This window comes from Nannobrachium achirus (assembly GCF_963921795.1).
Source record: "Nannobrachium achirus genome assembly, chromosome: 5".
In the NCBI taxonomy this organism is placed as follows: domain Eukaryota; kingdom Metazoa; phylum Chordata; class Actinopteri; order Myctophiformes; family Myctophidae; genus Nannobrachium; species Nannobrachium achirus.
Window position 1 is genome coordinate 66,677,006 of NC_137814.1, and position 72,089 is coordinate 66,749,094.

A 72,089-nucleotide genomic window follows, 5' to 3' on the forward strand; every position below is an offset into this window, starting at 1 on the left:
CGGAGGTTATGACAAAACAACTGCCGCAAAGTTGTATGAGGACTTGTCCGAGATCAATGCACCTCAGTGTACATCCGGGGACTTCAGGAGGTAGTCGGAACACCTTTCCCCCAACCAACAAATGACGGTGGCAACGGTCCTATGTTTACTAACGTGCATGCTATAGTCGCCGATTTATTTGGATCCAATGCAATCCGCCAACTTTAAAGCCCCTTTTCTCTGAACCTATGCCTTTCTGGAAGCGAACAGCCTCTATTTACGGCCGGAACGGTACTTCTAACTGACGTTAGCTTAGCTGTAAGCTAGACGCATGGATTAGTATGGAGTTGGCGCCATCTGTTGGTGAGTAGAAGATGTTGTTTGTGGAACTATCTGCTGTCTCGCGGAAGTTTTATAGGCAATAATAATTGTAACTTAAGATCCTTGCAAGTTACAACTATGTGTTTTCTTTCATGTATACGGGAAAAAGTGGTAGAAAAGCTATTTACCACTCGGGGTCGGACATTATGCTCTCATAATGTCCTGAGTGAGTGTGTTATCGGACTCGGCTGCGCCTCGTCCGATAACACACTCACTGCGGACATTATGAGAGCATAATGTCCTCTCACTCGGGGTAAATTGCTTACTTCTGCTCCGGTAAACAGACCAATGCAGGAGAAAGTTAGCCATGGATAAAAGCTCAGACAACTTGTTTGTAAAATACTTGCACATTTTGACTGGTTATAGAACATGGAGTTTCAGAATCTTTATACTTTTTACACCTCCAATGGCTGATTTTAAAATGTGTGCGGACAGCTTCTCTCTCTGGCTACACTGTCAGAACACAACGATATGCACAACATTACTCCGCCCCCTCCCCCCACAAAAGCAGATAACCATGCCTACATTTTACTTTTCTTTTCATATTCTCAAGTCTGATAAATCAAATAAAGAGGCGGGGTTTCTGTCCCCTTTAAGTCATCTTACTGGTCACCTCTGTTGACAAAGGGCCAAGACAGAATGTCTGTCCCCGCAGGGGAGCCTATCTATCTCTCTGTCTGTCTGCAGGATTACGCAACAACTACCAGACCAAACTACACAAAACTTGGAGGAGTTTTGCACTGGCCCATTTAGATGCAATATCATTTTCACATGGGGGTCCACTGCCAAATATATAACTTTGGTTTGAGCACCACTCATATACGGTAGCAACATACGTTTTTCAACATTGTTTGTGGGTGTAATCATGACAGTCTAGCCACTTAAACCCTCTTCCTTAGTTGAATGGGATCCACCAGGGCTCTGTACTAGTCTGGATGGATCCAAATTCCAAATACTACATAATTACATCATCACACATATGACATCACAACATTGTCATCACAACCAATGCACTTGTGTCTTTAAAAGTAAACGTCCAATAAACCAAATGTCATTCAACAACTATTCCAACTAATTAAATTGTTGTTTAACAGCTTATCCAGTAAATTAGTTGCACTGATTCACAGTGGTGCTGGAGTGTGAAATGATTCACTGGACGATACATCTGAAAGGAGCACCTAAGAATTCATACCATGATGCTGTGGTAGTCGGACACAAGCTGTACTCATTTGGAGGATACAACAACTACTTGAACAACAGGGATCAGATTGAAGTCCACATCTTCATCACATTGTCTTTGCGTTGGTGGAAGTTGCCCCCAGTGACAAATGGAAGAGGACAAAGTCCAATAGAGGTTCCAACCGGGTGCTATGGCCACACAGCTGTGCTGGTAGAAGAAATAGTCTACATCTGGGGAGGGAAGCCTTACTGCAATGTGCTTTATGCCTTTGATGTTGACACCCACAGCTGGTTCAAACCCAATATTGCTGGGACTATTCCAGAAGCAAGATGCTTCCACTCAACCTGTGTCCTGGCGAAGGTCATTTATGTGTTTGGAGGACTCACCCAGCTGACTGTATATACTAATGACATGTACAAGTTGGACACCACCATAATGGGCTGGTCTTTAATTAACACCAGAGGAACTCCACCACCTGTTTCAGCAGGTCACTCTGCCACCATCATTGGAACAAAGATGTTTGTATTCGGGGGCTGGGGGAGACAGGGGAACTTAAACAACAATACTGTGTTTGACACAGAGACCAACTGCTGGCTGAAGACACTTTCTGCACAGCGTCTCCTAGAAGAACGTTATAGTCATTCAGCCTTTGCCTACAATAAATGCCGTTGGGACAACAAAAGTTCAGGAGTACAGACCACACCGGAGAACTATCTCCTCCCTTCTCTAACGCCTCCAATCTAACCTACCTTTCTCCTCCCTACCTCCCTACCTCACCTGCCTCAGATCTCACTGATAACAACTCCTCCCTTATCTCCTCCTACCAAGCAATCAAGGGTTGTATTTATACACGACCACCTCCACCTGCTATCCTCTGATCCGTTTTTCGCATGGACACACACAAGCCCAGGCCACACACAAGCTCAGGCCCACCAACGCGTCCCTGGGTCAACCGAACCGATTAAATAATATTAACTACAAACGTAGGCCTACAATTCCTCCTCCTACAACCCACAACAGATGCCAGCTCGTACTCCAGCGATGCCATCACTTCTATCCAGCACCAGCAAGTGAGATCAAACACCAACCTTACAGTCCCGTTTTCATTCCGTGGCCACTAACTTTAACATGTTTCGCCAGCGGCCCGGCTCCACACGCCGTCTCGCGGCAGTCCCGGTTCGGCACATTACAATACCACCCCAGTCCTATCCTCACACAACCAGCCAGTCCAGTCCCGACCGCCACGGTGTTTCAAGTCAACTCCGCGGCTAGCGAAATAGCTTACTTCTCCCACGCCGCCATTCAAAGCCGGCTCGCTCCACGGGACCTCCGCAGGCTCCGCTACAACTCACAGCGATGACGTCACCCCCAGATCCAGAGTTGCTCAGCCGCGCCCATGATTTCTGTCCAACACTCAAAGCTAATTATTTTTCACACACCCGACTCCTATACCCACAGCACATCCTCACCTACTCATTTGTCAACCTCCACCATTCTACATTGATTCACTGAATACTATCAGTCCAACAACAATACAGGCCGGAGCAATGGTATTTTACAATGATCATTTCCATTGCAGCCCTACATTCACTGTAATCCAACAAGCTCTGAATCATATTCATCCATACATCTATCTGTCCATAGTCACCACTCCTCCCCCCATCGTCCTCACCAGCTCACCATCTTGTTCTATATCTAATTAACGGTGTCTAAAGGCTAACACTGTATGATCCTAAACAGCTTATCTAATCATCCATACATCCACCCATCCCTTCGGGTTATTAACCACTCCCCACACTATTTCTCTCATCAGCGTCCATTGCTCTATTGATTAAAACGTGACATTTTACCTTCACAATGCATGGAACATCATCCATTTGCAAAACAAACTCTCACCTCCCCACATTCTCCACCACCTAATCTTCATGCATACATTTTTACGCACTTGCTCTCTGCCACCTCCATGTGTTAACGTTCTTGCACACCCGTGTCTTGCAAACGTAGGTCACAGTTAACTATGAAAACTGTCACACCTTGTCCATACTTATGTCTGTGAGTAATGCCTCAATGTCTATAGCTGCTAACCCGTTATGACATCTATTGTCGTGACATCTCATTGTGACATCATATTCTGCCTGTGTCCCTTGTATGCCTTTGTTTGCTATACCGCATGTCTAGAGCTGACCCACGACATCACATTGTTGCGACATCACATCATCGTGGAATTTATTCTGCTAATGTCCCTCGTATGCCCATTGAATGCTATGCTGTATGTCTATAGCTGACTCATGACAACACATTGTTGTGACATCACATCGTCGCATTACATTCTGTCCCTATCCTCGTATGCCCAGGCAGAATTCCACGGCTTCCAGTGCTAACCATTACAACATCCCCCTCTAGCCATTCCTTCACGTCTGCCTTCAGCCCAGTAACCATAGCCAGCGACTGCCTACTTGGCTTCCAGTGCTAAACCATTACAACTTCCCCCTCTAGCCATTTCAATTACGGCTGCCTTCAGCCCAGGCAGCAGCCATAGCCAGCGACTGCCTACCCGGTTTCCAGTGCTATTCCACTACAACATCCCCTCCTAGCCATTACTATCACGGCTGCCTTTAAAGGTGATACACCATGAAATTTCACTTTTCCTATTTTAAAACCTTTTTTTGGGGTCCCACTAGCACCTTCTATCCTCACAAAGTCCCATTTCTGACCGTTGTGTCTTTCTCTGGTTTTGAGAAGGCGAAGGTTAAAAGTATCCCACGGGTTCTCAAAACAGGCTATCCAGATTTGCTGCCGATGATGACGTCATCATCGGCCGTTTTTGAAGATTTTCTTTTTTTTTTTTTTTTTCAAAAAAAAAATTTTTTTTCAAAGATTTTCTTTTTCATTTTTTTTTTTTTTTTTTTTTCAAAAAGATTTTGGGGGGGGTGGCGCAGTTCAGGCCAAAGGTGGTACTGCAGCTGAAATGCTCTGAGAGCCATTCAAAAATGAGAGAGGCTCTCTATTCAGGAGTGGTAATTTAGCCTCAAACCTTTTGAAAAACGTTTTTGGGACATAAACAATATGACATAAATACTTTTTAAATGCATGGTGTATCACCTTTAAGCCTAGCAGCCATAGCCTGCGACTGCCTACCTGGCTTCCAGTGCTAAACCATTACAACATCCCCTCCCACCCACAGCTGCCTTCAGTCCAGCAGCGATATAGCCAGTGACAGCCTACTTGGCTTCCAGTGCTAACCACGTTCACAACTGTTCCCTTGTTTGTTTTGTCATGCAATTTCCAGGTACGAAGTTCCACAGCTCATGTCGCATGCCCACCCATACCCACCACCTCCAGGCTCCCTCAAAGCAGCCCATGATGAATACCTCCTCCTCCCTCCGACCGGCACAGCGTGCCTCCTCCAACCGGCACAGCGTGCCTCCTCCTCCCTCCGACCAGTCCTCCCTCCGACCAGCACAGCGTGCCTCCTCCTCCCTCTGACCGGCACAGCGTGCCTCCTCCTCCAACCGGCACAGCATGCCTCCTCCAACCGGCTCAGCGTGCCTCCTCCTCCCTCCGACCAGTCCTCCCTCTGACCAGCACAGCGTGCCTCCTCCTCCCTCTGACCAGTCCTCCCTCCGACCAGCACAGCATGCCTCCTCCTCCCTCCGACCAGTCCTCCCTCCGACCAGCACAGCGTGCCTCCTCCTCCCTCTGACCGGCACAGCGTGCCTCCTCCTCCCTCTGACCGGCACAGCGTGCCTCCTCCAACTGGCTCAGCGTGCCTCCTCCTCCCTCCGACCAGTCCTCCCTCCGACCAGCACAGCGTGCCTCCTCCTCCCTCTGACCGGCACAGCGTGCCTCCTCCAACCGGCACAGCGTGCCTCCTCCTCCCTCCGACCAGTCCTCCCTCCGACCAGCACAGCGTGCCTCCTCCTCCCTCTGACCGGCACAGCGTGCCTCCTCCAACCGGCACAGCGTGCCTCCTCCAACCGGCACAGCGGACACGTTGGCCTACACCAAGTTAAAATCCAGCTGGTCCCGTTCAGCCATTACCCCCCTCCCCCCCTCCCTCCATCCATCCATCATTCACTTCCCCTCCTCCCTCCCTCCCTTCTCCTCCCTCCCTCCCCCTCTCCCACCCTCCTATGCCTCCTTCCTTCCCTCCCTCCCTTCCTCCTTATGTGCCTCCTTCCCTCGCTCCTTCCTTCCTTCTGTGCCTCCTTCCCTCCCTCCCTCCCTCCTCCCTTCCTCCTTCCATGCCTCCCTCCCTTCCTCCTTCCATGCCTCCTTCCCTCCCTCCCTTCCTCCTTCTCAAATCTCAATAAATGCAACTCAACGTCCGTCCCCGCTAACCGCCTCCATTTCTAACCTCCATTCCCCCCGTTAACCCACGCCGGTTAATTCCATTATTCATTCCATTATTCTTCTCTATTCTCCACTTCAGCCTCCACCATACCAAATGCATTTCTATGTCACAGATGTTTCCATGTCACAAATGTTCAATAAATGCAACTCAACAGGTTCTCTGTACCTGGTCCGTCTCCCACCATCCCCATTCCCCCCGTTAACCCACGCCGGTTAATTCCATTACTCATTCCATTATTCATTCCAGGTCCAGTTTTCATTCCAGGTCCAGTATCCATTCCAGGTCCAGTATCCATTCCAGGTCCAGTATTCATTCCAGGTCCAGTATCCATTCCAGGTCCAGTATCCATTCCAGGTCCAGTATTCATTCCAGGTCCAGTATCCATTCCAGGTCCAGTATCCATTCCAGGTCCAGTATCCATTCCAGGTCCAGTATTCATCCCAGTTCCAGTATTCATTCCAGGTCCAGTATCCAGTCCAGTTTCCATTCCAGGTCCAGTTTCCATTCCAGGTCCAGTATCCATTCCAGGTCCAGTATCCATCCCAGGTCCAGTATTCATTCCAGTATTCATTTCAGGTCCAGCATCCATTCCAGTATTCATTCCATTATTCATTCCATTATTCTTCTCTATTCCCCACTTCAGCCTCCACCATACCAAATGCATTTCCATGTCACAATGTTTCCATGTCACAAACGTCTTCTTTCGTTGTTGTCCGTTTTGCATCTGTTCACGTTTCCCTCGTCTGTTTTGTCATACAATTTCCAGGTACGAAGTCTATTTAAAGGTTAAAGCAGGCACAAAACCCATGCTTCAGCCTACTCCATTTTGGTCTGATCTAGTGCATCCTATTAATTTACTCTTAAAGACTAAATCAAACTACTGCTACGATTACCTTAACCCATTCCTCCTGTCCACCCGTGCCATCTGAGATCCACCAGATCTTGTCGCGGCTTCTTTTGGCCCCCGTACCGTCCAGCCGCTCCTTCCTCATACACCCGTACAACCAATTGTCACCCCTATCTACACCCCATATCGTTCACACCGATCGAACTAAACTAACCTTCCTTTACTCTCCCGGGTTGTTCCCAGGAAAAGACCCCAAGGGCGCTTGCCTCTAACTAATGTATGGATCAATATTCCATCTGACTTATCTTAACAACTAATTCACACCAACGATGCTATCCCTCTGAATTTCTAGCATGGCCCAACTACCTGTCCACTTCTCTCCCTGTCCTGACTCTCCACAGATGTTCTCTCCATACCTCCCACCATCCCATAATCGAGTGCCTCGATCCTCTACCTGCGAAGTCCGTCTACATCCGTTCCAGTGGTCCAACCCTGCCCATGCCATGTGTTCGTGACAAACAAGCACCACTTTTTGGGGCCTTAAAGTGTAAATCGGCGCCACTCCAGATCCATGGACCTCGGCGCCACTCCAGATCCAAGGACCCCAAAGCCAAACACCCAGGGTTCCCCTGGAACCGCTAACTGCCACCTGCTAGCACCCAGATCAACAAGCACACACACCTCTTCGACACCACTCCATCCTTCCATTCACCCTCATCCTCGCAGTCATTTCCTTAAACTCTGCGTCCCCTAGCTAACATCGCACACCATTTCATCCCCCTGTTCACATCGCAATCATTCCACCTCTCGTTAACATCACACACCACTTCATCCCCTCATCCCACTCGCCAGACAACCCTCCGACTTTGCATCCCATCCCTAATACCGTAGACCATCTCATCCTTCCCTTCATCCCCCCCACTCCTTCTGCTCTAAGCCAACAACCGTTCACCCCCCATCGCTCCCCACTCAACCCACATACTTCACACCTTTAACCTCTCATCCCTTACTCCATCCCTCAATCAGTCTCCATTCATACACACTGTATCCATTCAATAAATGCAACCCAACCGATATTGTTTGATGGTGTGGTCTTTGCTAGTGAAATGCCGTTGGGACAACAAAAGTTCAGGAGCACAGACCACACCGGAGAACTATCTCCTCCCTTCTCTAACGCCTCCAATCTAACCTACCTTTCTCCTCCCTACCTCACCTGCCTCAGATCTCACTGATAACAACTCCTCCCTTATCTCCTCCTACCAAGCAATCAAGGGTTGTATTTATACACGACCACCTCCACCTGCTATCCTCTGATCCGTTTCTCGCATCCCTCCACCACCCCAATCTCCACACTTTTCTCATGCGCTCCACTAACATGTCCTTATCCTTTCCTTCAGGTTCCAGATGGGGCCTTAAAGCGTAAATCGGCGCCACTCCAGATCCATGGACCTCGGCGCCACTCCAGATCCAAGGACCCCAAAGCCAAACACCCAGGGTTCCCCTGGAACCGCTAACTGCCACCTGCTAGCACCCAGATCAACAAGCACACACACCTCTTCGGCACCACTCCATCCTTCCATTCACCCTCATCCTCGCAGTCATTTCCTTAAACTCTGCGTCCCCTAGCTAACATCGCACACCATTTCATCCCCCTGTTCACATCGCAATCATTCCACCTCTCGTTAACATCACACACCACTTCATCCCCTCATCCCACTCGCCAGACAACCCTCCGACTTTGCATCCCATCCCTAATACCGTAGACCATCTCATCCTTCCCTTCATCCCCCCCACTCCTGCTCTAAGCCAACAACCGTTCACCCCCCATCGCTCCCCACTCAACCCACATACTTCACACCTTTAACCTCTCATCCCTTACTCCATCCCTCAATCAGTCTCCATTCATACACACTGTATCCATTCAATAAATGCAACCCAGCCGATATTGTTTGATGGTGTGGTCTTTGCTAGGGAAAGAACTGTACGTATTTGGTGGCTGGAATGGGAAACAGTGCTTCAATGATCTGTGGAAATTCAGTCCAGAGACCTTTTCCTGGAAGCAGGTTGAGCCCAAGGGGAAAGACCCCTGTAGGATGCGTGGGATGCGCTGTTGCATGGTGGGAGATCGTATCATCATCTTTGGAGGATACAATTGCAAACCATACAGTACATTCACTGATGACCTGTACATGTTAGATTTAAGTCCTAGCCTGAAGACATTATGCAAGCTATCAGTTGTTCATTATGGTCTGGATGAGTCTGAACTCCCACATGACATCAGGTGGGAACTGGCAACCATGACTACCAACAGCAACAAAACAAAATGACAATGAATAAATAAATAAATAAATAAATAAATAAATAAATAAACAAAAACATGGTCTAAGCATAGAAACACATATTGTCGTTGTCGGGCGGAAACCTCGTATCTCCAAGTTTCAAATGTGTACTTTCTTTCGCAAAGTAAAGCCCTGCTTCATCATACAAGGCCGTCGCACAAAAGTAGTGAAAACAGCAGATCTACAAGCACGCGAGGCGTTGTGTGTGCTTGAAGATGACGTTCCGGTCGGCTGTTTTCACTAGTTTAAATCATTTTAAAATGATAAATGCAAAGCAAACGGTTTTGGACATACAAGGTTTTCACCCGACAACGACGATATAGGTGTCAATCTGTCATAGGTGAATAGGTGACAGATTTATCTTTTTTTCCCCAGGTGACGGGTGTTTTTTCTTTCCATGTGACAGTTCCCCCCGATTCTATAAGTGTCTTCCAAATCCTTCTAATGTTTTTTGAAAAACCTATATTTCCTATATGTCAGTGGTAGGGCATTAACCAAAAAGTCGACAAGTCGACTCAGTCGACTTCAATTACAAGTCGACTCCCACCAGGGAAAAAACTAAAAACAAACTAAAAAGGTATTTTTTCATCATTATTTTGCTCCATGTGTACGTGTGTAGTGTGTACAGCATTCAAACCGTATAGGATTGCTTATCGTCAAGGAAAGAAAGATTCTCTCATTTTCCAACTGTGTTTTTTCAATGGAATTGAGCACAGGGTTTTGGATTTTGTCCCGAGTCAACTTGCAAAAGTCGTTAATGCCCTAGTCAGTGGTGCACTGACCTGTCCAAACACCTCCCCCAAAATGACCTGTATTTGGCCACAGATCCCCATCTCAAAATATGTTGTTCCAGGGACCTCCCAGAAGCAAATATTTTAGTCACAATTGTTCGCTTATAAAAAAGGCTTATTCAAAGATTTGCCAAAAGAATCTTGGTTTTTCAAGAATAGCAGATGCCATGCAGAGAGCCAGAGAACTTGTATATCTGCTATTTTTTTCAATAGTTAAAGTATAAAATAATTCCAGGCATAAATGGGTTAAGGGTGCGTTCATGTGTGTGTTGATTTCGTTGACTAAAACTATGACGCAGCTGTGTTTTTTTCACTGGCGAAAACAACATAAAAACTAAGCTGTGATGACTAAACTAAGACTAAATGTATTGACAATTTCGTCAACAAAATAAAAACTAGACTAAAATGTTAGGGAGGGACTAGTGGAGAAGAGAGTCATTTGGTTCCTCTCAGGTGTTGCGTGCTGAAAATAGCAGATCTACAAGCTCACATCGCGCCGCAGCGCGACGCTTTGTGAGCTTGTAGATCTGCTATTTTCTGCACGCAACCGAGTGTAAAATCAGTCATTACGATGCCATCAAGGCCTGCCAAAATACATTTCAGACTAAATCAACGGTAGATTTGGTCACCTAAAAACGTATGATTTTTAGTCGACTAAAATCAGACTAAAACTCAAACTTCTCAGGTGACTAAATTATGACTAAAACTAAATGACATTTTATTCAAAAGACTATGACTAAAACTAAATCAAAATGTGCTGTCAGAAACAACATTGGTTGGTGTGTGTGTCGTCCAGGTGATTGACAGCAGGATGGTGTCGGTGTTCGACGCCAGGGAGCTGGAGCTGGTGATCGCCGGCACCGCCGAGATCGACCTGACGGACTGGAGGAACAACATCGAGTACCGAGGAGGTATACTCCCTCTGTCTGTCTGTCTGTCTGTCTGTCTGTCTGTCTCTGTCTGTCTGTCTGTCTGTCTGTCTGTCTGTCTGTCTGTCTGTCTCTGTCTGTCTGTCTGTCTGTCTGTCTGTCTGTCTGTCTGTCTGTCTCTGTCTGTCTGTCTGTCTGTCTGTCTGTCTGTCTGTCTGTCTGGCGGCCCCAACGGGAGCAGAATTGGAGCGGAGAGCGCGTCGGCACGTAAATAATGCATAGAGGAACTATGAATGTCGACATAACTACCGTATGTACTGTCTCACCCAAAAACGTACACAAAATCAACCATACGTAACTATAAATGGCCCTTTAGATGCAATATCATTTTCACATGGGGGTCCACTGCCAAATATATAACTTTGGTTTGAGCACCACTCATATACGGTAGCAACATACGTTTTTTAGAAAACTGTTTCGGATTTAGAAGACATAATCTGCCTCAGGTGTTAAGTCACTTACACACTGCATAATATTCACATTGTTTGTGGGTGTAAGCATGACAGTCTAGCCACTTAAACCCTCTTCCTTAGTTGAATGGGATCCACCAGGGCTCTGTACTAGTCTGGATGGATCCAAATTCCAAATACTACATAATTACATCATCACGCAATGACATCACAACATTGTCATCACAACCAATGCACTTGTCTTTAAAAGCAAACGTCCAATAAACCAAATGTCATTCAACAACTGTTCCAACTAATTAAATTGTTGTTTAACAGCTTATCCAGTAAATTAGTTGCACTGAGTCACAGCGGTGCTGGAGTGTGAAATGATTCACTGGACAATACATCTGAAAGGAGGACCTAAAGAGTACTGCCATGCTGCTGTGGTAGTCGGACACAAGCTGTACTCAATTGGAGGATACAACAACTACCTGAACAACAGTGATCAGATTGAAGTCTACATCTTCAACACATTGTCTTTGCGTTGGAGGAAGTTGCCCCCAGTGACAAATGGAAGAGGACAAAGTCCCATTGAGGTTCCAATCGGGCGTTATGGCCACACAGTTGTGCTGGTAGAAGAAGTTGTCTTCATCTGGGGAGGACATTCTTACTGCAATGTGCTTTATGCCTTTGATGTTGACACCCACAGCTGGTTCAAACCCAATATTGCTGGGACTATTCCAGAAGCAAGGAGCTTCCACTCAGCCTGTGTCCTGGAGAAGGTCATTTATGTGTATGGAGGAGTCACCCAGCTGTCTGGATATACTAATGACATGTACAAGTTGGACACCAGCATAATGGTCTGGTCTTTAATTAACACCAGAGGAACCCCACCACCTGCTTCCCGCAGTCACTCTGCCACCATCATTGGAACAAAGATGTTTGTATTTGGGGGCTTGGGGAGACAGGGGGACTTCAACAACAATACTGTGTTTGACACAGAGACCAACTGCTGGCTGAAGACAGTTTTTGCACAGCTTCTCCCAGAAGAACGTTCAAGTCATTCAGCCTTTGCCTACAATGGAGAGCTGTACATATTTGGTGGCTGGAATTTGTACCAAAACTTCAATGATCTGTGGAAATTCAGTCCAGAGACCTTTTCTTGGAAGCAGGTTGAGCCCAAGTGGAAAGGCCCCTGTGGGATGCATGGGATGTGCTGTTGCGTGGTGGGAGGTCGTATCATCATCTTTGGAGGATCCACATACAATACATTCACTGATGACCTGTACATGTTAGATTTAAGTCCTAGCCTGAAGACGTTATGCAAGATATCAGTTGTTCATTATGGTCTGGATGAGTCTGAACTCCCACATGACCTCAGGTGGGAACTGGCTACCAACAGCAACAGAACAAACACAACTATCAATATAATATAGTGCCCAAATCAAAGGGACCATAACAGTCAAATGCTAGTTAGTGCAACAAGTATCTCACCATCATGTCAAACACAAGCAGAAATACTCAAAAACTACTAACACAACCTAATAGTGCAGTGTCCAAAGGTCAGTGCGATAAAAACAACTAGTAAAAGAAAAAGAAAAAACAAGAAAGGCTGACGCAGCAAGATTACTGGAAGCGACAATGGAAGGCTCGTCTGAGGACGACCTAGAGAGAGAATGCCGGCAGAGCTACTAGTGGACTTGATGGACACAGACTGAAAGACCGTGACCAGACGCAGCCACCGCAACGAGCCACTGGATGTTTTATGTTTACGCTCGCAGAATTTCCTTGCCTTCCGCGAGTGCTGGAAGTTTATTATTGTTAAATTCAGTGTTTGAGTGACAGACCTTTACGGGGCATGTGGGAAATACGGAACAAACTGTGTTCCGTATTGGTTCAATACGGAACGCAACATTTCATTCTCAAATACGGGACGAATCCGTATTTTACGGAACGGGTGGCACAGACACAAAACATGATCTCAGCCATGCCTATTGGCCTGGTGGAGACAATAGTAATGTAATGTAATAATGGTCCATATTGTGGAGAAAAGTCACAGAGTGTCATATTTATTGTGACCGTAGGTCGCATATAACTATGAAAATCCGCAGCTCATGTTCGTCAGTCAGTCACGTCTCATATCATGCTCCATATATGGCCAAAAGTTAATTCATTCGCAAGTGTGACTCACGTCACGGCAACCACACTTTCAAATGAATTCTGTCCTTGTCCCTTTTAAGCCCATATATCCCTGAAGTCATCAATATTAAGCCAATATCTGGGAATGCTCATATATGGACATATTGTGTCAGTCTCTGTTGTTTCAGCGCGCCCTCGCCCTTAAAGGGATATTTCACTTTCAAAAAAGACTTTTGGTAATTTTATCTTCTGATCAGGCTTTTATGAACACCCTGAACATGTTTTAATTTGGTTGATTCAATATTTAGATATTTGATGTAAATGTTACCAGGCCCTCAAGGCCCAGGGCCTCTCCCCACACACATCCATTGTAACTTCAAACTTCATTTTAACCATGATAGATTAATTAAAAACACCCGTATTTTTTCTGGTGATTCATACTACCCTCCTAATATGTGAGCAGGCTGTGTTTTATCCATAACCTTTTTTTTTTTTTTTTTTATAATTATGTTTTGTATTTTCTTTTTTCCATTTTCCCAAATAATGGGTGAAAAGGGTTATTGAGAAAACACGGCCTGCTCACGTATTAGGAGGGCATTATGAGACCCCAGAAAAAAATAATGTGTGTTTTTAATGAATCTATCATGGTTAAAATGGAGTTTGAAGTTACAATGGGTGTGTGAGGGGAGAAAAGCCCATAAGGTGTTTCCCTGTTGAAAGTGGAATATCCCTTTAAGTCATCTTACTGGTCACCTCTGTTGACAAAGGGCCAAGACAGAATGTCTGTCCCCGAGGGGAGGAAGGTCACCTATCTATCTCTCTGTCTGTCTGCAGGATTACGCAACAACTACCAGACCAAACTACACAAAAGTGTCGCATTGGCCCACTTAGATGCAATATCATTTTCAGATGGGGTCCACTGCCAAATTTATAATTTTGGTTTGAGCACCACTCATATACGGTAGCAACATACGTTTTTTCAGAAAACTATTAGGATTTAGAAGACATAATCTGCCTCAGGTGTTAGGTCACTTCACGCTGCATAATATTCACATTGTGTGTTGGTGTAATTATGACAGTCGAACCACTTAAACCCTCTTCTTCCTTAGTTGAATGGGATCCACCAGGGCTCTGTACTAGTCTGGATGGATCCAAATTCCAAATACTACATAATTACATCATCACACAATGACATCACAACATTGTCATCACAACCAATGCACTTGTCTTTAAAAGCAAACGTCCAATAAACCAAATGTCATTCAACAACTATTCCAACTAATTAGATTGTTGTTTAACAGCTTATCCGGTAAATTAAATCCACTGATTGACAGCGTTGCTGGAGTGTGAAATGATTCACTGGACGATACATCTGAAAGGAGGACCTGAAGAGTTCTACCATGCTGCTGTGGTAGTCGGACACAAGCTGTACTCATTTGGAGGATACAACAACTACAACAAGGACCAGATTGAAGTCCACATCTTCAACACATTGTCTTTGCGTTGGAGGAAGTTGCCCCCAGTGACAAATGGAAGAGGACAAAGTCCAATGGAGGTTCCAACCGGGCGCTATGGCCACACAGCTGTGCTGATAGAAGAAATAGTCTACATCTGGGGAGGGAAGCCTTACTGCAATGTGCTTCATGCCTTTGATGTTGACACCCACAGCTGGTTCAAACCCAATATTGCTGGGACTATTCCAGAAGCAAGGAGCTTCCACTCAGCCTGTCTCCTGGGGAAGGTCATTTATGTGTGTGGAGGACTCACCCAGCTGTCTGTATATACTAATGACATGTACAAGTTGGACACCACCATAATGGGCTGGTCTTTAATTAACACCAGAGGAACCCCACCTCCTGCTTCAGAAGGTCACTCTGCCACCATCATTGGAACAAAGATGTTTGTATTCGGGGGTTGGGGGAGACAGGGGAACTTAAACAACAATACTGTGTTTGACACAGAGACCAACTGCTGGCTGAAGACACTTTCTGCACAGCGTCTCCCAGAAGAACGTTCACATCATTCAGCCTTTGCCTACAATGGAGAGCTGTACATATTTGGTGGCTGGAATGGGAAACAGTTCTTAAATGATCTGTGGAAATTCAGTCCAGAGACCTTTTCCTGGAATCAGGTTGACACCAAGGGGAAAGACCCCTGTAGGATGAATGGGATGTGCTGTTGCATGGTGGGAGGTCGTATCATCATCTTTGGAGGATCCACATACAATACACCCACTGATGACCTGTACATGTTAGATTTAAGTCCTAGCCTGAAGACGTTATGCAAGCTAGCAGTCACTCAGCACGGTCTGGAGCAGCCTGATCTCCCACATGACATCAGGTGGGAACTGGCAACCATGACTACCAACAGCAACAAAACAAAATGACAGCCCCCCCCCCCCCCCCCCCCCCCACACACACACACACACACACACAGTGAGCCCACTACATTAAATGAACAAATAAATAAATAAACAAACAACAACATGGTCTAAGCATAGAAACACATATCGTCGTTGACGGGCGGAAACCTTGTATCTCCAAGTTTCAAATGTGTACTTTCTTTCGCAAAGTAAAGCCCTGCGTCATCTTACAAGGCCGTCGCACAAAAGTAGTGAAAACAGCAGATCTTCAACTACACAACGCCTCGCGTTGTGTGCTTGTAGATTGGCTGTTTTCACTAGTTTAAATCATTTTAAAATTATAAATGCAAAACAAACGGTTTTGGACATACAAGGTTTTCACCCGACAACGACGATATATAGGTGTCAATCTGTCATAGGTGAATAGGTGACCGATTATTTTTTTCCCCCTGTGATGGGTGTTTTTTCTTTTTTTCCACATGTGACAGTTTTTTCCCCCCCAGGTGACAGATGTTTTATCTTGTAGGTGACACATGTGTCCTTTCCTCCTACAGGTGACAGATGTTTTATCTTGTAGGTGACACATGTGTCCTTTCCTCCTATAGGTGACAGATGTTTTATCTTGTAGGTGACACATGTGTCCTTTCCTCCTACAGGTGACAGATGTTTTATCTTGTAGGTGACACATGTGTCCTTTCCTCCTATAGGTGACAGATGTTTTATCTCGTAGGTGACACATGTGTCCTTTCCTCCTATAGGTGACAGATGTTTTATCTTGTAGGTGACACATGTGTCCTTTCCTGGGAAAAAAATCCTGTGAAAATATGATTATTTTGGGGGTTGCGGCCTGAAAAGGTTGACTGAGAACCACTGCATTATGCAATATACATATAGGCTTACCACTCCCCTTTTAATTGCTCTCCTTTTTGGGTAGGTAGGTCATTATGCAATTTCAATTTACTTATGACCTACCTACCCAAATACATCTAGTAAAAGTCAGCAGCAAAGGCCCCCATAACCCACCTTAAAGGTCATCTTTGGCATGTTTATATATAGGCTATACAGTAAGACGCCCTAAGGGCGAAAAGTGCCCTGGCCCTAAAGGGTGAGCTCGCACAGGACGGAATTTGCACAGGACAATTCAATTAAATTCAATTCAATTCAATTCAATTCAATTCAATTCAATTCAATTCAATTTTATTAAAGTGTCAAATCATAAAAAGTTATCTCAAGACACTTTACAAAGGCTAAAGAGCCATGAGAGAGAGAGAGGAGAGAGGGAGAAACAAGGGAGAGACAAGGGCAAGACAAACAAGGGGCACACGCACACACATACACAGGTCCTGCATGCGTATGTACAAGAACGAACGAAGCAACGAACGAACGAACGCACACACACACACACAGGCGCTGCATGCGAATGCGTGTGTAGGGGGAGGGGAAGGGGAGGGGAAGGGGAGGTAAGGGTAGGGGGGGGGAGGAGAGAGAGAACCCGAGCAGAACCTGTACCTGTGAGGTACCCCCTCGAGAGATCCCGAGTGGATACCTCACAGGTCTAAGGCCCCCACCCTGAGCAAGCAATTTGCGACAATGGTAACGAAAAACCCCCTCTTAAGGAGGAGGAAACGTCAGGCAGATCCTGACTCTGGGGTGAACAGCCGTGCTGCCTCGACCGAGTCGGGGGGACAGTAAGGAACAAAGAGAGAGCAAGAGATAGACACAGGGAGATCCAGGCAGGTCCACAGGCGTGCTTCATGGAGGCCTGGTCCGGAGTCACACTCTTGGTCTGCAGCTGAGTAGTCGAGTTTTAGTAGGAATCCCAGCAGCTGAGTTGTCGAGTTTTAGGTTTTTAGGTTGTCGAGTTTCCAGGAACTGGAACAGACAGAATTCATTCAATTCATTTCAAGTGTTATTCGAGTTGCGATCCGCTGTTCAAGTTGGACAAAATATTTTCCCGAATATGGATATGACTGACGTCCATATGAGCCAAGCTATGGGCTTATATATTTATGACATCAGGGATCTCCATATGGGCAGGTCAGACATATGGGCAGGTCAGACAGCTATAGACAGTGTGTGTGTGTGTGTGTGTGTGTGTGTGTGTGTGTGTGTGTGTGTGTGTGTGTGTGTGTGTGTGTGTGTGTGTGTGTGTGTGTGAGAGTGAGAGAGAGAGTGTGTGTGTGTGTGTGTGTGTGTGTGTGTGTGTGTGTGTGTGTGTGTGTGTGAGAGTGAGAGTGTGTGTGTGTGTGTGTGTGTGTGTGTGTGTGTGTGTGTGTGTGTGTGTGTGTGTGTGTGTGTGTGTGTGTTTGTGTGCATAAGGCAGCTTAACGCCTCAATGTCTATAGCTGACCTGTTGTGACATCACATTGTTGACCCATATTTGGCAATGCCCATATATGGAAGCTCCATATATGGCCAAGACAGAATTCATTTACAAATGCCTCAATGTCTATAGCTGACCTGCCCATATATGGAGATCCCTGATATATGGACATCATATCCATATTTTGGAAAATATTTTGTCCACATTTTGTCCAACTTAAACAACCAACCGCAACTCGAATCACACTTGCAAATGAATTCCGTTTTGTACGACCTCACCCTTTAGGGCGAGGGCGCTTTTCGCCCTTAGGGTGTCTTATATAGCCTATACATAAACATGCCAAATATGACCTTTAAGGTGGGTTATGGGAGCCTTTGCTGCTGACTTTTACTAGATGTCTTTGGGTAGGTAGGTCATGAGTAAATTGCATATGACCTACCTACCCAAAAAGGAGAGCAATTAAAAGGGGAAAGGTAGGCCTATATTGCATAATTAAGTGGTTCTCAACCTTTTCAGGCCACAACCCCCAAAATAATCATATTTTCACTGGTTTAATTTGTCATTTTAGAGGTATTAGAAAGTCCTTAAATTGTCATTTTATAAACCCGCTTCACACTTAAACTTTATGTTGGTTTGTTGAGAGAGAAAAACAATTAGGTTAACCCCCCCCCCCCCCCCCCCAGGGGGTCTCGACCCCCCACAGGTTGAGAACCACTGGCATAATGCAATAGGTAAAGCCTACAATTCCCCACCTAATTATTAATTAATATGGCTCTTAAAATAATATAACTATATAGCAATATATCACATAAACACGTTTGTTTCATCTGAAGCTACAGGCAACCAATTAATTGGCAAAGTTTCCTGACAGTAAAATCCTCAAACATGTGACTTTTATTTTAATTTTATTTGGGGGCTTTTATAGCTTTATTGATAGGAGAGTACACTGACAGAAAATGGGAGAGAGACACGCAGCAAGTCGTTGGCGCTTGGACTGGTAGCTCAGCTGGCGTGACTTTTATTTTGAAGGTCCTCCGCCACGTCCTTTTGGTTGGTTTCATTGACAATGACGGTGAATCAAAGCGAACTATGGAACAAGCCGTCTTTTGCACTTGACTTTGAGTGCAGATGGATAATATAACAACGGAACACGGGGGTCAGTGTTCTGTTTTCTGTTTTCTGTTTTTGAAGGGAAATTAAGAAAACACAAATGGCTTTAAAGGAAAACAGAGCGTTTTTCAACTTGGTTCCACCTGATTTCCAATGTTTACAGACATTTAGAAAAACGGTCTATGGTCCTGATTTCTGTTTTTCATTTTACATTAAAGTTACAAATGGGAATTTGGCCTTTTTCGAGTTTTATTTTGAAGAGAAAAACAAATTATACGTTAGTACCCGGACCTCCTACCACGTTCTGACTGTCGTGATCAGTGCCGTCACAAAACAAGCTGCATGTTTAAAGTGCTCCGTGTTGTTAAATGCTCCCCTATAAATCACATGTGCAACTTGTGCAATAAAGAAACATGTGTAAATCCGTTAATAGAAGTGCAGCAGAAACTGAGCAGCTCCAACCGCAAGGAAGCACAAAGTAGCCTACACTGTAAACAGCGTTGTGCCTTCTCGTTCTTACCGCCGCAAAAACGAGACTGAGCACACTGTAAACAATATTTTTTAAGAAATACGGTTTTCTTTCTTTTTTTGGAAAATAAATAAATAGCCTACAAATAAAATAAACATGTAGCAGTTAATATTATGGGCTCATTGGGCTGTTTGCAGACAAATACATTTACTGCACCCAGCATTTAGCTTGTCAGAGTGGTCTTGTTGGAGCGCCTCAGTCCGGCAGCAGAGTTCAGAGTTCTTTTGGAGAGATTGATGGATTGATTCCATGTTTGTGCCCCCTGAAGCGTCGTCACAGCGCCGGTGTCCCCAGGGTGGCATGCAGAGTCACACCCATCACCACATCCTCCATTGGAAGCGTCACTGTGATGTCACTGTGATCCCAGGCCGCGACACCAAACCACACGGGGACAATGCTAGTCCACTCTTAAGGCTCAAAAGCCCCTTTTCCACTGCAAGGTGGAACCAGAACTTTCAGGAACCTGAACCTATTTTTTTTGGTTCTGGTTTTGTTTCCATTGCGTACGGCCCGGTTCCAGACGAGGTTCCTGGAACCTTTTTTTAGGTCCTGCTCTGAGGTAGAACTAAACTTTAGCTATGGGCGGGGCTTTTTTTGGGACCATCCCCAGTTAGTTCTGGTTATATGGAAACATAAGAAGAACTTGGTCCCGGAACTTCACAGGTTCTTGAAAGTTCTTGGTTCTGGGAAGTTCTGGTTCCAGTTCTGGGTCGGCCTTACAGTGGAAATGGGGCTTATCATAAGGCGCATTTCCACTGCAGGGCCAAGCCAGAACCAGAACCAGAACTTTCCAGAACCAAGAACTTTCAAGAACCTGTGAAGTTCCAGAACCAAGTTCTGCTTTTGTTTCCATATAACCAGACCCAACCGGGAAGCTCCACTGGTCAGCCTGATTTGGCTGAGACAAAACAGCTGGTCATTTTAACAGCAGCACATTCGGGAATTTAAAATCTAAAATAACAGCTTTATGTAAATACGTATATTATTAATTACTACTTTCTGAATATAAAAAAATAAAAAAACAATAGAACGTTCAAACAAGCTGCTGACTGAGCGTTTGGTCGGTACTAGGGATGCGGAGATATACCGATACGGATCGTAATCGCGATACAAACGTGCGCGACACGAGTGAATCGGTTCATTCAGGGTGGATCGGTACAATTGACGGCTGCAATCGTGATTGTATCGTATCGTGAGTGTCTGGATCGGTACATTCCACGGTTGAATCGGTTTTTGCATAGTATTTCATTCTATACTGTGTTTCCGAGGCGCATTGAATACCCCATCAGCCCTCCCCCAAAAAGCACTTGTAGCGACTCTACAGACATGCGTCTTTTTTTACAGCAGCACTGAGCTGTAGCGCAGTGAACACCCGACCCGACCGAATGCAGACAGACAGCACTCGTGAGTCGTGAGCCCACTGGTTAAACATGCAAGATTAGTACCACGTTTAGCTTTATAACATCCCTGTCCAATGTTCGCTGATGTGATCCGTTGTTGTGTCACTGGACTGGAGCACGCTGCGTGATATTATGATCCACATTCCACACCCGTTTGTTCTTCTTGTCGAGTCTGCGACGGAATTGATTTAAACAAAGCAGAAGCTTCCACGCTTTAACTACACACACGTATGAACTACAACAACGATACTGGGCGTGCAACTAGCGATTTAAAGTATTTGACACTGATTCACAACTTGTTACTGTAGCTGCAGGCTGCTGCTGTTCCCTCTGCAAAGAGAGGCTCAGGCTGGAGCCTGATTTATACTTGGCAGCTCGACGGTGTCGCGCACGCACCTAAATAGCAGACCTACAAGCTCACAACGCGACGCGTTGTGACTCAAATATCTACGTTTTAAAACATTTTGACTAGAAATGGCAAAATCCTAGATTATATTCATACAATATAATAATAATACAAGTCAAGGATCCTTAACTGAGAAGAGAGAGATCAAGCAGGGACCCCCACTGTAGGCTATATGTTAGACTACTGTAGGCTATTATATAAAACTGTTGCAGATTAAAACTTGTCAGAGACTTGTTTGACAGCACAATATCATCAGTGACATTAATACATTACTATGTTGTGTTTATTTGTTCACACATTATCTTTTCTATTAATATGATGGATTTATGTTATTCATTATAATCCATTAATTATTATCTCTTAAACCCCCACTAAGTGTTAATGTATTGGCTAATGTTCCCCTATAGGGTTGCTACTTGCTAGGGTTCAATTGGTTACTGTAACAACTAACTATTAATATTTGGCCGCCTCACATAACTCTGAGGACCCTAGGGGTCCCTGACCACCTGTTGAGGATGTAATGATGTATAATAATGATATCATGATATAGTATTAATCAAACAATTCTACCAGCCAGGGAGTGTTCTCCCAGATTTCAATAAGTTGGATTGTTAGACAGAGCCTAGTACTACAGTGAAACAATAAATTGTTTGGAAATTAAATGTAATGCATTTTTAGTCATTTCTTTTGGGGGGGGGGGGAATTTACATGGGCTTTAATATAAATCCTTTGCATTGTGTTGAATCGCACCGAATCGTGAATCGTATCGCATCGTAAGGACCAGGGGTGTATCGCAAAGTATCGTGAAACATATCGCATCGTATCGGGGTCAGGGGTGAATCGTGATGTATCGTATCGGCAAGATTTCAATGTATCGCAATTATATCGTATCGCTGGTAGTGTATCGTGATGCGTATCGTATCGCCTCAGTGGTCGAGATTCGCATCCCTAGTCGGTACGCTGCCTTTGCTCTAGGGAGGGAAAAAAAGCGTCTCCCTCTCTCTCTCTCACACACACACACACACACACACATGCGGTGCACACGCACGCACGCACACACACACACGCGCACACACACACACACACACACACACGTCACAGCACGGCTCGGCTGCTGCCTCGCGACTCGGGAGTCTGTAGAAATGCGTATCTCCACCGTAGTTTGTTGTCTGTCTATCGACGTACATTTTCTTTATTTTTGCTTGGCACCGTGTCTGTCTGCTTGTGCACTCGACGTTCATTTCAGAAAGGCGACGGAATTCGTTTGAAAATCCTTTCATTTAGAACGGATGCTTCTAGCTCCTTCTGGATATGGCGTCGCGTCCATAGTGTTTCTGTGTTTCTGTCTGTCGGAATAGGATTTTAAAAATGACGCTGTTGTGTTGTGAGAGATTTCTCCCCGTTCTCCTCGGTGTCGTTACCTTCGCTCGACCAATCGAGAGCAGGAGCGCTGCTAGCCCCGCCCATAGGTTCCCAGAACTCAAGTTTAGTTCTACATCAGGAGCAGGACCTAAAAAAGGTTCCAGGAGGTTCCAGGAACCTTGTCTGGAACCGGGCCGTTCACAATGGAAACAAAACCAGAACCAAAAAAATAGGTTCTGGTTCCTGAAAGTTCTGGTTCCACCTTGCAGTGGAAAAGCGCCTATAGTACCGGGTGAAGAGCTATCACCTCACCGCGTTGTAGTTTTCTAGCTATCACCTAAAAATGGATAACAAAGCCTAGGTGATAGCTAGAAAACTACAGCGCTGTGAATTGATAGCTCTTCAACCTTGGACTATGATAAAGGCTTTACTGTCACTCGTTGGAAGTAGCCAGTAGTCAGCTTGACTTGAAGATGTTTTTTTTTCTTGTTTTTTTTTTGCATTTTGTTTGCGTCACACCTCAAAACAGTTGTACATTCAGAATGTTAATGTCCTTTGTTCACCAAAAAACTACGTGACAAACCTGTAAACCACGACTTCTCCAGATTGAGACTTGAATTTAGCATGAAGTCGATACTCAATATATTAAACACCAACCTTGAGAAAGTCTTGTCTTGTCTGTGATGCTGAGCGACTTAAAGACACCTCTTTAAGTTCTGGTTTTCATGTGTCTAGGAGGTTGACAGTACTTCATTAGACCCCCTGGTGTGGTTGTAATGAGCAATTATGTATTCCCTTTGCATTTTGGGTTTCTTCCTGGAGGCTGACACCTTGTGGGTCAAAAGTGTCGATCCAAAAACACAGATTAAATGACATCATAAACTCATGCCCTCCCATTTTACCATACACCCAACACTGGGGGTTTGGCTTCAGCTGGGTCACCACCCACCATGCATACTTAATGAACTGGTGGGTGTGGCCACATAAAAAACACATTTTCTCTCTTTATGTACATTTTTTTGGAAAGAATCTTCCTCCTATTATAATCATAATAATACCTGATAATCATGTTTTTGGGGGGGAATCATGGCACTGGATCTTTAACCACCCAGGGAGTGTGTGAGATGGGGGGGGGGGGGGGGGGGGGGGGTTCCATGACAGGTTTCCATTCCAACACATCCCCATTCCGAAACACCATGGTTAGCATTCACCAGTGTTGGCAGGTTAGCATTTCACCAGGTTAGCATTCACCAGTGTTAGTTTTACTGAGGTTAGGGTTAGGGTTAAGGTTATGTTTATGTGGTCGGAATTAGGGCATTAATGACTTTTGTGCAAGTCGACTCGACTCAGTAAAAAGTTCAGTTGAAGTCGACTTAATCGTTTGATGACGTCATCACATCACACACGACCCCCCCCAGTTATTTTGGGGGGTCCCCCGATGATTAACTTAATGTGAAACATTGTTTTCTCACTCAACTGTAAACAAACCAACATAACGTTTAAGTAGAGGGTATCTGCACATTTCTAAAGTGCTAATTTAAGGACTTTTTTAATACCTCTAAAATGACAAATTAAACATTGGCCAAATTGTCAAATCTATAGAGTCCGAAATTGTGAAAATAGCCGATCTACATTGCAAGGCATTGTGAGCATGTAGATCTGCTATTTTCACAATAGAAAGTATTTTTTTTTTAAACTTTGACTTTCAACTTTCTCTGGTGGGATTATTAATTAACACATCGACTGCCCACCAGGTGGCGCCAGTCATCCCCTCTGAGTGCCCCCATAGCACTTCCATAGAAGAATACGAGGCCCTGTTGCGTCAATGCATGCGTGATGACGTCACTTGGTCACTTGAGCGCAGACAGGATGTTATTGTGTAACTTACTGTATGGGCTAGTGTTGATCATAGCTGTTCACTGCCGATCAAAATTTGGATATTTTGCCGCACGCGGCCACAGTTTTAGCCATAAAACAAACATCGGAGATAAAGGGCTTTAAAGATGGGGAAATGCATTGGAGTATACGGAGAAAAACGGCCGCGCGATGCTCTCAGCGTCGACTCGAAGCGACTAGCGGCTAATGGGCTGCATCCAGGCGTAGCCCCGACCTAACGGTGAGATATAAAGTTATACTGTAATTACAGTAAACGCGTCCAACGCGTTGTGGGCCTCCAGCGACATCAAAGAAATTGTTGCGTAGACACCTCGTGGGAACCCGCTGTATTAATTAATTATCATTATTTCAAAACATTTTCAAAAAACATTCCCACGTTTTTTTTTCATTAATTAAAAACAAAATTAAGTCATCAATATTAAGCCCATATCTAGGAATGCCCATATAAGGACATACTGTATATCAGTCTCTGTTGTTTCAGCGCGCCCTCACCCTTAAAGGGATATTTCACTTAAAAAAAAAAAAAAAACGTTTGGTAATTTTATCGTCTAATCAGGCTTTTATGAACACCCTGAACATTTTATAATTTGCTTGATTCAATATTTAGATATTTGATGTAAATGTTACCAGGCCCTCCAGGCCCAGGGCCTCTCCCCACACACACCCTTTGTAACTTCAAACTTCATTTTAACCATGATAGATTCATTAAAAACACCTATAATTTTTCTGGTGACTCATACTACCCTCCTAATACGTGAGCAGGCCGTGATTTATCCATAACTTTTTTCATTTATTTTTAATAATTATGTTTTGTATTTCATTTTTTAAATTTTTCTAAATAATTATTAAAAATTAATGAAAAGGGTTATTGAGGAAACGGCCTGCTCACGTATTAGGAGGGCATTGTGAGTCACCAGAAAAAAATAATGTTTTTTTTTTTATGAATCTATCATGGTTAAAATGGAGTTTGGAGTTACAATGGGTGTGTGTGGGGAGAAAAGCCCATAAGGTGTGTCCCTGTTGAAAGTGGAATATCCCTTTAAGTCATCTTACTGGTCACCTCTGTTGACAAAGGGCCAAGACAGAATGTCTGTCCCCGAGGGGAGGAAGGTCACCTATCTATCTCTCTGTCTGTCTGTCTGCAGGATTACGCAACAACTACCAGACCAAACTACACAAAAGTGTCTCATTGGCCCACTTAGATGCAATATCATTTTCACATGGGGGTCCACTGCCAAATATATAACTTTGGTTTGAGCACCACTCATATACGGTAGCAACATACAGAAAACTGTTAGGATTTAGAAGACATAATCTGCCTCAGCTGTTAAGTAACTTCAACGCTGCATAATATTCACATTGTGTGTGGGTGTAATCATGACAGTCTAGCCACTTAAACCCTCTTCATTAGTTGAATGGGATCCACCAGGGCTCTGTACTAGTCTGGATGGATCCAAATTCCAAATATGGTACTACATAATTACATCATCACACAACGACATCACAACTTTGTCATCACAACCAATGCACTTGTCTTTAAAGCAAACGTCCAATAAACCACATGCCATTCAACAACTATTCCAACTAATTAAATTGTTGTTTAACAACTTATCGAGTAAATTAGTTGCACTGATTCACAGCGGTTCTGGAGTGTGAAATGATTCACTGGACAATACATCTGAAAGGAGGACCTAAAGAGTGTTACCATGCTGCTGTGGTAGTCGGACACAAGCTGTACTCATTTGGAGGATACAACAACTACATGAACAACAAGGACCAGATTGAAGTCCACATCTTCAACACATTGTTGTCTTTGCGTTGGAGGAAGTTGCCCCCAGTGACAAATGGAAGAGGACAAAGTCCAATAGAGGTTCCAACCGGGCGTTTTGGCCACACAGCTGTGCTGGTAGAAGAAATAGTCTACATCTGGGGAGGGGAGCCTTACTGCAATGTGCTTTATGCCTTTGATGCTGACACTCACAGTTGGTTCAAACCCAATATTGCTGGGACTATTCCGGAAGCAAGGAGCTTCCACTCAGCTTGTGTCCTGGAGAAGGTCATGTATGTGTATGGAGGAGTCACCCAGCTGATTGTATATACTAATGACATGTACAAGTTGGACACGACTATAATGTGCTGGACTTTAATTAACACCAGAGGCGCTCCACCACCTGCTTCCTACAGTCACTCTGCCAACATCATTGGAACAAAGATGTTTGTATTTGGGGGCTGGGGGAGACAGGGGAACTTAAACAACAATACTGTGTTTGACACAGAGACCAACTGCTGGCTGAAGACACTTTCTGCACAGCTTCTCCCAGAAGAACGTTCAAATCATTCAGCCCTTGCCTACAACGGAGAGCTGTACGTATTTGGTGGCTGGAATGGGAACCTCTTGAATGATCTGTGGAATTTCAGTCCAGAGACCTTTTCTTGGAAGCAGGTTGAGCCCAAGGGGAAAGACCCCTGCAGGATGTATGGGATGTGCTGTTGCATGGTGGGAGGTCGTATTATCATCTTTGGAGGATCCACATACAATACACTGACACTCACTGATGACCTGTACATGTTAGATTTAAGTCCTAGCCTGAAGACATTATGCAAGCTATCAGTCACTCAGCATGGTCTGGATGAGTCTGAACTCCCACATGACATCAGGTGGGAACTGGCAACCATGACTACCAACAGCAACAAAACAAAATGACAAAACTCTGGAAAAGGTTGTTGCCTAAAAAGGTTGAGAACCACTGACCTACCACACCAAATGGACCCTTACAGGTCTGAGTGAACAAATGGAGCCAAATGGACCCTTACTGGTCGTGAGCGATAAAATAGTAGCCAGGAGAATGAGACTTGCAGGACACTTCCATAGGCATCAGGACCTGCCAGCCAGCAAACAGGTGCTGTGACAGGTGCTGTGACCAGCAAACAGGTGCTGTGACCACCCCAACGGGGACCTGGGGGTCCCTGGAGCTCCGGGGGTCCTTGGAGGTTGTAGTTTGGCAGCCAAGGAACGTGTGTTACACTTTGTGGTGGTTTTGATAGTAAAGTGTGACCTACGGTCGCAATCAAGAAAGGGGGGGGGGGGGGGGTGTATATATATATATATATATATATATATATATATATATATTTATATATATATATATGTTACAGGACGTTTGGGTAACTCAGTACGTTCATGGTAAGAGCGCTTGTTTTATTGCGCTGACGTCACTCGTTTGCGACTCTTTCTTTATTTACTAGCCTAGCTCGGCAGTGTTTAGCCATTAGCGTAGTGGCTTGGACAGGGCGTTTATCGTGCGCTTGCCCAGGCCTTACGGCCTGGGCATAAATATAACGATTGCATTCACCACGGCTTCGTAACTCGCGCGGCACTCCGCCGGCCGCGCGGCCCTGGCCCGCTCTTCGCGGCCACTCGCGCCTGCGGCGCTCGGGGGCGAAGAGCAGGACCAAGGACCGCTGGCCTTCGCGCCGCTTGCAGTGTCGCTTGTTCCGCCCCGTGCAGCACGGCGAGCGCTCCGTTTCTCGAACGTCCCGTTTCTCTATCAAACCGTGACATATATATATATATATATATATATATATATACCAGTAAGGCTCCCTAATCGGGAGATAAGCGACCGTAGGTCACTTATCTCCACAAATAGGGCAAAAATGTGTTTTGCCAAAATCTTCCTGATCCATGTTGATGACATGAGTGTAGACATACTGTGTAGTGATTTTCGTGATTTTAGGGCAAAAATTGTAGGAGCAGTGTCCAAAAATGTGTTTTGCAAGAATCGGCCTCATGGTGACGCTAGAAGAGGGCCATGTGAGAAATGAGGGGTGGGGTCTCCGCGCCGGCAAGGCGGGCGAATAGGTACCGGCCCCGGCTGTCCCGGACGCTCCTAGCCGGAGTTACGGCATTTTATGTGAGCTGCAGTGTAGGGGGTCCTCCACTGGGGGCGCCACCACTTTTGCATCCGTTCTGGAGCACCAGGAGTCGGTGGTCCCCGGGAATTCCCCGTGAGCAGCCCCGTTGGGGTGGTCATTTGGTCATGTTTGCGCATTTGGTCATTTTTTACATCTGGGGGTCCCCCAGGGACCTGGGGGTCCCTGGAGCTCCGGGGGTCCTTGGAGGTTGTAGTTTGGCAGCCAAGGAACGTGTGTGCAAAATTTGGCATGGATCGGGGCAACGGTTGCGGAGATATAAGCAGGGAAAAAGTGTGACGTGTGAGGTGTGACAGACAGACTGACGGATGGACTGACTGACGGACTCACTCACAGTTTGTGCAGGTTTTGATAGTAAATGCGACCTACGGTCGCAATAATAAATTGTGCTTCGGGCACTGTATTATATATATATATATATATATATATATATATATATATATATATATATAATACAGTGCCCGAATCAAAGTGACCATAACAGTTAATGCTAGTTAGTCCAACAAGTATCTCACCATCATGTTAAACATGAAGAAGAAAGAAGAAATACTCAAAAATGACTAACAACACAACCTTATAGTACAGTGTCCAAAGGTCAGTGCGATAAAAACAACTAGTAAAGGAAAAAGAAAAAAAAAGAAAGGGTGACGCAGCAAGATTACTGGAAGCGACGATGGAAGGCTCGTCTGAGGAGCTGCACTTGACGACCTAGAGAGAGAATAGTCAGCTCATAATGTAATAAAAGAATGAGTGCATAACGTAATAATGGATTTTTCTATAATGTAATAATGTGTTACATTGAGAACCACACGTAGCCGCTCATAATGTAGTGACAGTTCATCATGTAACAATGGCCCATATTGTGGAGAAAAGTCTTACATTGTCATATGTATTACCTCTGTTGACAAATGTAGCAACTGTTAGCTGGTAACGGACGGACGGACGGATGGACGGATGGACGGACACACTCGCGGACACAAAACATAATCTCGGCCATGCCTATTGGCCTGGTGGAGACAATAATAATGTAATGTAATAATGGTCCATATTGTGGAGAAAAGTCATAGAGTGTCATATTTATTGTGACCGTAGGTCGCATGTAACTATGAAAATCCGCAGCTCATGTTCGTCAGTCAGTCACGTCTCACGTCATGCTCCATATATGGCCAAAAATGTATTCATTCGCAAGTGTGACTCACGTCACGGCAACCACACTTTCAAATGAATTATGGCCTTGTCCCTTTTAAGCCCATATATCCCTGAAGTCATCAATATTAAGCCCATATCTGGGAATGCCCATATAAGGACATACTGTATATCAGTCTCTGTTGTTTCAGCGTGCCCTCGCCCTTAAAGGGATGTTTCACATTTTATCGTCTAATCAGGCTTTTATGAACACCCTGAAAATGTTATAATCTGCTTGATTCAATACTTAGATATTTTATGTAAATGTTACCAGGCCCAGGGCCTCTTCCCACACACACACATTGTAACTTCAAACTTCATTTTAACCATGATAGATTCATTAAAAACACCATTTTTTTCTGGTGACTCATACTACCCTCCTAATACGTGAGCAGGCCGTGTTTTATCCATAACTTTTTTTTCATTTATTTTGAATAATTATGTTTTGTATTTCATTTTTTCAATTTTCCCAAATAATTATTAAAAATAAATGAAAAGGGTTATTGAGGAAACACGGCCTGCTCACGTATTAGGAGGGCATTATGATAGTTATAGTTACCTACTCCTCCCGCGAGGGAAATTCAGATATCACAGCCCAACCCAGCTGCTTTTTTCAGCTTAACCCAGCTGAACCCAGTGCAGCCCACAAGGAGCGCGAGGGGGAGGGGAGCAGTGATAGCTGGAGCTGGGAATCGTACCTGCGACCTCTTGGGCCTCTGGAGTCCTAGGTATGGACACTAACCACTCAGCCATCACTGCTCAATGAGTGCTTATGCTTATGAGTCACCAGAAAAAATAATGGGTGTTTTTAATGAATCTATCATGGTTAAAATAGTGTTTGAAGTTACAATGGGTGTGTGTGGGGAGAAAAGCCCATAAGGTGTGTCCCTGTTGAAAGTGAAATATCCCTTTAAGTCATCTTACTGGTCACCTCTGTTGACAAAGGGCCAAGACAGAATGTCTGTCCCCGAGGGGAGGAAGGTCACCTATCTATCTCTCTGTCTGTCTGCAGGATTACGCAACAACTACCAGACCAAACTACACAAAAGTGTTGCATTGGCCCACTTAGATGCAATATCATTTTCACATGGGGGTCCACTGCCAAATATATAACTTTGGTTTGAGCACCACTCATATACGGTAGCAACATACTTTTTTCAGAAAACTGTAAGGATTTAGATTTGGTCACTTCACGCTGCATAATATTCACATTGTGTGTGTGTGTGTGTGTGTGTGTGTGTGTGTGTGTGTGTGTGTGTGTGTGTGTGTGTGTGTGTGTGTGTGTGTGTGTGTAATCATGACAGTCTATCCACTTAAACCCTCTTCATTAGTTGAATGGGATCCACCAGGGCTCTGTACTAGTCTGGATGGATCTAAATTCCAAATACTACATAATTACATCATCACACATATGACATCACAACATTGTCATCACAACCAATGCACTTGTCTTTAAAAGTAAACGTCCAATAAACCAAACGTCATTCAACAACTATTCCAACGAATTAAATTGTTGTTTAACAACGTATCCAGTAAATTATTTGCACTGATTCTCAGTGGTCCTGGAGTGTGAAATGATTCACTGGACGATACATCTGAAAGGAGCACCTAAGAATTCCTACCATGCTGCTGTGGTAGTCAGACACAAGCTGTACTCATTTGGAGGATACAGCAGCTACCTGAACAACAAGGACCAGATTAAAGTCCACATCTTCAACACATTGTCTTTGCGTTGGAGAAAGTTGCCCTCAGTGACAGATGGAAGAGGACAAAGTCCTATTGAGGTTCCCTCCAGGCGCTATGGCCACACAGCTGTGCTGGTAGAAGAAATAGTCTACATCTGGGGAGGACGGTATCCTTACTGCAATGTGCTTTATGCCTTTGATGTTGACACCCACAGTTGGTTCAAACCCAATATTGCTGGGACTATTCCAGAAGCAAGGAGCTTCCACTCGGCCTGTGTCCTGGAGAAGGTCATTTATGTGTATGGAGGATTCACCCAGCTGACTGGATATACTAATGATATGTACAAGTTGGACACCACCATAATGGGCTGGTCTTTAATTAACACCAGAGGCGCTCCACCACCTGCTTCAGCAGGTCACTCTGCCACCATCATTATTGGCACAAAGATGTTTGTATTTGGGGGCTGGGAGAGACAGGTGAACTTCAACAACAATACTGTGTTTGACACAGAGACCAACTGCTGGCTGAAGACACTTTCTGCACAGCGTCTCCCAGAAGAACGTTCAAGTCATTCAGCCTTTGCCTACAATGGAGAGCTGTACATATTTGGTGGCTGGAATGGGAAACAGTGCTTTAATGATCTGTGGAAATTCAGTCCAGAGACCTTTTCCTGGAATCAGGTTGACACCAAGGGGAAAGACCCCTGTAGGATGCGTGGGATGCGCTGTTGCATGGTGGGAGATCGTATCATCATCTTTGGAGGATACAATTGCAAACCATACAGTACATTCACTGATGACCTGTACATTTTAGATTTAAGTCCTAGCCTGAAGACGTTATGCAAGCTATCAGTTGTCCATTATGGTCTGGATGAGTCTGAACTCCCACATGACATCAGGTGGGAACTGGCAACCATGACTACCAACAGCAACAAAACAAAATGACAGACCCCCCCCCTCCACACACACACACACACACACACACACACACAGTGAGCCCACTACATTAAATAAACAAACAAATAAATAAATAAATAAAAAAAACAACATAAGCATAGAAACACATATCGTCGTTGTCGGGCGGAAACCTCGTATCTCCAAGTTTCAAATGTGTACTTTCTTGCGCAAAGTAAAGCCCTGCTTCATCATACAAGGCCGTCGCACAAAAGTAGTAAAAACAGCAGATCTGCAAGCACTCAACGCCTCGCGGTGCGAGGCGTTGTGTGCTTGTAGATCGGCTGTTTTCACTAGTCTAAATCATTTTAAAATGATATCTGCAAAACAAACGGTTTTGGACATACAAGGTCTTCACCCGACAACGACGATATATAGGTGTCAATCTGTCATAGGTGAATAGGTGACCGATCAATTTTTTTCCCCAGGTGACAGATGTTTTATCTTGTAGGTGACATGTTTTTCGACTAGGTGCCGTTTTGATCGATTAGTCGACTATTCGACTATTCGGGGTCACCCCTACTTGTTACATTGGAGGTATATTAATATATTAATACTGCAATGTAGACACTCTATTACAGGTAAACTTCCAGGATTCAAAATGTACTTGCAAATGTAAAAAATAGCCGATCTACAAGCTCACAACGCGCGCAAAAGCGTCGCGGCTATTTTTCGAGCATGTGGACGTTGTGTGTGTAGCCTAGTGTGTGTGTGCACGCACTGTCACCACACACACACACAAACACACACACACACACACACACACACACACACACACACACACACACACACACACACACACACACACACACACACACACACACACACACACTACACTACACAGTCAGGAAATAGCCAACAGTGCTAGCGCCTAGAGTCCATTCTGCTCCGGTAAACAGACCAATGCAGGAGAAAGTTAGCCATGGATAAAAGCTCAGACAACTTGTTTGTAAAATACTTGCACATTTTGACTGGTTATAGAACATGGAGTTTCAGAATCTTTATACTTTTTACACCTCCAATGGCTGATTTTAAAATGTGTTTCCGAAATGCAAATGCAACAAGTGCGGACAGCTTCTCTCTCTGGCTACACTGTCAAAACACAACGATATGCACAACATTACTCCGCCCCCTCCCCCCACAAAAGCAGATAACCATGCCTACATTTTACTTTTCTTTTCATATTCTCAAGTCTGATAAATCAAATAAAGAGGCGGGGTTTCTGACCCCTTTAAGTCATCTTACTGGTCACCTCTGTTGACAAAGGGCCAAGACAGAATGTCTGTCCCCGAGGGGAGGAAGGTCACCTATCTATCTCTCTGTCTGTCTGCAGGATTACGCAAAAACTACCAGACCAAACTACACAAAAGTCTCATTGGCCCACTTAGATGCAATATCATTTTCACATGGGGGTCCACTGCCAAATATATAACTTTGGTTTGAGCACCACTCATATACGGTAGCAACATACGTTTTTCAGAAAACTGTTTCGGATTTAGAAGACATAATCTGACACAGGTGTTAGGTCACTTACACGCTGCATAATATTCACATTGTTTGTGGGTGTAATCATGACAGTCTAGCCACTTAAACCCTCTTCGTTAGTTGACTGGGATCCACCAGGGCTCTGTACTAGTCTGGATGGATCCAAATTCCAAATACTACATAATTACATCATCACACATATGACATCACAACATTGTCATCACAACCAATGCACTTGTGTCTTTAAAAGCAAACGTCCAATAAACCAAATGTCATTCAACAACTATTCCAACTAATTAAATTGTTGTTTAACAGCTTATCCAGTAAATTAGTTGCACTGATTCACAGCGGTGCTGGAGTGTGAAATGATTCACTGGACGATACATCTGAAAGGAGTACCTAAGAATTCCTACCATGCTGCTGTGGTAGTCGGACACAAGCCGTACTCATTTGGAGGATACAACAACTACCTGAACAACAAGGACCAGATTGAAGTCCACATCTTCAACACATTGTCTTTGTGTTGGAGGAAGTTGCCCCCAGTGACAAATGGAAGAGGACAAAGTCCAATGGAGGTTCCAACCGGGCGTTTTGGCCACACAGCTGTGCTGGTAGAAGAAATAGTCAACATCTGGGGAGGGTCTCTTACTGCAATGTGCTTTATGCCTTTGATGCTGACACCCACAGCTGGTTCAAACCCAATATTTCTGGAACTCAGCCTGTGTCCTGGAGAAGGTCATGTATGTGTATGGAGGACTCACCCAGCTGTCTGTATACTAATGACATGTACAAGTTGGACACCACCATAATGGGCTGGTCTTTAATTAACACCAGAGGAACCCCACCACCTGCTTCCCGCAGTCACTCTGCCACCATCATTGGAACAAAGATGTTTGTATTTGTGGGCTGGGAGAGACAGGGGAACTTCAACAACAATACTGTGTTTGACACAGAGACCAACTGCTGGCTGAAGACACTTTCTGCACAGCTTCTCCCAGAAGAACGTTCAAGTCATTCAGCCTTTCAATACAATGGAGAGCTGTACATATTTGGTGGCTGGAATGGGAAACAGTGCTTAAAGTGATCCCTGACTAATACGACAAATATGCCTTAATACATTATAATTGTCCTCTATAATTACAATGTAAAATTAAAAACACCTTAAATATTTTATTTCTTCTAGAAATAGCTAATCTTTCACTCAATAGGGGAAATGTCTGTCGCAAGTTGATGATGTCATAAATGTAATTTGTGATCTATCCCTATGGAATTTATGGAATGCATGTGCAAATAAAAACAAACGTAATACTTCCTATGGTTAATATGAGCATCAAATCAATATTTCAAATGTGTTTGTGGTTTATTTTGCACATGCATGCCATAAATTAGACCACACATAACATTTATGACATCATCAACTTGCGACAGGCATTTCCCCTATTGACTGAAAGATTAGCTATTTCTAGAAGAAATAAAATATTTGAGATGTTTTTAATTTTACATTGTAGTTATAGAGGACAATTATAATGTATTAAGGCATATTTGTCGTATTAGCCAGGGATCACTTTAAATGATCTGTGGAATTTCAGTCCAGAGACCTTTTCCTGGAAGCAGGTTAATTGAGCCCAAGGGGAAAGGCCCCTGTAGGATGTATGGTATGTGCTGTTGCATGGTGGGAGGTCGTATCATCATCTTTGGAGGATCCACATACAATACACTCACTGATGATCTGTACATGTTAGATTTAAGTCCTAGCCTGAAGACGTTATGCAAGCTATCAGTTGTTCATTATGGTCTGGATGAGTCTGATCTGCCACATGACATCAGGTGGGAACTGGCAACCATGACTACCAACAGCAACAGAACAAAATGACAGCCCCCCTCGGGAAAAGGTTGTTGCCTGAAAAGGTTGAGAACCACTGACCTACCACATCAAATGGACTCTTACAGGTCTGTAACTCTGAGTGTACAAATGGAACCACATTTTTGTTTGGGCTTCAATAGAACATGTGCAAGATGTCAGATCATTATGATATGTATACTGTCATTAGGATTGTGTGTATTTTTAGAGTGCAATGGCCTTTGAAAACCACCAAGTGGTCATCTCCTACTATGTGATCGTCAAATAGAAGAAGAAAGACACACTTTTATTTTTTTGGACTGGGGCCTATATGTTTACATTTTGGCCAGGCCTTTTTTGCTAACATGCTATAACACGTTCCGAGCCTGCGATCGCGATCACAAGCTCAATCAGACGGTTAGAAGCACGTGCTCGCGCTGATTCTAATGAGTACTCATACTTAATCTGGGGAGCACGGGAAAGTGTATATATGAACGTTTTTAGTTAACACAGGAAACAATGTGAGAAATGTGCCCGGAACCAATGTCCGGACTGTGTTGCCCGTCGGACTGTATTAACGGTGCTCCAGTCAAAACAGTCCGGTCGCGGAGGCATACTGTATGGGTTTAGAGCAGTTTTTGGGAATCAAAATTAGATTATGAAATATAAAATTTTGATTAATTAAAAAGACGTTTATTGCATGTATGGCACTACAGATCAAAGACGTGTAGTACGTTTATGGCATAATGTGAGTTAAGAACCACATGTAGCCGCTCATAATGTAATGACAGTTCATCATGTAACAATGGCCCGTATTGTGGAGAAAAGTCTCACATTGTCATATGTATTACCTCTGTTGACAAATGTGGCAACTGTTAGCTTGTAACTAGGGTTGCCACCTTTCAGAAACTGAAATAATGGACACCTCTTCCGGCCGCGTGGTGGCGTGCGTTCTGCCTCGTACCAGGAAGAAAACGTGTGTTTTAAAGTCCCGAACCCCAGAAATACAATAGAATTGTTATAACTAACACAACATTTTGTGTAAGCTTTTTGCAGTTTGAAATCGGCAATTGTTTCCAAAATATGACAAATTAAATTGTATGAATATCCTACCTGACCTGGCGGAGACCCGTGCTCCGAAGAGCATTTTTCTAGTTTATATATATTTTTTGCCAGGTCATTCAAGATTTGTGTTTTGAAATGTTTCAAAAATAAAATGTTCAAATTCAAAGACATTTTGAAAATGTCAAGCTCACACCATGTCACATTGCAACCAGTTGTATGCTTAAAATACCTCTCCTGTGTTAGGTCTTGGGCATGACATTAAACTGCATCCGACTGTGGGGGCCTGGACCTAGAGGACAGAATGAGGGTACCCCTAACCACTGTTACCTCCAGGCGGCCTATGGCGAAGGCCCAGTACCTGACAGCCCCCAAACCAGGGTTACAGTGAAGACCCCCCTGCCTTGTGGGCACCTTTGGGAGAAGGAAAGGCTATGGGAGTAAACCCAGACAGAAAACCAGGAGTGGAGCCCCTAAGGCGGCTGGGTGTCACTGCTGACCCCCTGCCGGCAGCTCCTGCAGCCAAGCTGATGCCAGATGTATTGTTTTGCTCTCCTCTGGACCACATCAGTACAGCCGAGAGGGGGATTCTGACGATTGGGCAACCCAGGATCTCCATACTCCCTGCCCAGGCTTGCGCCCTGGAGAGGTCACTCCAGCCTCCCCCTGGTGGGAGGAAACAACACGGAAGCTGGCAGTCTACATCTACCGGTTATAAGATCCACCCGATTTGCGTAGGAAAATGGGACGCCACGGGTCAGCTTCGACGGTGGGAGGACACACTGTTGGATACCACCAGCATCACCATCATCCTGGTGGGGTATAGGGTAAAGTTCGACTAGCAGACGTCAACACTGCAACAGAGTCAAACAGGATGAAAACGAAGATACCAGTTCTTCGAGTATCGAGCTGGAATGTTAGAACAATGCGCACAGGGCTCTCGGACAGCCTGGACCAAATTAACGACTCACGCAAGACAGCCATCATTGACCGTGAGCTCCATCGACTTAACGTTGACATCTCTGCCCTCCAAGAGACACGTCTCGCTGACTGTGGCTCTCTGAAGGAAAAACACTACACCTTCTTCTGGCAGGGCAAGAGTGCAGAGGAGACCCGGGAGTATGGCGTGGGATTTGCAGTAAGGAACACTCTGCTTCCCATGATGAACCCACCAACAGGAGGCTCTGAGCGGATCCTTGCAATCCGCCTATCCACCAGCAGCGGGCCAGCCAACCTGTTGAGTGCTTATGCCCCGACTCTCTGCTCAACAAGTTCTATGAGGAGCTTGATGCGGCTGTCAACACCTTCCCGAAGAACGAGCATCTGCTCCTTCTAGGAGACTTGAATGCCAGGGTGGGTGCCGACCATGAATCCTGGCCAGATTGCATTGGGCACTTTGGAGTGGGGAACATGAATGAGAACGGACAACGTCTGCTAGAGCTGTGCAGCTATCATAAGCTCTGCATCACCAACACCTTCTTTCAGACAAAGCCTCTGCACAGGGTCTCCTGGAGACACCCCCGATCAAAACGCTGGCACCAGCTCGACCTCATCATCACGAGGAGAGAGGCACTTAACAGTGTACATCTCACACGGACGTTCCACAGCGCTGACTGCGACACGGACCAATCGTTAGTCCTCAGCAAGGTCAAGCTACAGCCAAAGCAGATCCATCACACCAAGCAGAAGGCTCGTCCACGCATCAACGCCAGCTGGTCAACCAACCCGGCTGTCACACAGCGCTTTCTCAGCTCCCTTGACCAGGCACTCTGTGCGCCGAACCGGCAGAATGCTGTGGACAAGTGGAACTTCCTACAGGACACCATCTATGAACAAGCCATTGCAACATATGGAAGGAGGACGAGAAGAAACGCAGACTGGTTTGAGGCCAGTGTGGCAGTGATGGAGCCAGTTATAGAGGCTAAGCGTACTGCCTTCATCAAGCACAAGGAAAACCCCTCACAGAGGAACCTTGACGCCTTGAGAGAGGCTAAGAGCAAAGCCCAGCGAATGGCTCGATGCTGCACCAACAACTACTGGCTTGAGCTCTCCTCAAACATACAGGTTGCCTCGGACACAGGAGATATCCGGAGAATGTATGAGGGGATAAAACAAGCGACCGGCCCGTTCATCAGGAAAACGGCGCCACTAAAAACTAAGTCTGGTGAAGTCATCAGTGACCGCGACAAGCAGATGGAAAGGTGGGCTGAGCACTACATGGAGCTATACGCCACAGAGAACACCGTGTCAGAGGAGGCTCTGAAGGGAGTTGCAAACCTGCCTGTCATGGAGGAACCCTGACAAGGAACCCACACAGGAAGAAATCAGCAAAGCCATTGACAGTCTTGCTAGCGGCAAGGCCCCAGGTGCTGACGGCATAACACATGATGTCATTAAACTTGGGAAACCGTCCTTGCTGCCACACCTTCATGACCTCCTCTGTCTCTGTTGGAGTGATGGAGCTGTCCCCCAGGACCTGCGTGACTCTAAGATCGTCACATTGTATAAGAACAAGGAAGACCGCAGTGACTGTAATAATTACCGGGGCATCTCCCTGCTCAACATCGTGGGGAAGGTTTTCGCCCGTGTTGCCCTTGGTAGACTCCACCTCCTTGCAGAGCGTGTCTACCCTGAGACACAATGTGGCTTTAGGGCAGCTAGATCCACGGTGGACATGATCTTCACCCTCCGACAGCTGCAGGAGAAGTGCCGGGAACAGAGGAGACCACTGTATCTCGCCTTTGTAGATCTCACAAAGGCCTTCGACCTTGTTAGATAGATAGATAGATAGATAGATAGATACCTTTATTATCCCAAGGGGGAAATTTAGTTGTCCAGTAGTAGCACAGCAGTATACAGTTATTTACAAAGTTACAGAGACGTAAGAAAGATAGATAAGAGGGAAAAAAACAAAACAAAGACAAGAGCAGTACAGTACCAATAAGGAGAAGGTGCATCAATAGAGGGGGCGAATAATATATAAGAATATATACATAAAGTGTCTTGCAAAAGAGACCATAGCAGTCAATGCTAGTTAGTGCAAACAAGTATCTCACTGTCAATGTTAAACAAAGCAAAAAATACTCAGAAACTACCAACACTAACAACCTAATAGTGCAGTGTCAAAAATCAGTGCGAAAAAAAGAAGAAACTAGGAAGCGTGTCACCGCAAGGCGCACATGAGCACTCTTCCTGGAAGGTCCTTAGAGGTCAAAGTCAATACAGCAATTGTTCCTTAGAGGTCAAAGTCAATACAGCAATGGTTCCGTAAGTCTAAGTTAGGAAGGGAGACCTTTTCAAGCGTCCGTTATGTGTCTCGTTGTACAGCTTAAGGGCAGCCGGTACAAAAGATTTTCCTAATCTCTCACATCTCCGTACTGGGTAGGTAAAGCGGTCGTTTCCTCTCTTACTCCAGTAACTGGTGATCTCTAGATGGAGGGGGTGGGAGGAGTTCTCCAAGATGGAATCTAGCTTCTTCGCAGTGCACACCCTGGTTACTTCCTCCACCCCCTGCAGAGAGGACCCAACGACAGAGCCTGCTTTCTTCACCAGTCTGTTTAGGTTAAACGTGTCACCTGCTCTGTTGTTGCCACCCCAGTATGTTATGCCAAAAAAGAGGACACTTGCCATGACAGACTGATAGAACATCTGTAGCATCCTATTGCACACCCCAAACGATCTCAGTCTTCTCAGGAGGAATAGCCTGCTTTTCCCCTTGCTGTGAATCGCCTGCGCGTTGTCCGACCAGTCCAGTGAACTATTCAGGTGTACTCCTCAACCACCTCACCGTTAATGGTGCTTGGAACCGGGGGGACTCTCTTGGAGGTGCGGAAGTCCACCACCATCTCCTTAGTCTTGCTTGCGTTGAGCTTGAGATGGTTGTCCTCGCTCCACTGCACAAAGTCCCTAACCACACCATCGTGCTCACCCGAGATCTTGCTGATCACTACGGTATCATCTGAGAACTTCTGCAGATGACAGGTCTTGGAGTTGAAGCGGAAGTCCGATGTATAGAGAGTGAACAGGAAGGGTGAGAGCACAGTTCCTTGAGGGGCCCCCGTGTTGCTCACCAGCACATCGGACCGACAGTCCTGCAGTCTCACAGACTGTGGTCTTTCTGAAAGGTAGTCTGTGATCCATGCCACAAAGCCCTTGTCCACCCCCATCAGCGTAAGCTTCTCCGCAAGCAGAGACGGCTGGATAGTGTTGAAAGCACTGGAGAAGTCAAAAAACATAATTCTGACTGTGCTGCCCAGATCTTCCAGATGGGTGAGAGACTTATGGAGCATGTAGGTGATGGCGTCATCAACCCCAATATCAGCCTGGTAGGCAAACTGAAGGGGGTCCAGGTGATCACTGACCGCCGGTCTCAGTAGGTTCAGAACCAGCCGTTCAAAGACCTTCATGACCTGTGATGTTAGCAGAGATGGTCTCTTCAAGCTGCTTGCAAAGATCGGCTGCCCTCCCAAACTCCTTTCCATCATAAAGTCATTCCATGACAACACACAGGGCTCAGTCTGCTGGGAAGGAGAAATCTGCCTGTAAGGAGTTTGGTCTCACCATCAGCATAAAGAAGACCAATGTCATGGGCCAAGATGCTGAAACTCCATTTTCCATCTTTTTTCATCGACAATCAGACTCTGGAATGGAGAGACAGCCGCTGGCCGCCGCGTCCACGTCCATGGACGCGACCGTGGACGCGTCCATGGACGCGGCCGCGAAAAAAACGTCCGTGGACGCGAGGCCGCGTCCACGGACGCAAACGGCCGGCCGTCCCGGCCGTGGACGCGACCGTGGACGCGGCCGTGGACGCAGACGGCCGGGGACGCGGCCGTGGACGCGGCCGTGGACGAGGCCGCGGCCGTGGACGCAAACGGCCGGCCGTGGACGCAAACGGCCGGCCGTGGACGGGTCCATGGACGAGGTCGCGAAAAAAAGGCAGCGAAAAAGAAAAAAAAAGGTGTCTATTGTATGTATTTTTTGATGGAGATTTCAAATATGACCTTCTTTTTTGCATAGGACAACTCTAACCTGCATCAATTGGTATTTTATAATTGCCAATTGTACCCTATCCATCTAAAAAACAAATTGGATGTCTATTGTATGTATTTTTTGATGGAGAATTCAAATATTACCTTCTTTTTGGGATAGGACAACTCTAACCTGCATCAATTGGTATTTTATAATTGCCAATTGTACCCTATCCATCTCAAAAACAAATTGGATGTCTATTGTATGTATTTTTTGATGGGGAATTCAAATGTTACCTTCTTTTTTAGATATGACAACTCTGACCTGCATCAATTGGTGCATCAACCTACTTACTATCTATCTATCTATCTATCTATCTATCTATCTATCCATCTATCCATCTATCTATCCATCTATTTATTTATACTTCACCTTTAGTCCAGAAGAGAGTTCAGCCTCAGGAACTTGCACACATGGAACTGTGTCATGACTGTGTCATGGAGCTAAAACAGAGCCATGTTAAATACTCACAATGACTCTGATGGACCAATCAGGGTGGTGGTGGGGGGAGGGATCAACAATAGACAGAAACTGGTTAATGCTTTGTTAACTGTCCCACCTAAGTCCCTGCTAGTCTGAACAAACATCACCTTCCCTCTCATAACACTACTACTACTACATTTATATAAAGCTGCTCTTGCATTTGAATTCAAGTCTGACACAAGTTAAGGTTAACTTAGGTAGTATTTCATTTTGCTGGCTTTTAGGGTCTGTGTGAGTGTGTAGGCTCACAAATTATTATAATTGTCATTAAGTGACTCTGAGATCTATCCATCCATCCATCCATCCATCCATCCATCCATCCATCCATTTATTTATACTTACTGTTTACATTTTCTATAAATATTTATTTCTATATAAAACTCAGTTGTGTGGAGTTATTGTGTGCCTTTTCTTGTTGCTAAAGAGTCCATTTGTTCACTAGACATTAAGTCAAGGTTACTATTTTGAGTTGAAGCTAAGTGTTTTATTGCTTTGTGGTTTAACATGATTTAAAAGGCAAATTCATTGTTATGGTTACTTTAGAAGACTGCTTTTGCATTCATGAGTTAAGAGAGCCAAGCTAATTCAAAGAGTTAGGTTAAAGGAACACAAAACATGACCTAACTCACAGCTGCCATTGGACAGACAGTTACAACATACTCTTATCTTTCACAGAACAGACAATTATCATTTATTTGATCTATTTGAGACTATGTAGCTGCTCTAGGGGAAATAGAGCATTATATCAGCCTATTCAATTGATAATGACCAATGGGTGCCAGTTTCTAAGTAGTTAAAGCATATTAACATAACAATATATGTGGCCTAGACATGGACATTGCCCAATCAACTCGTAATCTACAGAAATGTCCACCACATCACACAGTATAAAACCTAGTAGGCTTAGTGGATTACCTATGTTAAATCATGTCAGGTTAGTTTGGTTCAAGATTCAAGTATAATAATTTATGAGACAAAAATGTAAACAGCACAAATGTACAATCACATCTAGGCTAGAATGATAACATAAAGTCCTGACTACTCCTTGTTATTGTGGTCCTAAATACTACAATGATTAGTTTGGATGCATTGCTTCTATCATGTCCAATTAAAAATAAATACATTACATACATACAGAAATCTGCCTTCTCCTGTATTGTATTAGTGACATTCATTATAAATAGTAAAATAACAGGACAGAGCAAAAAAGGCCTCTGTTGTGTCTTTATCTGATCACATGCAATCAGACACTCACACTGCACAGCAATACTTTATTACAGGCTCAAGGCCCACAGGGTAAGAAGACCATACATTACAAAGATAATAATTAAAAAAAACAACAACAGAGTACATTCACCAAGCCCCAACAGAGCTAAAAAGGCACTCATGCCAGTGGCCTCTAACGGTAGACATGTACCTGACAGAGTTTTCCCCACATTGGTTACAGATATAAGGTTTCTCTCCGGTGTGAATTTGTTGGTGTATTTTGATATGTTCCAGTCTAGGAAAGCTCTTTCCACACTGGTCACAGCAATAAGGTTTCTTTCCAGTGTGATTTTTCTGGTGTGCTTTGAGATGATGAATATCACTGAACCTTTTCTCACACTGGACACAGCAGTATATGGCTTCTCACCAGTGTGTCTTTTCAGAGCCGTCTTCAGAGTGAACCTTTTCCCACATTGGTGACAGCAGTAAGGTCTCTCTCAAGTGTGAATCTTCTTGTGTTGTACGAGGCTAGATTTTACAGTGAAACGTTTGCCACAGTGTTCACAGCAGTAAGGCTTTTCTTCGGTGTGAAATCTCTGGTGTACTTTCAGAGCAGCCGTTAAACTGAACTTTTCCCCACATTGGACACAGCTGTACGGTTTCTCTCCTGTGTGAATTCGTTCATGTATTTTGAGATAAGACAATCGAGTAAAGCTTTTCCCACACTGGTCACAGCAATAGGGCTTCTCTCTAGTGTGAATTCTCTGGTGTTCTTTTAAAATCCCCTTTTGAACAAATCTTTTCCCACACTGGTCACAACAATAAGGTTTCTCTCCAGTATGTGAACGCTTATGATCTTTTAATTGTCCAGACGAGCAAAATACTTCCCACATTGTTCACAGCTGAATGGCTTCACTCCTGTATGAATTCTCTGGTCTACTTTGAGATAATAAATTGAGCTGAAGGCTTTTTCCACATTGGTCACAACAGTACTGTCTTGGTTTAACTGAGGACAGCACAGGACAGGGAGAGAAAACACACACCTGATAAGAGCCAGATTCACACATTGATCAGCATTTAAGTAACATCATCATTATTATTGTTGAGTCTGAAAAGAACAATACAATGTGATAGATCTTTACACATCTGACCCATAACATTATTAGCAATTCACATATATAATAGGTGAGTCTTCTAGCTTTAAAAAAAAATATATGTCATTAATTCTTTCTCTTACTAAGTGGAACATCCCACTTCTTAATTGTATATTATTTGGAAAGGGTTGAGTAGCAAAATGTTTGCCATAAATTCAATGCTGAGTTGCATTTGTTTTCCTACATTTCCCCTTCAATGTATTATTACAATGTATTTACTATTTCTTACTTAGGTCTACTTAACTTTGTATTTTTACATTATTATATTGATCAACATTAACACATAGTGTGTGTTAGGTTAGGTTAGTTGCAGAGGCCTTTTTTGCAGAGGCCTTTTTTGCTCTGTCCTGTTTTTTTACTATTTATAATGAATGTCACTAATACAATACAGGAGAAGGCAGATTTCTGTATATGTAATGTATTTATTTTTAATTGGACATGATAGAAGCAATGCATCCAAACTAATCATTGTAGTATTTAGGACCACAATAACAAGGAGTAGTCAGGACTTTATGTTATCATTCTAGCCTAGATGTGATTGTACATTTGTGCACATTTTTGGCTCATAAATTATTATACTTGAACCTTGAACCAAACTAACCTGACATGATTTAACATAGGTAATCCACTAAGCCTACTAGGTTTTATACTGTGTGATGTGGTGGACATTTCTGTAGATTACGAGTTGATTGGGCAATATCCATGTCTAGGCCACATATATTGTTATGTTAACACGTTGCAAGCCGCGGCAGAACCCTCTGAACAGAGGTAGCGCCGAAGAAATAAGCCATTTATTTACAAACATGTTTTAAAAAAACAAAGCCCACATGATAACAACACGTACTGGAGTGCTCGACACAGCGTACATATTCATCCTGCAGAGGTCGGCGATCTTACTTTGGCGAGGCGGAGGGGAGATCAATTCCATTCGTTTACGTGCGGCGAAGCAGGGAAAGGAGCGATAGAGAAGCGGCGCCCGAACGTGATTGAAACCGCGATCCACGAACAGAGACAAAGACCAGCCATCTTGTTTGAGCTTCTTGCTGAGTTTCAACACTGGGGAGAGGATGAGGCTCCTCCTGGCCAGCCATCCATCCAGAATGTGAGTCAACGGCGTGGCCTGCTGGATATTAGGAGTATCACACCCAGCACCAGAAAATGACTGTCAGAGCATATTAACCCTTTCAGATCGCTCCAAAAAGACACAGAGAAGAATTTCCGATGATTTTTTTTTTTTTATTATAATTTATATCAAAAGTCCGGGAATAGACGGCGTGGCTGATGGGACCCAGTAGGAAGTCCGAGGGAGTACGGCCAGGCTTAGAAGGTGTTAATATGCTTTAACTACTTAGAAACTGGCACCCATTGGTCATTATCAATTGAATAGGCTGATATAATGCTCTATTTCCCCTAGAGCAGCTACATAGTCTCAAATAGATCAAATAAATGATAATTGTCTGTTCTGTGAAAGATAAGAGTATGTTGTAACTGTCTGTCCAATGGCAGCTGTGAGTTAGGTCATGTTTTGTGTTCCTTTAACCTAACTCTTTGAATTAGCTTGGCTCTCTTAACTCATGAATGCAAAAGCAGTCTTCTAAAGTAACCATAACAATGAATTTGCCTTTTAAATCATGTTAAACCACAAAGCAATAAAACACTTAGCTTCAACTCAAAATAGTAACCTTGACTTAATGTCTAGTGAACAAATGGACTCTTTAGCAACAAGAAAGGGCACACAATAACTCCACACAACTGAGTTTTATATAGAAATAAATATTTATAGAAAATGTAAACAGTAAGTATAAATAAATAGATGGATGGATGGATGGATGGATGGATAGATCTCAGAGTCACTTAATGACAATTATAATAATTTGTGAGCCTACACACTCACACAGACCCTAAAAGCCAGCGAAATGAAATACTACCTAAGTTAACCTTAACTTGTGTCAGACTTGAATTCAAATGCAAGAGCAGCTTTATATAAATGTAGTAGTAGTAGTGTTATGAGAGGGAAGGCGATGTTTGTTCAGACTAGCAGGGACTTAGGTGGGACAGTTAACAAAGCATTATCCAGTTTCTGTCTATTGTTGATCCCTCCCCCCACCACCACCCTGATTGGTCCATCAGAGTCATTGTGAGTATTTAACATAGCTCTGTTTTAGCTCCATGACACAGTCATGACACAGTTCCATGTGTGCAAGTTCCTGAGGCTGAACTCTCTTCTGGACTAAAGGTGAAGTATAGATAGATAGATAGATAGATAGATAGATAGACAGATAGATAGACAGACAGATAGATAGATAGATAGATAGTAAGTAGGTTGATGCACCAATTGATTTAGGTTAGAGTTGTCATATCTAAAAAAGAAGGTAACATTTGAATTCCCCATCAAAAAATACATACAATAGACATCCAATTTGTTTTTGAGATGGATAGGGTACAATTGGCAATTATAAAATACCAATTGATGCAGGTTAGAGTTGTCCTATCCCAAAAAGAAATTAATATTTGAATTATCCATCAAAAAATACATACAATAGACATCCAATTTGTTTTTTAGATGGATGGGGTACAATTGGCAATTATAAAATACCAATTGATGCAGGTTAGAGTTGTCCTATGCAAAAAAGAAGGTCATATTTGAAATCTCCATCAAAAAATACATACAATAGCCACCTTTTTTTTTCTTTTTCGCTGCCTTTTTTTCGCGGCCTCGTCCATGGACCCGTCCACGGCCGGCCGTTTGCGTCCACGGCCGGCCGTTTGCGTCCACGGCCGCGGCCTCGTCCACGGCCGCGTCCACGGCCGCGTCCCCGGCCGTCTGCGTCCACGGCCGCGTCCACGGCCGGGACGGCCGGCCGTTTGCGTCCGTGGACGCGGCCTCGCGTCCACGGACGTTTTTTTCGCGGCCGCGTCCATGGACGCATCCACGGCCGCGTCCATGGACGTGGACGCGGCGGCCAACGGCTCTTGCTGTAAAATCGTATGAGATTTAGTTGACTAAAAGTAGACTCATTTCAAAAGACTAAAATATGGCTAAAAACTAAATGAAATCGTATTGAAAAGACTATGACTAAAATTAAATCAGAATGTGCATTCTTAGTGTCTACAGAGTAACAACTAATAGTATATCGTTGTTGTTGGATGGAAACCACGTAAATGTACGGTATTTCCCCAAAAATATCTAAAATAGTGAAAATAGCAGATCTAAAATAGCAGATCTAGAAGCTGTGCGAGGCGTTGTGTGCTTGCAGATCTGCTATTTTCACTAGTTTTGTGCGACAGAAGCAGGGCTTTTACTTTACGAAAAAACATAAAAAAATTAAAACTTGCTGATACAAGGTTTCTGCCCGACAGTGACGATATATAGTATAGTCTTACCATCTTAGTGTCTCCAGAGTTTGTCTTTGAGGAACTAACTGTCCAGACTCTATAAGCTCCGTCCTCCAGTGTCAACATGTACCACTGACAAGTGACTCCTGTAAAACAGACCTGTCCAAAGTCCGGCCCTGGAGGCAAGCGTGGCACCAAGGCAGATTTTATTTATGGTCCCTGGCTTCCTTCCTAAAGTGTTTTATCTATGTCCTGACAGTATTAGTTATGTGAAATTCATATATTTTTTTTCTTTTTTTCTTTTTTTCTATTTTTTCTGTCTAGCATGTTTACACACATTTGGTGTTCAAAAATCAAAATGATATTGTTTATTTTTTATTGTTTAGGAATCGTTAAAGGTAACCGTTCTAGGAATCAGTTTTAAAGGGGATTCGTTAAAGAACCGGAATTGTAAAAAAATCTGCTGTACATCAAAATTATACAAATACATCTACTGTACATTAAAATGATGCAATATGAATGTTGTCACTGTCGGATGGAGACCTTACCGTTCCTTTTTTATCATTATTGTTAAAACGTTAAAATAAAGAAAATAGCAGATCCACGTGCTTGTAGATCTGCTATTTTCGCTTATTTTGTGTGACACTCTTCAATTATTGAAATAGGACATTAATTTGTTTAAAAAGAAACATGTAGAGACAAGATTTCTTTCCGACAGTGACGATATAATACATAAATATAAAATTATAAGTGTACTGTACATCCTAACCATGAATTACCAGGTGCTAGATAGAAGAACAGGTGAAAGACAGAAAAATAGTCTGCACACTGGATAATCTCCAAATGAACATTTATTGTAAATCCACCTTGTTGTTGTCATTGTCTTAAATATCAAACTTTTTGTCACTATAGCAAATCCCAGACATATATATTCATTAATGTGGAAACATACTGTACCCCAGAGCCCCCAAGTAAAAGTCTTAACAACCTATACCCTCTGTACGTAAAACAGAGCTGAGTTGTCACCGTACTTGGTGTGCTCATTTCCCCTCTACACAAAACATCTTCAACAAAAATAGCAGATCTACAAACTCACGTGACCAGGCCTGGAATTTCGTCATTTTAGGGGCAAGGCCATTTGGTCTTTGGTGTTGTCCATTTCTTGAGGGCACAAAGGCCAAATGCCAGGGCAGGAAGGCCATAAAGTAAATCTAGATTTTAGTCCATTGAAAGAATTTGTTGAATCTAAGGGTTATGGAGGATAACCTATCTGCAGTGAAATAGATAAATTATGGTATTTACAATCTGATCCATGCTCAGCCCTGCACCAATCAAAGTCATTGGATTGGTTTAAAGATGGGGACTCAGGGGAGTTAAAAGATGTTTGAATCTCAACAAAAGACACTGGTGTCTACATGACAAGAAAGAGACACCGGTGTCTACTGTCTACATATTGACCAGAAAGAGACAGAGGAGAAAGTGGTACAGTCAGCTTGGGCATTAAGGCCACTGTGGCCTCAGGTCATGCCATTGGTTTGAGGGGCACAAGGCCAAACTGAGGGGCAACAGCGGCCATGGCCTTCATGGCCTCCATGAAATTATTGCCCTGCACGTGACATTGCAATGAGTTGTGAGCTTGTAGATCTTTGCTATTATCTGTGAACGTAGTGGAGTAAAAGCACAATATTTGGATCCGAGATATAGTGGAGTAGAAGTAAAAGTATTGGAAATTGGAAATACCCAAGTAAAGTACAAATACAAAAATGTTTGCTCAAGTATATTACTTAAAGGTAACCTGACTGCGCCAGATGGTGGCAGCAGTGCGTATGCCTGGCTGCATACCGCTCTGCTTACCATCATCTGGGATTGCTCGGGCAGACCTGATGTAAGGGGCGGGCCATTCAAATTCTTTAGCAGGTGATTGGATGGGGCCGTCTCTCTATCACAGCCTGGGAGTGCCAACTCCAACCACTCACATTGGCCTGTCTGCATGACGTTACACCCAGACGGGTTTCCACGTGGTCTACAATCAGACTTTATTGGCTCAGAGCCGCTCAGAGCCCGCCCGTAGCTGCCGCTGATTCGTCCGGCCCGGGACTTTACGAGTGTTATCAACTCTCCCCGAGAGATCTCGGATGGTAAAGTAGGGCGGTACGCACTACTGCCACCATCTGGCGCAGTCAGGTTAACTTAAAGGGAAAAAAAACACCCATTTTCAATATTGAACTGTGTCATTAATTTACCTAATGCTGCATTCACACTGAGAGAAGCCAAGCTAATGGTTGGCTTGGTAATTCAATGTAATCTCAATGCAAACCAGCTTTTAAAATGTACACAAAAAAAGCTTGGATATTTTAAAAGCTGGTTTGCCCCTTTAAGTCATCTTACTGGTCACCTCTGTTGACAAAGGACCAAGACAGAATGTCTGTCCCCGCAGGGGAGCAAGGTGACCTGTCTATCTCTTTGTCTGTCTGCAGGATTACGCAACAACTACCAGACCAAACTACACAAAACTTGGAGGAGTGTTGTATTGGCCCACTTAGATGCCATATACTTTTCACATGGGGGTCCACTGCCAAATATATAACTTTGGTTTGAGCACCACTCATATACGGTAGCAACATACGTTTTTCAGAAAACTGTTTCGGATTTAGAAGACATAATCTGACTCAGGTGTTAGGTCACTTTTTTGTGGGTGTAATCATGACAGTCTAGCCACTTAAACCCTCTTCCTTAGTTGAATGGGATCCACCAGGGCTCTGTACTAGTCTGGATGGATCCAAATTCCAAATACTACATAATTACATCATCACACATATGACATCACAACATTGTCATCACAACCAATGCACTTGTCTTTAAAAGCAAACGTCCAATAAACCAAATGTCATTCAACAACTATTCCAACTAATTAAATTGTTGTTTAACAGCTTATCCTGTAAATTAGTTGCACTGAGTCACAGCGGTGCTGGAGTGTGAAATGATTCACTGGACAATACATCTGAAAGGAGGACCTGAAGAGTGCTACCATGCTGCTGTGGTAGTCGGACACAAGCTGTACTCATTTGGAGGATACAACAACTACCTGGACAACAAGGATCAGATTGAAGTCCACATCTTCAACACATTGTCTTTGCGTTGGAGGAAGTTGCCCCCAGTGACAAATGGAAGAGGACAAAGTCCCATTGAGGTTCCCTCCGGGCGCTATGGCCACACAGCTGTGCTGGTAGAAGAAATAGTCTACATCTGGGGAGGACATTCTTACTGCAATGTGCTGTATGCCTTTGATGCTGACACCCACAGCTGGTTCAAACCCAATATTGCTGGGACTATTCCAGAAGCAAGGAGCTTCCACTCAGCCTGTGTCTTGGAGAAGGTCATTTATGTGTATGGAGGTGTCGCCCAGCTGATTGTATACTAATGACATGTACAAGTTGGACACCACCATAATGGGCTGGACTTTAATTAACACCAGAGGCACTGCACCACCTGCTTCAGCAGGTCACTCTGCCACCATCATTGGCACAAAGATGTTTGTATTTGGGGGCTTTGTGAGCAAGGGGAACTTCAACAACAATACTGTGTTTGACACAGAGACCAACTGCTGGCTGAAGACAGTTTTTGCACAGCTTCTCCCAGAAGAACGTTCAAGTCATTCAGCCTTTGCCTACAATGGAGAGCTGTACGTATTTGGTGGCTGGAATGGGAACCAGTGCTCAAATGATCTGTGGAATTTCAGTCCAGAGACCTTTTCCTGGAAGCAGGTTGAGCCCAAGGGGAAAGACCCCTGTAGGATGTATGGGATGTGCTGTTGCTTGGTGGGAGATCGTATCATCATCTTTGGAGGATCCACATGCAAATCATACCATACATACCATACATTCACTGATGAACTGTACATCTTAGATTTACTTCCTACTTTGAAGACGTTATGCAAGCTATCAGTTGTTCATTATGGTCTGGATGAGTCTGAACTCCCACATGACATCAGGTGGGAACTAGGGGTGACCCCGAATAGTCACCCCTACGACTATTCGATCGAAACGGCACCTAGTCGAATGGCAATATCTTAGTCGAATGGAAAAAAAAGGGGGGGGGGGTAGGGGGGGGGGGGGTAGCGGGGCTGTTGGGGTGCTTAATGTCCGATGATTTAACATACTTTGGTTTCTCGCAATAAAACACGCATAGCCATACTGGCTGCTTTCAATCAATCAATGAGGCACAGCCGTACTGTCTGTGTGTGGTGCATTAGACTCCACAGAACCTGCACAGCTGTTCTGTGTTAACACTCAATCAGGCTCCGTCACTTTGAACAAGTAGAGGACAAAACTAAAGAAAGATGCATGATCTGGCTATGACCTACCACTCCACACCGAGCAACATCATCACTTGATAAAAGTAAGTTGGCTCAAGTCCCTTAATTATGTAATGTCCATACTCCCAAAAGTGACGCGAACAGCTCACGTTTTGAGCCTGCAGATCGGCAATAAACCTATGCCATCAACACAACAGCACTAGACTTGTGTTTTAAGCTCTCCTTTTCTCTTTCTCCCCGACGAGTTACGGGGTCTGTTTTGTAATCCAATCGCTGTCTCTCTGTCAGGCTCGGCGCAGGCTGTGCAGTGCCAGTGTCTCGTGGATAGATGCATGCATGTTACACAGATATTGGTGTCGGGCAGAGACTATAGAAATGTGTGACCGGCGACCACATCGCCTATACAGTAGTTTCATGGCTGTTACACGCAGACATCGGAGTCTGGGGCTTTAGCTTCTAAGTGAATAAACTTTACACCTGCTATAGGCCTACTTATTTTAGTATTTGTTATTTAATTCGCCTTATATTATTTAGTTACTTTATTTATTTTAGAGATATTATTTCGTTGTTGTAATTGCTGTATTTATTACTATTCTTAAAGGCCATGATAATAAACCTTGGCTTAAATAATGAATGAGTTATCTATTAAAACAAAAGTCAAGAAGACATGTTATTTAAATGAGTGTTTCACCTCTGTTGTTTATACGCCATTGTAAAAGAAAGGGGTAGAAAAAAACAGGAAAAAAAAAGAGAAAAAAACAGAAAAAATAATAAGGGTAATAATTAAAAAAACGGGCCATAGTCGACTAATATTCGACTATCAACACAATGACTAAAATCATAGTCGACTATACAAATCCTTAGTCGGGGACAGCCCTAGTGGGAACTGGCAACCATGACTACCAACAGCAACAGAACAAAATGACAGCCCCCCCCCATGAGGAGGTCCAAACTATCTATCTATTTTTCTCCCCAAAACGGTAAAACTCGGGAAACGTGTTTTGCCTAAAAAGGTTGAGAACCACACCAAATGGACCCTTACAGGTCTGTAACTCTGAGTGTACAAATGGAACCAAATGGACATTTATTGGGTCGTGAGCGATAAAATAGCAGCCAGGAGAATGAGACTTGCAGGACACTGACAAAGGCATCAGGAGCTGCTAGCCAGCTGTGGGAACCAACACATGGGCACCGGTCACGAGGACGTCCCACACTAACATATGTGGATGTACGCAAGACGCAGGAGTGCAAAGCACCAACGAACTGGCCGGATGTATGGAGATAGATAGATAGATAGATAGATAGATAGATAGATAGATAGATAGATAGATAGACAGATACCTTTATTATCCCAAGGGGGAAAATCAGTTGCCCAGAGGCAGCACAGCAGTATAAGGTTATTTACAAAGTTACAGAGAAGTATGTACAAGATAAAGAAAACCAGAACAGAGTACAGTAAGAGCAAGGTACATCAAGAAAGGGGAAGAAAAAAAATAAATAAAAAAAAAAAATATATATATATATATATATTGTACATAAAGTGTCCTAAAACACAACTATCAATATGATACAGTGTCCGAATCAAAGTGACCATAACAGTCAATGCTAGTTAGTCCAACAAGTATCTCAACATCATGTCAAACACAAGCAGAAATACTCAAAAACGACTAACACAACCTAACCTGCAGTGTCCCAAGGGCGATAACAACAACTAGTAAAAGAAAAAAAGAAAAAGAAAGGGTGACGCAGCAAGATTACTGGAAGCGACGATGGAAGGCTCGTCTGAGGACGACCTAGAGAGAGAATAGTCAGCTCATAATATAATAAAAGAATGAGTGCATAACGTAATAATGGATTTTTCTATAATGTAATAATGTGTTACATTAAGAACCACATGTAGCCGCTCAAAATGTAATGACAGTTCATCATGTAACAATGGCCCATATTGTTACATTATTAAAAGTCTTACATTTTCATTATGTATTACCTCTGTTGACAAATGTGGCAACTGTTAGCTGGTAACAGGCGGACGGACGGGCGGACGGACGGACGGACGGACAGACGGACACCACACGGACACAAAACATAATCTCGGCCATGCCTATTGGCTTGGCGGAGACAATAGTAATGTAATGTAATAATGGTCCATATTGTGGAGAAAGGTCATAGTGTCATATTTATTGTGACCATAGGTCGCATGTACCGGTAACTATGAAAATCCACAGCTCATGTTCGTCAGTCAGTCACGTCTCACGTCACGGCAACCGCACTTTCAAATGAATTCTGTCCTTGTCCCTTTTAAGCCCATATATCCCTGAAGTCATCAATATTAAAGCTATACTGTGTAAGATGCTCAACTAGTGGTCATTAGCCCTATAGCAAACCGCGGTCGCGTCCGCGTCTTTCGGCCGTTTTTCGTACCTTCACACCCCCGCGTCTGCTTCCACCTCGCCGAGATCGATCTTTAGAGGGGTCCCTGGTTCCTGTGCGTTCAGGCATTCCGGAGAAACGGACTCCTTCACCCTGCCTGGTAGGCGAGATTACCTTTTGAGTATAGAGACGGGCGACTACAAATATGGCCGCCATAGCGACCCCACTTCAAGATGCGCTGTAATTGGCCGGTAGTGTATAACCCTCGCTGTGATTGGCCGGTAGTGTGATGACGTAATTTTGCCGCGAAATCCGGTCCCCGGTCAGAATCATAGAAAACATATTTACAGAAGGCTTTAGGGGATGAAAGTAACGGAGTTGGTGTTCTAAAACTTTAGTGATTTAACAGTTAGGACAATTTTATGATTTGTTTTATAAAAAAAAGTTACATGGTATAACTTTAAGCCCATATCTGGGAATGCCCATATAAGGACATACTGTATATCAGTCTCGGTTGTTTCAAGACTTTTCTCCACAATATGGGCCATTGTTAAATGATGAAGTGTCATTACATTACATGTGGTTCTTAATGTAACACATTATTACATTATAGAAAAATCCATTATGCACTCATTCTTTTATTACATTATGAGCCGACTATTCTCTCTCTTGGTCGTCCTCAGACGAGCCTTCCATCGTCGCTTCCAGTAATCTTGCTGCGTCACCCTTTCTTGTTTTTTCTTTATCTTTTACTAGTTGTTTTTATCGCACTGACCTTTGGACACTGCACTATTAGGTTTTGTTAGTCAGACTCACCTCACCGCTACTTACCAGTTAAGAGTGGGGTGGCTCAGAGTAGATGACAGAGTACAGCAACTTGCAATGGGCCTGGTGTACAAGATACACTACACCACTATGATACCCAAGTACCTGTCAAAATACTTTATAAACGTTAAGGATGTCCATAATTACAACACCAGAGGCAGCGCCACAGATCACTTTCAACCCAGAGTCAAAACCAACAATGGGTCAAACTCGTTCTTCTGCTATACCACCAAAATGTGGAAAGCCTTACCGAAGGCCATAAAGGAGTTTGGATCACTAGCATCCTTTAAAATTGCCCTGAAAAACCACTTACAGGCAGCAGCCGTTCGCAACTGGTAAAAAAACAAACCTAGCCCAGCCCTACCCTCCCCTGCCCCTTCTTTGTATACTTTCTGTTTGGTTAGACTTACTGTTTTCTTTTTTTTTGTTCTTTCATTTTTTTTTGTGTTCTAGTCGTCTGTCATTCAATGTTATATGAGATACTTAATGGTTTCCTGTGGAAATAAGCTTAGTCTTTTCATGGATCTCCTTTTAGTAGACCTTGTACCAGTGAACTGTACCGTCATGAAACTGTACCTTTTCCTATGCAAACTTCTAATAAAGTCTTCAATCAATCAAAGTAAGTCGTTTTTGAGTATTTCTGCTTGTGTTTGACATGATGGTGAGATACTTGTTGCACTAACTAGCATTGACTGTTATGGTCACTTTGATTTGTGCACTGTATTATATTGATAGTTGTGTTTTAGGACACTTTATGTACAGTATATATATATATATATATATATATATATATATATATATATATATATATATATATATATATATATATATACTGTATATATACATTTTTTTTTGTTCCCTTTCTTCTTTCCTTGCTCTTACTGTACTCTGTACTCTGTCATTTTGTTCTGTTGCTGTTGGTAGTCATGGTTGCCAGTTCCCACCTGATACAGTAGATCAGACTCATCCAGACCATAATGAACAACTGATAGCTTGCATAACGTCTTCAGGCTAGGACTTAGATCTAACATGTACAGGTCATCAGTGAGTGTATTGTATGTGGATCATCCAAAGATGATGATACAACCTCCCACCATGCAACAGCACATACCATACATCCTATAGGGGTCTTTCCCCTTGGGCTCAACCTGCTTCCAGGAAAAGGTCTCTGGACTGAATTTCCACAGATCATTTAAGCACTGTTTCCCATTTCAGCCACCAAATATGTACAGCTCTCCATTGTATTCAAAGGCTGAATGACTTGAACATTCTTCTGGGAGAAGCTGTGCAGAAAGTGTCTTCAGCCAGCAGTTGGTCTCTGTATCAAACACAGTATTGTTTTTTAGGTTCCCCTGGCTCCCCCAGCCCCCGAATACAAACCAGGGGCGTACCCAGGAATGAGGGTCAGGATAGGCGAAATGCCAGCCGAAATGCCAACGAGGTGCCCCCCCCCCCCCCCCCCCCTCGAGAAGCCCACCCCCCAGGGGAGGGGGGGGGGGGGGGGGGGGCGCCCATAAAAAACACATTTTACATTTTAAATACGTTAAAGCGAATAAATAAATAAAAACACTATTCAAGTATATTCAATGTATGGATTTTTATTCTAAAAAAGCACAGCATTACAAACAAGGCAAACAATATGCCCAAATAGTGACACGTTTCAATTTGCAGGGCACACATCCAAAACCTTAAGCAGTGTGTTACATTTGGCTCCCTTGCTTTCTTTGATATCAAGGTGAGTCATAAATAAAGCAAGCTCATGTTCTTTAACTGCTGCAACACCCAAAACACTGCCAGAGACATTGAGAGTTTCTACCATTTCAGTTAAATCAGCATCAGTTACATTAGCAGCACGGGGAGTTGCTAAGAATACACTAGCAGACGTCATGAAACCATAAGAGTCGGGTTGGAACCTGATGGGTATTCAACTCATTAAGTTGACAGTCTACGATCTGGTTTAAAGTGATGCGTAAATCCTTTTCACATTGGACTCTTGATTGTTTTCCCAGGGTAGTGGTAATGATACTATCCTTGAATTTAGAGGGAACAAAGCATTTTCGAGCTGTACTAACTGCATATATATCCCACTTTAAAATAGCATGTTCGGCACATAAAGCATTTGTTTCGGTCAGGATGCTTCGATATCCTTTCAAGCTATTTTCATCACACCTAATCGCTGACAGCTGTCTTTTGAGACCATCAATTACATCTATAGCGCATGGTACAGTAGTCTTTTTAGACTGCAGGCCATTGGTTGCTGCATCAGAAATAGAAAACAGGTTTTTAAAGAGAACGAGAAGGAAAACAAACTTCCTTGTTTGTATCCTAGTTAACAATGCATTTGCTTCTTCACATGATGGACCTAGATTCGTGACATAATTACTCAAAAGGTCTAGTATAACGTCATAAAGTTCGTGCACTTTAGTAACAGCATTAGCTCTTGAACTCCACCTTGTGTCACAACCACGTTCAAGGCTGCTGCACCCGCTTCTGATGTTATCATGTTATACAATGGCCAGTTATCATGTATTATCAGCCCATAGGAATGGGGCCAGAAGGGCCATGCTCTGCAGACTGCTGACACAATTGCACCCTCTAGTGGTCAAAGAAAAGAAAAAAGAAGAAGAAAAGGGATGCAATTGCATCCTCTAGTGGTCAAAGAAAAGAAAAAAGAAGAAGAAAAGGGAATTGAGTAGGAATCGAACCCATAACCTTGTGTTCCCCAGCCACCCAACACTACAGCTCACTCCACAGGATCCATGATGGAAATTAGGATTTGCTTTAGATTTAGCCATAGTTTTACTGAGGTTAAGGTTAGGGTTAGGGTTAGGGTTAGGGTTAGGGGTTAGGGTTAGAGTTAGAGATAAAGATAAAAGATAAAAGATAAAAGCACAAAAAAAAAGTGTTTGGTCAGCCGCTTGGTAGCTCAGTGAGTAGAGCAGGGTGGCTATTAAAACCAAGACCCGGGTTCGCCTCCCACTGGGGAGATAGTAAAAGTGTAAATATTAGCACTCTGACTGACTCAGTAGGCAGAGCATGGCCCTCCTGGCCCATTGCAATGGGTTGATAAGAAGTGATAAGAGCCCAAGTAATCAAGTTCAAGGGGTCTCTTCTCTCTTGTGTGGATATTTCTCTTTCTGAAGGTCAATAAAGGTAGCATGTAGGCTGCAGCCTGTCATAAAAGCATGCAGTGTATTCCCCGCTGCTGTCGGTGAGTTGCTGCCGCTTGAGCCTGGTTCTGTGTCCAGGAAGCAGGCCGCCTCGGCCCCTGCTGTCGGTGAGTTGCGCGCGGCGGCAAGAGCCGCTCCAAAGCGGCGGCAGGGAGGTCTTCAGAAGGCGGCTTGCTTTTGCTGGCGGCGGTGAACTGGAGCGTCTTCTGGGTGAACTTCTTCTTAGCTGGTGGTCTCATGTTGGAGTTCAGTCAGTAATGAATCAAGGCTAGTCTGAGAGCCTGTGTTATACAGTAGCCCACCTTTCAGCCAGGTAGAGGTGATAATGGCCCAAAATCCCCTCCCCAGCCCTGTAACACCATTATAACAAAAGACGCGCAGGAACAAAAGGCGAGGAAAAGGCGAGCAGAATTCAATTTACATCCCAATGAACTGGCTGGCTGCCTTCCCCAGCGAGTGGGCATGGGGGGTTGAGAAACATTCTTTAAATTAGCAGGGCTTTTTGGGTGCTTGGGGTTGCTTTGGGGGCTCTAAATATCATTTTCTACAGAATAAATGTAAGGCGATCGCCTTTTCGCCTTAATGAGCGGTCCGCGCCTGATACAAACATCTTTGTTCCAATGATGGTGGCAGAGTGACTGTAGGAAGCAGGTGGTGGAGTTCCTCTGGTGTTAATTAAAGACCAGCCCATCATGGTGGTGTCCAACTTGTACATGTCATTAGTATATACAGACAGCTGGGTGACTCCTCCATCTATACTATAATTTTGCGAATGTCTGAGTGAGTGAGTGAGTGAGTGAGTGAGTGAGTGAGTGAGTGAGTGTCTGTCTGTCTGTCTGTCTGTCTGTCTGTCTGTCTGTCTGTCTGTCTGTCTGTCTGTCTGTCTGTCTGTCTGTCTGTCTGTCTGTCTGTCTGTCTGTCTGAAACAGCGTTTCTCCTCAGTGGCTGGAGCAATTGATCTGAAATCGCATCACCATTAGCATATGAACACACCTGACATAACTGTGAAGCCCGTTTGTCACTTTCACAAATCATATGCTGTATGTTAGCATTTTTATGGTGTATCTACTATCTATTCTGCATCTAGCATGAGGCAAAATGTTTAACCAGCTCTGTGTGTGTGTGTGTGTGTGTGTGTGTGTGTGTGTGTGTGTGTGTGTGTGTGTGTGTGTGTGTGTGTGTGCAGGCAGGCGGGTGTGTGTGCAGGCGGGTGGGCGGGCGGGCTGGGGGGGGGGGGGGGGGGGGGGGGACAGTATCTCTGTAGCCATTAAACGAAACGGGTTTCTTACATTGATGCTCCTACAGTACATCATGCAAGCACCAGTTAAAGTTACTTTCCATCCCTCATATACTGTGTGCACAGTGCACATCCCATAACCCACACACTGCACATCATTTTGGAGCTCATATCTTTGAACGGGTAAGAGCTAGTACACATAAATTACCTTCTCCAGGACACAGGCTGAGTGGAACCTCCTTGCTTCTGGAATAGACCCAGAAATATTGGGTTTGAACCAACTGTGGGTGTCAACATCAAAGGCATAAAGCACATTGCAGTAAGGATACCGTCCTCCCCAGATCTAGACTATTTCTTCTACCAGCACAGCTGTGTGGCTATAACGCCAGGTTGGAACCTCAATAGGACTTTGTCCTCTTCCATCTGTCACTGAGGGCAACTTCCTCCAACGCAAAGACAATGTGTTGAAGATGTGGACTTTAATCTGGTCCTTGTTGTTCAGGTAGTTGTTGTATCTTCCAAATGAGTACAGCTTGTGTGTTTTGGCTCGCGGTTTCGGTACAGTAAAAATGTAAAATAAAAAAAATAAATACATCCAAAATGTTCAGTTTGTTTTAAAGGTGGGGTGCCATCTTTTGCTTCCCCCCTAACACATGATAATCAGGTATTATGGTTATACTAGGAGGATGATTTTATCTAAAGAAGTGTAGAGAAATACTTAAAATTATGTTTTTATGTAGAATTATGTTTTTATGTGGGAACACCCAAAAAAAGAAAGACATTCGGTTCATTCGGTATGGGCTGTTCGGTTCGGGACAAACCCCTACTAGACTGTCATGATTACACCCACACACAATGTGAATATTATGCAGCGTGAAGTGACTTAACACCTGAGGCAGATTATGTCTTCTAAATCCTAACAGTTTTCTGAAAAACGTATGTTGCTACCGTATATGAGTGGTGCTCAAACCAAAATTATATATTTGGCAGAGGACCCCCATGTGAAAATGATATTGCATCTAAGTGGGCCAATGCAACACTTTTGTGTAGTTTGTTCTGGTAGTTTTTGCGTAATCCTGCAGACAGACAGAGAGATAGATAGGTGACCTTCCTCCCCTCGGGGACAGACATTCTAAGTCTTGGCCCTTTGTCAACAGAGGTGACCAGTAAGATGACTTAACCATGTTTGTACCTTGACCAGCTCCATGACCAGGTAGAGCTCACACAAAGTGTCCACCTCCTCTATCAACATTATGATGTTGGGGTGTTTAACCCTCCGCAGCACTGCCACCTCATTCTCTATCAGATGCTCCTGGACATGGACAGTTGGACACACACACACACACACACACACACACACACACACACACACACACACACACACACACACACACACACACACACACACACTAATGACATGACTCGATACAAGGTGTCCACAGAGATGTCATGTGGAATACCACCTGAATTGTAATTGTAACTCCAAACTCCATTTTAACCATGATAGATTCATTAAAAACACCCATTATTATTTTTTCTGGTGACTCATAATGCCCTCCTAATACATGAGCAGGCCGTGTTTTCTCAATAACACTTTTCATTTATTTGTAATAATTATTTGGCAAAATGGAAAGAGATAAATACCCTAACCCTAACCCTAACCCAAACCCAAACCCTAACCCTAACCCTAAATCACCGACCGGGTCGCTAACGCTAAATCTACCAACTGGGTTGCTAAATCTACCGACTGGGTCGCTAAATCTACCGACTGGGTCGGTAAATCACCGACTGGGTCGCTAAATCTACCGACTGGGTCGATAAATCTACCGACTGGGTTGGCCGCTAAATCACTTACCTGGCCCGGTCGGTGATTTTGCAGCCCGGTTGGTAGATTTAGCGACCCGGTTGGTAGATTTAGCGACCCGGTCGGTAAATTTAGCGACCTGGTCGGTAGATTTAGCAACCCAGTCGGTAGATTTAGCGACCCAGTCGGTAGATTTAGCAACCCAGTCGGTAGATTTAGCGACCCAGTCGGTAGATTTAGCGACCCAGTCGGTAGATTTAGCGACCCAGTCGGTGAAAACTACCGACCAGGTTGCAACCCAGTTGTAGGTCGCTAAATGATCTCGCCCCTACTGACCTTTCAGAAACTGAAATAAGGGACACCTCTTCCGGCCGCGCGGTGGCGTGAGTTCCGGGCGCGCGGCAAGCCACGTGCCAGGAAGAAAACTTGTGTTTTAAAGTCCCGAACCCCAGAAATACATAGAATTGTTATAACTAACACACAATATTGTGTAAGCTTTTTGCAGTTTGAAATCGGCAATTGTTTCCAAAATATGACAAATTAAATTGGATGAATATCCTACCTGACCTGGCGGAGACCTGTGCACCGAAGAGCATTTTTCTAGTTTATATATATTTTTTGCCAGGTCATTCAAGATGTGTGTTGTTGAAATGTTTCAAAGATAACATTTTCAAATTCACAGACATTTTGAAAATGTCAAGCTCACACCTAACCTGACTGAGCCAGTTGGTGGCAGTAGTTCGTAGGCTACCGCCCTACTTTACCATCTGAGATCTCTCGGGGGGAGTTGATAACGCTTGTAAAGTCCCGGGCCGGATGAATCAGCGGCAGCTACGGGCGGGCTCTGAGCGGCTCTGAGCCAACGTGGATGCAGACAGGCCAATATGAGTGGTTGGAGTTGGCACTCCCAGACTGTGATAGAGAGACGGCCACATCCAATCACCTGCTAAAGAATTTGAAAAAATGGCCCGCCCCTTACATCGGGTCTGCCGGAGCGATCCCAGATGATGGTAAGCAGAGCGATATGCAGCCAGGCATACGCACTGCTGCCATCATCGGGCGCAGTCAGGTTAGCTCACACCATGTCACATTGCAACCAGTTGTGTGCTTAAAATACCTCTCCTGTGTTATTTCAAATTTCCTTCTCGGGATCAATAGAGGTTTATCTCATCTCATATCACCTTATTGTATCTTATCTTGACCTGGTAGAGGGGTTGCTGGTGGCTGCTGGTTCCTCCCACCAACCTGACAGAGGCGCACACAGAGAGTTTGGTGCGCTCGTGCTTTTTGTGTTTTTAAACGTCTCCTATTGAATTTACACATCTCTTCTGTGAACTATTAGAGTGTTATTATTAAATAACGAAACACTCGAGCGGCTCGCTTGTGGGGTAAATCTGCGGTGCTCACCGTAACGCAGTGTAAATGACTGCAGGCAGCGGCCGCCGGCCGGGCGACAAGTGGACTCGATGGACACAGACTGAAAGGCTGTGACCAGACGCAGCCACCGCACCGAGACACTGGATGTTTTATGTTTACGCTCGCAGAATGTCCTTGCCTTCCGCGTGTGCCGCCAGTTCATTATTGTTAAATTCAGTGTTTGAGTGACAGACCTTTATGGGGCATTTGGAAAATACGGAACAAACTGTGTTCCTTATTGGTTCAATACGGGACGCAACATTTCATTCTCAAATACGGGACGAATCCGTATTTTACGGAACGGGTGGCAACCCTACTGGTAACGGACGGACGGATGGACGGACGGACGGACACACTCACGGACACAAAACATAATCTCGGCCATGCCTATTGGCCTGGCGGAGACAATAATAATGTAATGTAATAATGGTCCATATTGTGGAGAAAAGTCATAGAGTGTCATACCGTAGGTCGCATGTAACTATGAAAATCCGCAGCTCATGTCCGTCAGTCAGTCACGTCTCACGTCACGTTCCATATATGGCCAAAAATGTATTCATTCGCAAGTGTGACTCGCGTCACGGCAACCACAATTTCAAATGAATTCTGTCCTTGTCCCTTTAAAGCCCATATATCCCTGAAGTCATCAATATTAAGCCCATATCTGGGAATGCCCATATAAGGACATACTGTATATCAGTCTCTGTTGTTTCAGCGCGCCCTTGCCCTTAAAGGGATATTTCACTTTCAAAAAAACTTTTGTTAATTTTATCGTCTAATCAGGCTTTTATGAACACCCTGAACATTACCAGGCCCAGGGCCTCTCCCCACACACACCCATTGTAACTTCAAATTTCATTTTAACCATGAAAGATTCATTAAAAACACCCATTATTTTTCTGGTGACTCATACTACCCTCCTAATACGTGAACAGGCCGTGTTTTATCCATAACTGTTTTCATTTATTTTTAATAATTATGTTTTGTATTTCATTTTTTCAATTTTTCCAAATAATTATTAAAAATAAATGAAAAGGGTTATTGAGAAAACACGGCCTGCTCATGTATTAGGAGGGCATTATGAGTCACCAGAAAAAAATAATGGGTGTTTTTTAATGAATCTATCATGGTTAAAATAGAGTTTGAAGTTACAATGGGTGTGTGTGGGGAGAAAAGCCCATAAGGTGTTGAAAGTGGAATATCCCTTTAAGTCATCTTACTGGTCACCTCTGTTGACAAAGGGCCAAGACAGAATGTCTGTCCCCGAGGGGAGGAAGGTCAACTATCTACCTCTCTGTCTGTCTGCAGGATTACGCAACAACTACCAGACCAAACTACACAAAAGTGTTGCATTGGCCCACTTAGATGCAATATCATTTTCACATGGGGGTCCACTGCCAAATATATAACTTTGGTTTGAGCACCACTCATATACGGTAGCAACATACGTCTTTCAGAAAACTGTTAGGATTTAGATTTGGTCACTTCACGCTGCATAATATTCACATTGTGTGTGTGTGTGTGTGTGTGTGTGTGTGTGTGTGTGTGTGTGTGTGTGTGTGTGTGTGTGTGTGTGTGTGTAATTATGACAGTCTAACCACTTAAACCCTCTTCATTAGTTGAATGGGATCCACCAGGGCTCTGTACTAGTCTGGATGGATCCACATTCCAAATACTACATAATTACATCATCACACATATGACATCACAACATTATCATCACAACCAATGCACTTGTCTTTAAAAGCAAACGTCCAATAAACCAAACGTCATTCAACAACTATTCCAACTAATTAAATTGTTGTTTAACAACTTATCCAGTAAATTAGTTGCACTGATTCTCAGTGGTCCTGGAGTGTGAAATGATTCACTGGACAATACATCTGAAAGGAGCACCTAATTATTCCTACCATGCTGCTGTGGTAGTCGGACACAATCTGTACTCATTTGGAGGAGTCAACAACTACCTGAACAGCAAGGACCAGATTGAAGTCCACATCTTCAACACATTATCTTTGCGTTGGAGAAAGTTGCCCCCAGTGACAAATGGAAGAGGACAAAGTCCCATTGAGGTTCCCTCCGGGCGCCATGGCCAACCAGCTGTGCTGGTAGAAGAAATAGTCTACATCTGGGGAGGACGGTATCCTTACTGCAATGTGCTTTATGCCTTTGATGTTGACACCCACACCTGGTTCAAACCCAATATTGCTGGGACTATTCCAGGAGCAAGGATGTTCCACTCAGCCTGTGTCCTGGAGAAGGTCATTTATGTGTTTGGAGGAATCACCCAGCTGACTGTATATACTAATGACATGTACAAGTTGGACACCACCATAATGGCCTGGTCTTTAATTAACACCAGAGGAACCCCACCACCTGCTTCAGCAGGTCACTCTGCCACCATCATCGGGACAAAGATGTTTGTATTTGGGGGCTGGGGGAGCCAGGGGTACTTAAACAACAATACTGTGTTTGACACAGAGACCAACTGCTGGCTGAAGACACTTTCTGCACAGCTTCTCCCAGAAGAACGTTCATGTCATTCAGCCTTTGCCTACGATGGAGAGCTGTACATATTTGGTGGCAATGGGTACCAGTGCTTCAATGATCTGTGGAATTTCAGTCCAGAGACCTTTTCCTGGAAGCAGGTTGAACCCAAGGGGAAAGACCCCTGTGGGATGTATGGGATGTGCTGCTGCATGGTGGGAGGTCGTATCATCATCTTTGGAGGATTCACATACAATACAGCCACTGATGACCTGTACATGTTAGATTTAAGTCCTAGCCTGAAGACGTTATGCAAGATGTCAGTTGTTCATTACGGTCTGGATGAGTCTGATCTCCCACATGACATCAGGTGGGAACTGGCAACCATGACTACCAACAGCAACAAAACAAAATGACAAGGACGTCCCACACTAACATATGTGGATGTACGCAAGAAAGACGCAGGAGTGCAAAGCACCAACGAACTGGCCGGATATAGGGAGAACCGGGATTACATAGATAGATAGATAGAAAGATAGAAAGATAGAAAGATAGATAGATAGATAGATAGATAGATAGATACCTTTATTATCCCAAGGGGGAAAATAAGTTAGTGTTAGTTACAGAGAAGTATGACAGAGTACAGTAAGAGCAAGTTACATCAAGAAAGGGTACAAATAAAAAAATATATATACACAAAGTGTCCTAAAACACAACTATCAATATAATACAGTGCCCGAATCAAAGTGACGATAACAGTCAATGCTAGTTAGTCCAACAAGTATCTCAACATCATGTCAAACACAAGCAGAAATACTCAAAAACGACTAACACAACCTAATAGTGCAGTGTCCAAAGGTCAGTGCGATAAAAACAACTAGTAAAAGAAAAAAGAAAAAACAAGAAAGGGTGACGCAGCAAGATTACTGGAAGCGACGATGGAAGGCTCGTCTGAGGACGACCTAGAGAGAGAATAGTCAGCCCATAATGTAATAAAAGAATAATGGATTTTTCTACAATGTATTAACTCATTCCCCGTCTCCCCCGATAGTCCCGAGAAAATCCCAATGTCGTTCCCCGCCAGGCCCGATAGTCCCGAGAATTTGCTTTTATATAATGTAATGTTTAATTACACTCTTCCCCAGCCCGTGACAAAGTTTGAGCCTTCTGTCATAAAGGGAACCAACAATATCACTCATCAAAGTGAAAACAAGAGTGTAATAATGTATAAATCTCAATAAAAATGAATAAAACTCTCAATAAACCACAGTGAATGCATTTAGCGTGGCAGAGCACAGCCCGCAGAGTGCAATCAGCGGCACACTGGGCACATGCATGTAGAGGGATGTGGGGCAGGGATGTGCAGAGAATATTTAGAGAGGCAGGGGCTGACATTTCTAAAGGGGCCTTTTGGTGGATAATTCTCTTGAATGCAGCTCTCAGGGGCAGGGGCTCAAGCCCCCTTTGATGCCTATGTGTGTACATGCCTGGTGCACTGGTGCACTGGTGCACGCTGGCAGAAGCGACAACATAAACGGAGCAGCTGCATCTGAGACCATTCTGCACAAATCAAACAACATCCAGTAAAATGTTCAATTGGAAAGCCATGAACTGCCACACAACACACAGCTCCATACCCCCCAAAGTCTCCACGACAAAATATTATGTCCCAGCCAGACAGCAAGATCAGAGCAGGGCGTCACAAGGGAAAAGTGGGACTGAGTCTGAGTTACTAGGGCCCAAGGTGGAAGGGGCTTCATTATTTTATACTTTTGCTATTGAAAAATAGCAGATCTACAAGCTTGCAGCACGACACTCGGTGCCATGCTGTGAGCTTGTATATATCTATTTTTGAAATCCCCCTATGTAGAAAATTCATGGGGGGCCCGCAGTGAATCCTTGTACCCAGGGCCCAGCACCGACACCCAGTTGGAACAGATCCTCAGCCCACTACAAACACACGTATAGAAAGCCTGGTGAGGCGAGGTTACAAACAACACAATCACCTACTGGACAAGATGCAGCGCTGTCGGCCGGTCCAGTCGACCACCAACCGATCTTCAAGCCCTGCTACGGGAGTGGAGAGGAGAAAATATCCCCCCCCCCCCCCCCCCCCCCCCGGCGGAGTCCTCAATCAGGCGACCATTGTCTGAAGAAAAGCAACGTGTCGCGTCCATATAACTTCCATCGGTATGTAACAAAACTGGTGAAAATAGCAGATCTGCAAGCACACAACGCCTCGCATCCATGGAGCCTGATGGGAGGAGGAGTTCTAGGTGTATTATATTCCAGTTCTCAGGTTCAGGTTCAGGTTTATTGTCACACGCATATCCATACAGGTACAGACATACAATGAAATGCTTGTGCCAGGAGCACTCTCAGCCTTATTACACACAAAAACAACAACCCAAAACAACAAGACAACAAGTCACCCCAGACAACCCAAAAACAACAAAAACCATACAGTGTAACAGTGTACAGTTTAAAAACTGCGTACAGTGCACATGACTACCTACGTCTCGCTTTCATCTCTTCGTTAAGCAACCTGATTGCTTGAGCATAAAAACTATTACTGAAACGAGTGGTGTGCGATGAGATGCTCTGGTAACGCTTTTTGGATGGGAGGAGATAGAACAGGGAATGGGCGGGATGACTGCTGTCCTTTAAGATGTTCTCTGTCTTTTTCTTACAGCGTGTGTTATAGATTGTGTGTAGCTGTGGTAATTCTGTGCCAATGATTTTGGCAGCTTTCTTCACAATCCTCTGTAACTGTTTACTGTCTTGAACAGTCACGTTACTAAACCACACTGTGATGCATCCTGTCAAAACACTTTCTATGGTACAGCGATAGAAATTTACAAGAGCCTTGGTGCTCAGGCCAAATCTCCTGAGGCGCCTCAGAAAGTACAGTCGCTGCTGCGCTTTCTTAAGGATACCTTTGCTGTTTAGAGACCATGTGAGTGAGTTTGTTATGTAAACACCCAGGAATTTGAAACTGTCCACTATGTCTACAGGTGAGCCATTTATGGTTAGGGGACTGTGATTGACTTTAGACTTCCTAAAGTCAACGATGATCTCTTTTGTTTTACTGACATTTAGAGAGAGATTGTTATTCTGGCACCATAGGGTTAGCTCTTCAATTTCCCTCAGTTTCAAAGCGGGCGAAAAAGTTATTCAATTCGTCCGGTAGAGAGTCCGAGGTGTTAATAACAGCAGGCTTTGGTTTGTAATCCGTAATCGCCTGCAGCCCTCTCCACATACGCCGTGAGTCACAGCCGCTGTAGTCGTTCTCCAGTTTGTCCCTATATTGTCTCTTAGCGTCTCTGATCGCCTTTCTCAGGTCGTATCTGGATTTTTTATAGCGTTCCTCGTCCCCAGATTGAAAGGCGGCTCGGCGCTCTCTCAACTTCAGACGAGTGTCATAGTTCATCCACGGCTTCTCGTTGGGATAGGAGCGAACGGTTCGCGCTGGGATGCAATTATCCACACAGAATTTAACGTAGCTGGTGACAGTGTCAGCGTAGTCATCCAAACTTGTGGCTGAGTCTTTGAAGATGGACCATTCTGTCGATTCAAAGCAGCCCTGGAGTTTGGATACATTATCTGTGGACCAGCACTGAACAGACCTCACCTTGGGTTGCTCGCACTTCATTCTCTGCTTGTAGGCAGGTAGCAATAGCACAGCTCGATGGTCAGATTTCCCAAAGTGGGGCCGTTGGATCGCTCTGTAGGCCTTGATAGTGGAATAACAGTGATCAAGCGTCTTGTCTTCCCTTGTTGTGCACTTAACGTGCTGATAGAAGTGTGGCAACACCGATTTCAAGTTGCAGTGATTAAAGTCCCCCGCCACGATTGATATGGCCTCCGGGTGCTTATTCTCCTGCTTGCCGATGACATCGCTCAGCTCGTCCATAGCCTCCGATGCACTCATTTCTGGTGGAATATATACAGCCGTTAGCAACACACAAGGAAACTCCCTGGGTAGGTAGAACGGTCTACACCGTAGTGTTAGATGTTCCAACACCGGCGAGCAGTGCTGGGAGACTATATCCACATTAGTACACCAAGAGTCGTTGATGTGAAACAGAACGCCTCCCGCTTTAGTCTTCCCTGTGTTTGCCGTGGAACGGTCTGTGCGGAACACAGAGAAGCCGTCCAATTGTACCGCCCTGTCAGGGACGTCGGCGTTCAACCAGGTCTCCGTGAAGCAAAACACACAGCAGTTCTTTATATCCCTTTGAGAGTGCACCCGGGTTCGGAGGTCGACCATCTTGTTGTCGATAGATTGGACGTTGGCCAACAACATACTGGGAATGGGTGGTCGCGTGGGGCGTCCTCGTAGTTTCACCAGGGCACCACCTCGCTTTCCTCTCTTCCTCCTGTGGCTACTCCTCCATGGTGGATCCGGGTTGTTGTTGATGAGTAGCTCTCTCGGCAAATCCCGAGGCATCCAGGCGTCTGGAGCAACAAATCTCATGTCCAGTAACGTTTGGCGATCATAGGTCATCGTACAAGACGCGTTTTGTGCATGTCGCACTGATACGGCGCCATCTTCGTCCCCCCGACTTTCGGCAGCGCGACCGCACAACAGTCATGACAGTCACATCCAGTCACTTTCTGACGAAAGGGTCGCGTCCAAACTCCCAGCGGTGTAACAAAAAAAGGAGTGAAAATAGCAGACCTACAACGCGTCGCGACGAGTGGAATCCAACGAGGAAGAAACGCAAACACGGCGATCGTCATTGTCAGTAAGTTTACTGTTGTTGTTTCCTTACAAGCCTAAACTACTTTTCTTCCTCCTCACTTGGCTGATGCTGCTGTGTGCGTGCACGCGCAATCGCGCATGTGCGCGTGTTTGAGGCGCGCCGCGCAACGGCGCAAGTGCTTGCAGCCTGAAGGAAGGAAACGCGCCTGGAGAAATATCACCACTGGGCGTGTGTGATCGCTGCAGTCTGTTCCGTTCTAAAGCCCGCCTACTGTATCCGGTTATGTAACACTCACATGCATGCAAGAAACGTTTCCGCATCCGGTATAGACCCAGGCCGGATCAGCAACAAGCAGAGTAACTTGATTATCAGTTCTCTACCAGGCCACTGAGCAGGGGCGTCAATTGGGTATGGCAGGGGTATGCAGCTGCCATACCTTGGCTACAGGGGGAAATAATAAAAATGTACTTTTCATCGTGCCTGTTGCTAAGGTATGGCAACATGACTGGTGTCTAGTCATGTTGCCATACCTTACCTTTTTCTGAACTGACGCCACTGCCACTGAGGCCAGCCAGCAGTTTGCGCACATCAACAGAGCATGAGAGCGATTCAATTCAAAGGAACGTTATTGGCATGAGAAAACATAGGCTACGTTTACATCGCCAAAGCAAGTGCCACAAATAAATAAAAACAGTTGAATATGGGGAACATATTTACAGTTATACACATAGGCCTTGCCTTATATAAAGTTATAAGTTATAAGTGTGTGTGTGTGTGTGTGTGTGTGTGTGTGTGTGTGTGTGTGTGTGTGTGTGTGTGTGTGTGTGTGTGTGTGTGTCAAAATGTGATCTGTGCAAAATAAAACACTTGAATGTTGAATAAAAGGTAAAAAGCTTATTTCTATTTGTGTGAAGTCAGTATGACGCCCTAAGGGCAAGAGGTGACCTATTACAGCCCTATTACACTATTCCAGTTATTGCCCTATTACACAATTACACTTATTACACTAGTACACTTATCTGATAAGTGCCTGACGCCATAAATACAAATATTAACTGAATTATCCACTTGAAAAGCGATCGATCACAAAAAGGTCAATATCTCCAGGTTTTTCAATTATAGCTGGATTTTGGTCAAAAATGGCTATTTTGAGATGGCTGCAACTATAGAAAAAAAAGCTTTTTATTTATTTATTTTATTTTTTGGTGAGACTAGAGGTTGTCCTCTTTCATTTCAGGTACTGTATGACATTGTCGAAAAAACACAGAATTTAGGAAAAATGTCAATATAAAAAAAATATATATACATTTTTTTATTAAACAAAATGGCAGGAGAGCCATACAGTCAATGTTAAAATGGCGGCCAATGTGTTAATGTGTTACATTAAGAACCACATGTAGCCGCTCATAATGTAATGACAGTTCATCATGTAACAATGGCCCATATTGTGGAGAAAAGTCTAACATTGTCATATCGATGGCCAAAACGCAAAACCTCCTATCTGCAAATGTCATGATTTTTGGATTTCTGCTGCAAGATCGTTCTGCCCCTCATTTTGCCAAAATTGTCATGTGACTAGAAATAGTAGATAGGTTTTAATGTTGAACACACATTTCTTTTTCATTTTCCCCAAAAAGTGAATTTTTCAGATAGGAGGTTTTGCGTTTTGGCCATCGATATGTACAGTAT